This window comes from Dipodomys merriami, unplaced genomic scaffold, assembly GCF_024711535.1.
Source record: "Dipodomys merriami isolate MVZ:Mamm:240054 unplaced genomic scaffold, mDipMer1.0.p SCAF_255, whole genome shotgun sequence".
Classification (NCBI taxonomy): domain Eukaryota; kingdom Metazoa; phylum Chordata; class Mammalia; order Rodentia; family Heteromyidae; genus Dipodomys; species Dipodomys merriami.
Window position 1 is genome coordinate 254,555 of NW_027203993.1, and position 72,089 is coordinate 326,643.

At 39.7% G+C, this 72,089-nt stretch overlaps 1 long non-coding RNA gene across 1 annotated transcript; it reads left to right on the forward strand.

The window, feature by feature from the left end:
• Positions 1 to 29,549: 29,549 nt before the first annotated feature.
• On the forward strand, positions 29,550 to 35,796 carry LOC138836713 (uncharacterized). The gene is made up of 3 exons (XR_011375023.1): positions 29,550 to 29,658; positions 32,796 to 32,987; positions 35,704 to 35,796. It is a non-coding gene; the product is annotated as an uncharacterized lncRNA (long non-coding RNA).
• The last annotated feature ends 36,293 nt before the right edge of the window (positions 35,797 to 72,089 follow it).

Below are 72,089 nucleotides of genomic sequence, written 5' to 3' on the forward strand. Positions count from 1 at the left end.
ATTCATGGGACTCTTAATTCAATTGATTGCCAAAAAGACTAGAGGTGGAGATGTGTCTCAAGTGGTAGAATGCTAGCCTTGAGGGACAAAGCCCAGATTCTGAGTTCAAGCCTAGATACTGACCATCAATTAACAAATTCAGAGGTTCCACTGTGAGTGCTATATTCTTTTAGAGACTGAAGTATTTTTTTTGCATAGTCTTTCAAACATCAGCATCTCTAATGGAGAATCATTCTAGATCCTTCTTTTACACTTGAATAATTGTTGTTCTCCAAGAGTAGAGTGGCCAAGAGGCTTGCAGATCAAGAGCTCAGACATTAAATTGGCTAAAAAGAGATCAAATTAAAATTTATTCTTTGGTTGCAAATACCACATTTTTGGTATGTGTTTGCTAGCCTTTCCTGGCACTTCAACTGAGGGCCTGGGTGCTGTTTCTGGGATTTTGTGTCCAAGACTATTGCTCTACCACTTGAACCACAACTCTACTTTGGGCTTATTGGTGGTTAATTGGAGATAAAATTCTCACAGACATTCTGGACCTGGGTGGCTTCAAACTAGAATGCTGAGTAGCCAGGATTACAGGTATATGCCACCATCATCTGGCTCAAATACCACCTATAATGTTAAAAGTCAAGGATATCTGTTAATGTCTATCTCTGACAGATGTGCAATGTTTTACTCCTCATAGAATGAAAGTTCCTTTGAACAGTATTGCATCAAATGGAGTGGACTCAAGTTAGGTCTTGAACACCAACAATCTGGTTTGGTGGAAATGGCCTTGTTTTTCTACACCCTATTTGGCCATAGGTGTGGATTGTAGAAAAAAAAACAATTCAGTAAAAACAAATTCAAATAGTCTCAGACACTTACACAAGTTCTGGACATCACTTTCTCGTGGCTGCTGTTGTGCAGGCCCAATATTTAATCTGAAGAGAATCTTGGAATTACAAAAGTTAAAACCCAAAGTCTATTAACTTCTAAAAGGCCTGTGTAACTCCTTGGTCCTCATACCTGATACTGTGACTTAGTGGGAAAGGCAAAATGCAGATTTCTAGCTATTGCAGACTTCTCCCTTAGTAAACAATAAGTTACCACCTTCAGTCCTGGTTCCAGCACAGACTTGACTCAGGTCTGTGAACCTGAGGGTAGACGTTTGAATCTCCATAGTGTGAATGGAAATTTAACCTCTTACTAAGATAGCAGTTTGAGGGACATGGATAGCTGTGGGCAAGTCTCTTTTTAATAGCCTGAACTTTGTGCACATTTGTTTTAGATGCAGGGATACAAAGCTAACTAGTCGCAGTGGTCACCCCAGGATAGAGCAAGAGAGACAGAATAGAGGGACAGTGATCAAGCTCACGCCATCTGCCATTTTATGCAGCTTTAATGGACATGTTCTTCATGTATTTTAGTAATTCAAGAATAAAAATTAACATTACATATAGATTTTTTAATTGCCTCTTTGTTTCTAAGAAAAATTAAAAGTAAAAATGAATTTAAATAGAAAGGCAGTATGGTACGAGCAGGGAAAAGGAATGGAGCAATGATCATGGGCAGCTCCTGAAGTCCAATCCGGCGGTTTTATTTACCAACATTGGGGAATAAAATGAAACTATGTAACAAGACAGGCCTGCCTGTTTTTCTCAGCAACAAGGCAGCTCTGTCTGCTTTCCATAGCAACACAACAGCCCTGCCTGTCTTCCCTCATTTATGCCAGAGTCAAAGGGGTCAATAGACCATGACTAAGGGAGGAAATTAGAGCTGTCATTGAAAGATGAAAAAGAACAAGCCCTGGATATGTCTGGAAACCTATAAAGCACCTGAAGCCTTAAACACTTAGGCCTTTCAGAGACGAGTCTTTCACAGAAACTAAATATTGAGAGAGAAAGCCAAGATGTGCTCTGAGGTCTGTAGATTCCCTTACTCAGAGAACAACAAATTTAAAGTGTTAAAAGGACATATCTAAAACAACCTTTCTAGCAAATATACTTCCTCCAAATGTACGAGATGAGCTAAGAACCTACCGATGGTCAGGCCTATAATCCTAACTCAGGAAGGTGAATTGTGAGGGTGGTGGCTCAAAGCCACCCTTGAACTTGTCCCCTCGTGAGGAACTTGTAGCACACAGCTGTCCTTGAGAAGGACGGAGTCCTTTGTACAGTCCTATTGCTGAAAAAAACATTGGATAAGGTGGCCATCAAGAATGGAGGCTATTAGCTAGTGTCTCCAGAGAAGCAATTTATAAGATTCAGTAGTCCTCTAGAAAATCAGAGGATTTTAACCACTGTCCTAGTGGTTTCAGACAGAAATGCCATGAGAATGACCAGAGCAATATGAAGCCACATGGATTCCTAAGCAACAGTCTTTGAGGTCTAAGAGCTAGAGTGTCAATGCTGGCAGGCTGTGATTGGTCCACTATTTCTCTGACCTCACTGGACCAGACTCTGATTGGTCCATTTCTTCTATGACATCACTATGCCTGGTTGTGATACCTCCATTGTGTAAGGTCATGAAAGATATATAGGAAGCCACTGTGCTCCAACCTATATCAGTTAACAGAGCTTGGAGCTCTTGCTTGATGACCCGCTGGACTGAATCAAAGTTAAATGATTTTTTGTTAGTGGGGATGGGCTGTTATTTGGATTTAGTTATTTCTTTTTACTCTTTCTGGGTTTTCCTTTACTTTATTTAATTTATTTAAGTTGACTTGCTACCTGCCATTGTAGCAAAAGGATGGAAGTACAGAAAGAATCACTCTCAAGCTCCTTGAAGGAGGAGATAATCAAACAATACCAGAAGAAAGAGCTCTTTGAAAGAGGTACCTATGGAAAAGTGAAGCTGGCCCATTCTCACCTCACAGACAAGGACGTGGCATTTAAAATACTCTTGAAGTGAGAGTCCTCATCATTGGATAAAGAATGAGGTGGACATTTTTAAGAAGGTATGGCACAAACACATCATCAGGTTGTACCAGGTAATGGAGAACGAAGAGAATGTGTATCTCATCATGGAACTGGCCACTAGGGGATAGTTCCTGGGGTGGATCTGAAAATTCTGCCGCCTATATGAGGATGAAACCAGGAAGCTTGTCACACATGTTGTAAGTGCTGTTCACTACTTACAACAAAACAAAATCATACACGAAGACCTTAAGTCCAACAATATTCTTTTGGACACCAAAGACAATATCAAGGTCAGTGGATATGGTCTGAGCATCTGGCTCACCAAGGGCAGTTGCTAATAAATGTATGTGGTGCTGTGCTGTTCCATCTCCCTGAAATTTTCTTGGAAGAAATGATGGCCTGGTTCACGTGTCTCAAGCCTGTAATCCTATATATTTAGGAGACCGAGATCTGAGGATCATGATTCAAAGCCAGCCCGGTATGGCTCCACCCTCTGAGTGGACTCAAACTGATACCAAAGACTAATTTGAATAGAAAATGGCAGAGGATAGAGGTGGCTAGCAAAATAGCTACCATTCTTCTCAGAACAAGCTGCTAAATGTGGGCCCAGATGAATAAGTTTATAAAATGATGTGTGCATAAATTATGACTCATCCACAAAAGGCTGCAATTAATATATGTCTGTCATGGATAGACACAAAATAATCAATTTATGTGAAATATATTGACTAAACAATTTCTTAAGGGAAATAGGGAAGATTAAAATTTTCTGGGGCTGGGCGCCCGTGGCTCATACCTGTAATCCTAACTACTCAGGAGGCTGAGATCTGAGGATCTCAGTTGAAAGCCAGCCCGGGCAGGAAATTCTGTGAGACTATTATCTCCAATAAAACACTAGAAAACCGGAAGTGGTACTGTAGCTACAGCGGTAGAGAACTCGCCTTGAGCTGAAGAGCACAGAGACAGTGTCCAACCCAGAGGTCAAGCCCCATGACCGACCAAAAACAAAACAGAACAAAAGTTTCTGGTGCAGGTCATTGTGTGGATTCCATCAGTATTGAAAGGAAAGTTCACAAGCAGAGGTAATGGTTAAAAAGTAGTGTGCATATAATTAATGTCACTGAATTTTATACCTAGCAAACACGAGGCCCTGTGTTCAAACTCTTGCACTTCCAAAAAAAAATGCTAAATCTTCCGTTACCTAAGTTAAGTGCTCTTCTACTGTTATGATAGTATTGCTCAGAGGTTCTCTGGTGGATGTTTTTTCATGCTTTTACCCATAATCCATTATTTGAATATTGATGTTGAGTTTTAAAATGTAATTTGTGTATTAAAAAAAGAGCAAAGCCTGTATTTCTAACTTAACAGGCTAAAGCAGGAAGATCCCTATTCAATCAAGGCTGCATAGAGAGGTCCTACCTAAATCCCCATGCTAGTGCTGAAACTGCAGGGACAATTGTTCAGAAGCAATTACAAATGAGAGATACGTTTCTGATCATATTAGATTTTGGTCATGACAGTTTGGATTTAATATTTACATGAATTTAAAATATTTTCCTTTTCCCCTTACTCTCAGTATGTCATTTTGAAACTTTGTGGTATGTTCTTGTTTGCAGAACTTACAAAAAAACAGTTTTCCTTTGTATCATATTAAACATGATTTTTTTCTGTATTACAATTTATTATTTATTTTTGAATTTTTTTGTTTTTTTTTTTCTCCATCTAGAGACTGGCCACTGTCTCAGAGATTTTGCTCAGTTCTGCCAATTGAGCCACAGGTCAACATCCAGCTGCTTTCTTTTTGAAGAGTTTCATGCGAACCTCAATACTACTAAGGAGGCTGAAATCTGAGGATCTTGGTTTGAAGCCAGTTTGAACAGCAAAGTCTGAGGGTTTTTTTAAATTATTTTGCCATTGGTTGTGGGCCTGAAAACTAGGCTTTGGGGCTGTCCATCAGCATTCCAGCTTAAAGTTAATGCTCCATCAATTGAGCTGCAGCAACATTTTCGGCTTTTCCTGCTTATGTGGTTCTGAAGAATCAAACCCAGTTCCTCATGCATGCAAGGCTAGCAGACTACCATTGAGCCAACTTCCCAGATGAAGTCTGAGATTCTTATCTCTAATTAATCACCAAAAAGCTGGGAATTGTAGTACTCTAGACTTGAGGAAAACAGGGCAAGTTCAACACCTAGTACTGGAAATTACATACACAAGTCTCATGGACTTTCTTGTTAGTGCTGGCTTTGAAATGCAGCCTAGGTAGCTAGAATCTATCTACAGGCATGAGCAACCAGATTCTGACATTTTAATATTTTTACTCAGCTGTTTATTGCCTTCAACCTCAATGCTTTTTAATTGCGGTCAGTAGACCTGATCTCTGGGCCTTATTGCTGTTTCTTAACTATTTTTAAGGAGGGTGGAGTTGACCCCTCTGCCTGGTTGCTGTCTTTGAGCTCTTCAACTTAAGGGGAATGCTCTACCATTTCAGCCACAGCGGCACTTCAGGTTTTCTGGTGATTAATTGGAGATAAGACCTCATTAACGTTCCTTCCCAGGTTGTTTTTGAACCATGATTTTCATATCTCAATCTCCTGAATATCTAGGATTACAGGCTAGAGTCTCAGCGCCCTTATGTTTATTAGCTTTTTGACGCAAGGATTATGTTTTACAACTGAACCATAGCTCCACTTCTAGGTTTTTGCTGGCTTATTGAACGTAAGATTTTAATGTACTTTTCTGGGTGGTCTGGCTTCAAACCATGATCCTCAGATTTCAGCTTCCTGAAGTGCTCCAATTATACAAATGAACCACAAACCGATTGTTCATTTACAAAGGTTAATATGTTATTTTTTCCAATTTTTCTTTTTGCAATTTTCCTTGTTTGTTATTTTTGTTTATGCTCTAGTCCTGGGGCTGCAAGTAAGGTCCTGGATACAATACCAGAGCTTTTTCTTCAAGACTAGTGCCTTACCACATGAGCCAAAATATAAATTGTGGCTATACTTGTTTTGCCTTGGTGCTTCAAATAAGGCCCTGAGTGCTGTCCTAGAAAGTGATTGCCCAGTTTGCAACTTGAGTCACAGCTCAACTCCAGTTTTTTTTTAATTCACTAATAGAAGATAGGAGTCTTATGCAAAGCCCTGCATGAATCAGTTTTCTGAAATCTGAGGATCATGGTTCAAAGCCAACCAAGGCAGGAAAGACCATGAGACTCTTAGCTCCAATTAATCAATGAAAAGCTGGGAGTGGTGGAGCTCTATCCTTGAACAAAACAGCACAAGCTCAAGGCATAGGACAGCACATTGATGCACACACAGAGAAAGCCTCATGGACTTTCTTGCATGGGCTAGCTTTGAACCATGATCCTCAGATTTCAGCCTCTCTTCCTCTTCTCTTCTTTGAAAATTTTATTGGTCCTGTGGCTTGATCTCTGACTCTGGGGCCTATTTCTTACCTTTTATACTCAAGGTTAGTGTTATTATCACTTCAGCCACAGCTCACAGCTCACAGCTGTGTAGCTGAAGATGAGTCTTAAGCACATTCCTGCCCAGGTTGATTTGACACTGCAATCCTCAGACGTCAGCCTATTGTATGGTAAGGATTAAACAACACACATGACCAGCAACATTTGGTTCATTTTAAAACTTTAATATGTGCTTGCTTCCACCTTCTTTTCTTATTTTCTTCATTTTTGCTTGTCCTAGGAGTAGAAATTGAAGCTCAGATGCTGTCTCAATGCACATATGGGACTAACCATAGCATTTGACTTTTGGGGGGGAAGTTAATTGGAGACAATAGACTCATGTAGAGGTAGGCCAGATTTGGGAAGCTGAAAATTGAGGAAAGTCCTTAACACTCTTTTCTCCAATTAACCACTAAAAATCTGAAAGTAAGTAGGTCATTGAAGAAAATAGTGCAAGATGAAACAGCAGGAATGGCACAGAGAGAGAGAGACAGACAGACAGAAATATATATAGAGAGAGACAGAGAGATACAGAAAGAGAGGGATCTTATGAACTCATAACTGAGCTGAGCTTTAAACAGTATCCTCAAATTTCAGCCTGAGTAGCTAGAATCACAGATATGAGCCACCAATGATTGGTTCATTGAAACCTCTGGTATTACCTCTTTCTTCTCTTCTTCTACAATTCTTTTCATTTATTTTATTATTTTTGTGTTTGTTGGTCTTGGAGCTTGAACTCATGCAAGGGCTGGCCTGATACACAAGGCTGAAATCTGCCCATCATAGTTTGAAAGCAGCCTGAGCAAGAAAGTCCATGAAACTCTTATTTCCATTCAATAAACAAAATCCTATCTCCAGTGTGGCTACCACACACAAAACAGTCTCCTGGAATTTCTTTTTTTTTTCCTTTTTTTATTGTGAAAATACTGTACAGAGGGGTTACAATTACATGGGCAAGATAATGAGTACATTTCTTATCAAGAATTGTAGCCTTTTCCTTTGTTTCCCCTTCCCATCCCTTCCCATCATTCCCCTGCCACCCCACTCAATCCGCTTCCCCTCCCCCCCTCATTTACCAAAGTTGTGAAGTTCATTTTCGACATAACGACTTTTACATTTCATGGTTGCAATGGGTCCAACTGTTTTCCTGTTTAAACGATTTGTTTTTCCCCTTCCCCTCCACAAATTATACTGACATCAAATACAGTGAAAGCAGGGGTTATACTGTGGGGGAGGGGCATATAAAGCAACAAAGAAATAATCTTATAAATGTGTTAGAAACAATCACATGAAAGAAAAAAAATACATTTGAATACATATCTTAGGGTTCATTTCCCTAACATCCCCTTATCTGAACTTTTCTGCTTGACTCATTAAATAATGGAATTCTATGCCTCCATCAGAAAGAATGACATTGTCCTGTTTGTTAGGAAATGGAAAGACTTGAAAAAAAATTATATTCAGTGAAGTAAGGCAGGCCTAAAGAAACATAGGTCACACGGATTCCTGGAATTTCTTGACTGGGTTTGCCTTTACACTGGATCTTATATTTCAGCTTCTTGCTTTTCTAGAATTACAGACATGAGCCAACAGTCCAAGGTTCTCTACTTCCAATCATTTATTTCTCTTATTGTGATCCTGAGGCTGGATCTCTGAGCCAGGGCACTGTTTCATAGATTTTTTCCTCAGGGCTGGTGCTTTCCAACTACATGCACATCCTCATTTCTGGATTTTTTTGCTGATTAGTTGGAGACTTAGGCACTTCCCTGCCCAGGTTGGCTATGAAAAACAACCTTTAGATTTCAGCCTTCTGAATCACTAGGACTAAACACATCAAGCAAAAATTCATGGATAATTTTTAAACTTTAATTAGATTTTCTCCAACCTTTTTTTTCTTTTTTTTCCTAGCCTTGAGGCTTGAAATCAGGGCTTGGGCACTGTTCCTGAGCTTCTGTTACTGAAGGTGAGGACTTTATTACTTGAGCCACAGTGCCGTTTCAAGGCTTTTCTATTTATGAGGTACTGAGGAAACAGACCCAGGAATTCAAACATGCTAGGCAAGCACGCTATCACTAAGCCATATTCTCTGCCATTCTTACACCTTTTTATTTGTATTTTTATTTCCTTGTATATGCTGGTCCTGGGTCCACAAATCAGCCCAGGTGCTATCCCCGAGGTGTTTACTCAAGACTAGCAAATTAACAAATGAGCCACCGCACAACTTGTGGCTATTTTTTGATGTTGTTAGGTTTTAAATAGCTACTTAGAGTTGAATATATGAATTCTCCTATCTGGGCTGGCTTTCAACTGTGATCCTTGGATTTGAGCCTCCTGAGTAGCTACCATCACAGGTGTGTGCCCCCTATGCTTGGCTCATTTTAAACTCTAAAATTGACTTTCTTCTCCCACCCTCCTTCACATTTATTTTATTCTTTGTATGTGTGTTGGCCCTGAAGTTAATATCAAGGTCTGGGTGCTGTTTCAGAAATTATTTTCTCATTTCTGCCATTGGAGCCACAGCTCAATCGCCAGGTTTTATTTTTCTTCCTTTTGGAGATAACAGTCTCATGTAAAGCCCAGCAAGATTCAGGAGGCTGAAATCTGAGTATCATAGTTTGAAGCCAGCCTGAGCAGGAAAGTTCATGAGATTGTTTTCATCAACTGCCAAGATACTGGGAGTGGTAGAACTCATACATAAATTCAACCCCTAGATTGACAAACAGAAGAAAAAAAAAGCCCCATGCCTTTCCTGTTTGGACTGGCCATATAAATACTATCTTCAAACTTCAGCTTCCTGAAAGCTAAAATTATAAGCATGAACGACCAGTGCCAGGCTTATTTTTAAATCTCAAATGGTCATTTCTTCTCTTTTTTCAGTTTTGTTTTTGGTCGACTTTGGGCTTAATTATGTACCAGGAATCTGTCTCCCAGGTTTGCGCCAAATTTCATTACTTTACAACTACTATCAGACCTTCATTTCCAGCATTAGCTGGGAAGTTGAAGATAAGAATTTCAATCACTGGACTGGGAAAGTGGCTCAGTGGTAGAGCGCTTGCATTGCATGCATGAGGCCCTGGGTATGTTTCCTCAGTACCACATGCTGAGGGACAGCTCACAGGCCCAGAGTTTAGGCCCCATGACCGGACCAAAAAAAAATTTCAATCACTTTCCTACCCAGGCTGGCTTTGAGTTGTGATCCTCATATTTCAACTTCCTCAGTAGTTAGGAATACACAAATAAACCAACAACCCATGGCTCATTTTGAAATAATTATCTCTTTCTCTCATCTTTCATAATTTGTGCTCTTTTTTCTTTGTTTTTGTGCTGGGACCTCAACACCAGGGCCTGTGTGCTGTACCAGAGCTTTCTGTTTAAGACTAGGAATATACCACATGAAACAGAGCACAGCTAGTGTCATATTTTTGGTGACAAATGAGACATAAGGGTCTCATGGATTCTCCTACCTTGGCTGGCCCTCAATGGTGATCCTCAGATTTCCTCCTCCTGAGTAGCTGATAGAACATCGGTGAGCTACCAATACTTGATTTATTTAAACATCTGTCATTGGATCTTCCTTCTGCACTTCTAGCCTCTCTTTCTTTAATCCTTTTGTGATTGTCCTGGGGCATGAACTCAGGGCCTGGTTGCTGTCCCAGAAACTGTTTGCCCAATTCTGCCACTTGAGCCATAACTCAATTCCCAGGCTTTTTTTTTTTCTTTTTGACAATTAATTGGAGAAAAGAGTCTGAGGAAAGCCTAGCATAAATCAAGCCAGGCTGAGAAGGAAAGCCCATGAGACCATGACCTCCAATTAACCACTGACAATCTTGGAGTGGTAGAGTTTTGTCCTTGAACACACAAGCTGCAAGATGGCACACAGATTCACACATACACAGAACGTCTCATGGATTTTCTTGCATGCATTAACTTTAAATTGTGGATCCTCAGATTTCAGTCTCTCTTCATCCGCTCTCCTTTGTATTGATTTTGTTATGAGTAATTTTTAGTGGTTCTGCAGCTTGACCTCTGGCTCTGGGGACTTTTTCTTAGCTTTTTAACTGAAGGCTGTTGCTTTACCACCTCAGCTCCAGCTCAGGGCTTTGTGCTATGTAGCTGGGATAAGCATCTCAAGCATGTTCTTACCCAGGCTTACTTGATACCACAATCCTCAGATGTCAGGCTCTTGTGTAGTTAGGATTATACACAGGACCAACAACCCTTGTGTCATTTTAAAACGTCAATATGTGCTTGCCACTTCCTTCTTTTGTTTACATTTTATTTTTTGCATTTGTGTGTGCTGTTCCTGGGTCGACAAATTGGGGCTCATATTCTGTCCTAGAAGTTTTTATTCAAGCATATCTTCTATTACATGAGAAAGATCATATATATTTGGCACTTTTTTGGAGGATTGATTAACTAGAGACAAAAGTCATGGACTCTCCTGCCTAGGCTGGCTATGAACCATCATCCTCAGATTTCAGGCTCTTGATTCGCTAGTAAAACATGTATGAGCCACTGATGCTTGATTGATTTAAGCCTTTGTCACTCACTCTTCCTTGGTTACTTCTACTCCTCTTTATTTCTTCTGTGCATGTCCTGGGGCTTGAACTCAGGGTCCGCGTGCAGTTCCAGAAAATATTTTCCCAGTTCTGCCAATTAAGCCACTGCTCAAATTCCAGCTAAATAAAGTAGCTGAAATCTGAGGACAATGTTTCAAAGCCAGCCTGGGCAGGAAAGTCCATGACACTCTTATCTCCAATTCACCACACAAAAGCTGAGAATGCAAGGGCACTAGGCAAAGGATACTACAGAAACACACACATCACACATAGAAACACACACACACACACACACACACACACACATTCACACATACACACACATACACACAAAATCTACTGAACTTTGCTTTTTGGGTTGGCCTTGAAACTTGATCCAAAGATTTTTGTAGACAGGATCAACTACAGCCATTATCAACAAACCCCAGGCTTATATTTAAATTTACAATTGGCCTTTTTACACTCTCCTACAATTTTTTAGCACTAAGAATTGAACTCTGGGTCAGCAGTTTTTAAATTAGCTTTTGCACCAAATACAGTGCTTTACATCTACTATCATATCTGCACGTCCAGCTTTTGGCTGGGTAGTTGGGGTTAACAGTTTCATGTACTTTACTGCCCAGTCTAGCTTTGAACCTAGAATGGATAGGAATACACACATGAACCAAAAACATGGCTCATTTTTAAACCTTAGTTTTCTCTTTTTCCCATCATTTTTTTTTAATTCGTGGGAGTATTTTTGTTTGTTTGTTTGTTTTGAAATGTGTGTCTAGGACTTCAACTCAGGGCCTAGGTTTTGTCCCAAAGTTTATATTTGAGACTAGCACTCAACTGAATGAGCCAAAGTACAAATTGTAGCTTATTTTTTGGTGGCAAATTAAATATATGAGTCTCATAGACTTTCCTGCCTGGGCTGACCATGAAACGTGAATCTTATATTTAATCCTCCTGAGTACCTCCTAAAACATGTGTGAGAAACCAATGATTGGTTCATTCAACCTCTTTCACTGACTCTTCCTTTTGTACTTCTATCCTCTTTTTATTTCTTCTGAGTTTGTCCTCCAGCTTGAACTCAGGGTCTAGGTGCTGTCCCAGAAATTTTCCCACTTCTGCCAGTTGAACCACAGCTAAACTCCAGGAGTTTTTTTCTGTTTCGGTGTTTAATTAGAAATGAATATAATGTAGAGCCAGACCAGATTTATGAGGCTGAAATCTGAGAATCAAAATTGGTGCCAGCCTGGGCAGGAAAGTACATGATATCTCCAATTATAACCACTAAGCTGAGATTAGTAGAGCTTTGAACAAAACAGTACAAGTTCAAGCAACAGGACTCACACAGACATACTTACACACACACAAGTGTTACGGACTTTCCTACTCTGTCTGGCCTTTAAATAATATCCACACATTTTAGCCTCCTGAGTAACTAGAATTACAGTTATGAGCCACCAGTGATGGGCTGATTAACTCATTGCAGCCTCAGTTATTGGTTCTTCTTTCTCTTCTAGTCTTCTTTGCATGTATTCATTTCATTTTTTTGTGAGTGTGCTGGTGCTGGAGCCAGAACTCATACAAGGCATGGCTTGTTTCAGGAGGCTGAAATCTGACTATCATGGTTCAAAGCCAGGCTGAGCAGGAAAGTCTAAAATCCTTACCTCCAATTAACTTGCCAAAAATCTGGGAGTACTACAGTTCTAGCCCCAAGATGGCCCACAAACAACTGTCTTCTGGACTTTCCTGCTTGGGTTGGCCTTTACACTGGATACCCATATTTCTGCCTCCTGGAATTCTAGAATTACAGGCATGAGTCACCAGCTCCAGGTTCTCTTCTTATTTACATTTTTGTGATCCTGAGCCTGGATCTCTGAGCCAGGGCACTGTTTCATAGCTTTCTCACTCAAGCCTGGTGCTTTACAACTCCATCACAGATCCACTACTGTTTTCTTGTTTATTTGTTTTTCTTGTGATTTGAAGATGAGAGATGATAGCCCTCAGATTTAATCTATCTTAGTATTTAGGATTATATGCAAAAGGAAATGGCACTGTAGCTCAAGTGGTAGAGCACTATCCTTGAACTGAAGAGCTGAGGGACAGCCTGCAGGCCCAGAGTTCAAGCCCTACAACCGACAAAAAAGGGGATTACACACAAAAATAAAAAAAACTCATGACTCATTTTTAAAATTTAATTGGATTTTCTTATATATTTTTTAATTTCTACTTTTTATTTCCATATGTATGCTGGGCTAGGAACTATAAATCAGAGCCTAGGTATTGTCCCAGTTCCTTTTTTTTTTTTTTTTTTTTTTTTTTTTTTTGCCTGTCATGGAGCCTGAACTCTGGGCCTGGGTGCTGTCCCTCAGCTCTTCAGCTTGAGGCTAGAGCCATACCACTTGTGTTACTGCGCCACTTCTGGCTTTTCCTGCTTATGTGTTGGTAAGGAATTGAACCCAGGGCCTCTTGCATGCAAAGCAAGCACTCTCCCACTGAGTCACCTTCCCAGCCCCGTCCTAGTATATTTTTTATACTAGCCACAGCACATTTGGAGCTTTTAAAAAAAACTGTAGTTGGCTAATTAGAGTTGAGTACATGGACACTCCTGCCTTGGCTGGCCTTAAACACTGATCCTCAGATGTGAGACCCTTGAGTAAGTACAGTAACAAGTGTAAGCTCACTCAGTTTTGCTCATTTTAAACTGAAATCGGCTCTCCATTTTCTTCTTCTACCTTTCTTTTCATTTATTTAGTTTATTCTTGTGTGTGCTGGTCCTGGAGCTAGATCTCAAGGTGTGGGTGCTGTCCAGAAATCATTGTCTCATTTCTGTCATTGGAACCACAGCTCAACCCCAGGTGTTTTTTTTTTTTTTTTCTTTTTGGTGGTTCATTGGAGATAAGAGTCTCATGTAAAGCACAGAATGTCTCAAGAAGCTGAAATCTGATTATCAGTTTGAAATCAGCCTGCACAGGAAATTTCATGAGACTCTTTACCTCCAATTAGCTGATAGTGATCCCACCAATTAGCTGAGAGTAATAGAACACCAGCCTTGAGTAAAGTAGAACAAATTCAACCCCCATGACTGGCACACACAGAAAAAATGTCCCATGTAATTTCCTGCATGGGCTTGCCTTTAAATGTTATTTTCTGATGAGTTCTGGGAAGATGGCAGAGAAGAAGCTGGAGGCTAAACAAGCTCTCGCATAGAAAGCAATTTTAGTGTTCTAATGAATAGTCCTAAGCCAGAGAATTACACCAAGTGTGCCGTCACAGGACAGAGAGTTACCCCAGAGAGGGAAAATCCAGGCAAAAAGACAGATAAGAGCACTTGGTAGTTGCCACGGATGCGGCGGCAACAGTGGCAGCCATAACCGCCATACTTGCAACACAGAGAGTCCGGGACTTAGGCGCCAGACGTGGCAAGCGAGCAGTTTCTACTCAACACCAGCCATAACTGACAAGGAGCACACATCTTCATCCTGAAGTTCACAGACCAGAGATGACCCAGGAACCAAGACTCTGGCTTGAGTAGAAGCCTGACATCCTCACTCCTTCTCAGGGAGCAGAGGAGGGAAGGCCAACCCTCCCCTCTGATTACCGGAGATCTCCATCTTTGATACTGACAAAGCCTGGCTGTGCAACTAGCTCCAACTCAGGCCTTGGAAGAAAACAAGAGTCATTTAGCAGGTCACAGGAACCTAACCTGACCTGCCAGGCTCAGCTCCTCCTTGGGAAAAGTCATCCAGTTTGGGCCCCCAGACCAAGGAGTGTCTTTCTTCACTGGGTAAACAGAGCCAGAGGCTGCCCCTCCCTACAGTAGCCCTGACAATCAATTAGAATTCAGTAAACATAAATCCTGAGAATGGCTGCAGGCTGGGCTCTGTGAGTTTCTCAGAAGCTAACTCCTCAGGGGAAAGCTACTGTTTGCTGAAAGGCCTCAATTCTACTCAGAACCTAGCCTCATCACAGCATCTCCAAACTAGAGGAAACAGCCATCTCCCTCTTTTGTGAAACTCAAAGTAGATCTCTGTCCCATTGAACTAGCCTGGGAGGAAGATCACAAAATCCTTGGTAAAGCAGAGCATTTTTCTGCGTGCTCAAACAAATTTACTTAAGAAACCATCCAAGACACAGGAAAATAAAACACCACAAGCAGACCAGATACTCCAACAAGCTACTGGTTATGGACACAAGGGAGATACAGGATCGTCCCATCCCCCCCCCCAAAAGAATCAAAGATCTCTTTTCTTTTACCTTTTATAATTTTTTTCTAAACTTGTTTTAATTTTTAATTTTTAACTAAAATTTTTTTCTATTAACTTTTTTTTCTTCCTCTTATAATTTTTATTTTGGGGATATATGTGTGTATTTTTTTCTGTTTTTCTTTTAAAATAAATTTGCTCTGTTTAGCTCTAGCGACCATTTAATCCTTTTTTTTTCTTTCCTTCTCCCTCTTTTCACGTTTTCTTCTCTTTCATTCTTTGTGTGACTTAATTGCTGTTCTCATCCTCACATATACCCGTAGTTGATTATTTGACTTTAGCCCCATTGTGTACACAGTTAATCCAGAAATTTATTACTTAATTTAAAACTACTTAGACTTAACTTCCTTAATAGCAGTACTACCTCTTAATACCTATATAATATTTTAAGCATTTTTGTTTTTAAGTTTTCCACATCTCCTTTCTATCCCTCCCGTTCTCTTATTCTATCCACGTTCTTTTCCGAATATTATGTTTTCAAATTGCATAATTTTTAAGTGTTATACTTCTTAATTTTTAATGTTTGTTTTTCTATTTTTTCTTGTCTTTTTTTCTTTCTCTTTCTTCTTTTTTCTCTCGCTACTATCATTCTATCCAAGCTATTTCCCACTTTCAGTTTAGTATTTATTTAAGTTAACTCTCCCACTGCATTTCCACATCCCTCTATGCCTATTTTTACCCACCTCTCTCCCTAAACCTAATAATTTCTGTTTGCCAAATTCTTCTTTGCGGTTCGTAGTCCATCAATACTTTGTTGTTTGATATTGAATAGATATATCTATTGAACTATATTGTATCTGCAGACTTTTGACTGTGCAACTACACACTTTGGTTTATGCTTGCCTTAAAATAGTGTGCTAGCACAAAACTGGTTTATTTTCATCCCAAATGGGCAGAGCAATCCGGAAAAACACAAGAAAAATGGCAAGGCCAGGTATCTCAACTCCCACTCATAATAATCAGGGGACAAATAAGATGACAAATAATCCATAGGAGAGTTCCCAAAAAACCTCAACAAATACTACTTGTAAACATGGTAAATGTAAAGATTGAAAGCCTGCAAAGGACTCTGTATGATTATGATAGGGAGAGAGAGGAGGCAAAATAAAGAATATCATAAGTGTGAGGAAGCTACTCAAAGATTGATACAGGAATTGTGAGAGTAGCTTGAGCACACTTAAAGAGAAATAAAGGAATTGTGTGAACAGGCTGGGATCAGTAAAAGAGAAAGTCATGAATGGCGTGAGCAGGCTGAAAACACTCAAAGAGAACTACAGGAACTGCGTGAATGTGAAGAAGGTAATCAAAGACTAATAGAGGAATTGAGAGAGTGTGATGAGAATACAGAAAGATCCCTAAAGGCATTCAAGGAATCCATGAACAGAGAGCTCAAGCAAGTCAGGGAGACCACAAAAGGGAATGCTGAACAGAACCCAACAGAAGGAATGTGTATCCAAGGAAACCATAACCAATCAACTAAGTGATTTGAGAATAAATACTGAACACCAAATTAAGGAAGTAAAGAAGTCCATACAAGATCTAAAACAAAATTCCAACAAAGATTCTGAAGCCATCAAAGCCGAGCAACTAGAGGGAAAAGAAATAAAAAACAATGTTGAAAGATTTGATAGTAGGTTAGACCATGCTAAAGATCGAATTTCAGGGATTGAAGACAGCCTAGATATTCTAGAGAAAGAACATACAACCATCCAAGACAAATCCAAGAAATATGATAGAGCTATTCAACATTTGGAAGACAACATCAGAAGGCCTAATATGAGGCTAATGGGTGTAGAGGAGCACCTAGAGACAGAAGTTAATGGTCTAGGAAATTTGTTTAACAGAATCCTAGCAGAAAACTTCCCAAATACCCAAAACGATAGGTCTATTCAGATACCAGAGACTTTTAGAACACCAAATAGACCAGACCAGGATAGGACATGCCACTGTCACATTATAATACACAGGGTCAATTCAGACTGAGGAAAAGTTCCTTAAAGCTGTCAAGGAGAAAAGATCAATCACCTATAAAGGGAAACCAATTAGAATAACCTGAGATTTCTCAGCAGAGACATTTAATGCTAGAATAGCCTGGAATGATCTATGCCATACCCTAAAGACAATGATCAAACAAGAATACTGTAACCAGATAAACTATCCTTCATAACCAAAGGTCAAATAAAAACCTTCCATAGCAAAGAAAAATTGAAACAATACTTCTCCACCAAACCAGATCTACTAAAAAGTCTTAAGAATGTCCTACACATAGAAAACCAACTAGATCACAATAAAGGCCAAGCAACCGCACCCAAACAGAATCCAGAAACCATAGGAAGAACCAAGTTGCCACAGCCACCAAGAATGTGGATAAAATGGCAGCAGCTCCCAAATACTTCAGTCCTAAATCTCAATATTAATGGACTTAACTCTCCAATTAAATAACATAGACTGTCTACTTGAAGTAAAAAGCAACATCCTTCTATCTGCTCCTTTCAGAAGTTTTATCTTGCTCGTAAAAAACCACATTTTCAATGTGAAAGGTTGAAACAAAATCTGCCAAGCAAATGGCTCCCATAACCAGGCGGGGGTTGCAATCCTAATATCAGATAAAATAGACTTCAAATTAAAATTAGTGATAAAAGATAAAGAAGGTCGCTACATACTAATCAAGGGATCTCTCCTTCAGGAGCATATTACAATTCTAAATATCTATTTGCCAAACAACGGAGCACCCAAATTTCTCCAAGAAACACTACTTTCCCTCAAATCCGACATAGATCCAAACACGCAGGCCGACATTTCTTAATAGAGACCCAGACACACAACAAATCTAAGAAGGTTTGGACAAATGGGATTCCATGAAATTGCATAGTTTCTGCATGGCAAAGGACATAGCTAGCAAGATCAATAGAAAGCCCATGGATTGGGAGAAGGTCTTCACTAGCCATACAACGGAAAACGGTCTCTTATCTGAAATATACCTGCAACTCAAAAAAATAAACTCCCCAGCAACAAACCTTCAAAGAAAAAACTGCCCAATAAATAAGTGAGCTAAAGACTTAAAGAGAAACTTCTCTGAAGAGGAAAGAAGGATGGCCAATAGACACATGAAGAAATGCTCAATCTCTTTAGCAATAAAAGAAATGCAAATCAAAACAGCACTGAGATACCACCTCACCCCAGTTAGAATGGCTATAATCAAGAACTCTAATAACAACAGAAGCAGTATGGAATTTCCTCAAACGACTCCACATAAAGCTACCCTATGACCCAGCAATCCCACTTTTGTTCATTTACCCAAAGGCTCACAAACAAGGCCATACTAAAACTACCAGCACAACTATGTTTATTGCAGCCTTATTTATCATAGCTAAGATATGGAACCAACCCAGATGCCCCTCAGCAGATGAAGGGATCAAGAAAATGTGGTATATATACACAATGGAATTCTACGCCTCCATCAGAAAGAATGACATTGTCCCATTTGTTTGGAAATGGAAAGACTTGGGAAAAAATGTATTAAGTAAAGTCCAGGTCCATAGAAACATAGGTCTCATGGTTTCCCCTATTTGTAATAACTAGTATATGTCTGAGTCAAGCAGAAAAGGTCAGATAAGTTATTAGGGACATGAACCCTAAGATATTTATTCAAATGTGTTTTTTTTCTTCCATGCAATTGTTTCTAACACATTTATAAGATTATTTCTTTGTTGCTTTATATGTGCCTCCCCCACTGTATAACCCTTGCTTTCACTGTATTTGATGTTGTTATCATTTGTGGAAGGGAAGGGAAAAAACAAATCGTTCAAATAGGCATACAGGTGGACCCATTGCAATGAGACGTACAAGTCATTATGTCAAAAACGAACTTTACAAATTTGGTGGGTGGGGGGAGGAGGGTTGGGTGGTAGGACGGGGAGAGGATGAGATGGGAAGGGGAAACAAAGGAGGAGGCTACAGTGCTTTATGAGAAATGGACTCATTGTCTTGCCCATGTAATTGTAACCCGTCTGTACAGTATTTTCACAATAAAAAAGTAGTCTATTTAGGAAAATGTTCCATGTAGTTGTGAGAAAAAAGTGAATTCTGAGGCTGCTGGGTGAAATATTCAGTAGTTGTCTGTTAAATCTAGTTGATCTAGGCAGTTCTTTAGATCTGCAGTTTCTCTGTTGAGTTTTTGTCTAGTTAATCTGTGTAGTGTGGAAGGTGGTCTGTTAAAGTCACCAACAATTCTTCTTTTTAATTTTTATTATTATTATTTTTTTGTGAACACACTGTACAGAAGGGTTCAATTACATGGACAGGATAATGCATACATTTCTTATCAAGCATTGCAGCCTCTTCGTTTACCCTTCACATCCCTTCCCAGCTTACCCCTCACCCCCCATCCAATCCTCCCCGCCTCCCCTCCCCCCCCCCCAGGCACCACTTGTCTTTGGATCAATTTGAGATTTTGGGGAAAGTAGTGTTTGTTGGATAAATTTCGGTGATGCTTTGTTTGGCGAATAGTATTTATTTTTGTAATATCTTCCTGAAAGAAATATCCCTTAATTCGTATGTAGTGACCTTCTTTATCTCTTCTCACGAATTTTAATTTGAAGTCTATTTTATCTGATATTAGGATTGCAACTTCTGCCTGTTTATGGAGACCGTTTGCTTGGTAGATTTTGTTCCAGCCTTTAACATTGAAAATGTGTTTGTTTTGGGGGGCAAAATGTGACTCCTGAAGGCAGCAGATAGAATGATGTTGCTTTTTAATCCAACTAGGGAGTCTATGTCGCATAATTGGAGAGTTAAGTCCGTTAATATTGAGAGAAAGGACTGAGAAGTGTTTGGTAGTTTCTGCAATTTTATCCAGCTTCTTGGGGGCTGCAGCAACTTGGTTCTTCCTATGGTTTTTGGATTCTCAGTTTGGGTGCCGTTTCTTTGCCTTTATTGTCATCTTGTAGGTTCTGTCTGTGTAGGACATCTTTAAGTATCTTTTGTAGGACCGGTTTGGTGGAGATATATTTTTTCAGTTTTTCTTTGCTATGGAAGGTTTTTATTTCACCTTTGGTAATGAAGGAGAATTTAGCTGTTTACATTATTATTGGTTCATACTTTGTCTTTAGGTCATGGCATGCATCATTCCAGTCTCTTCTTGCTTTAATTTTCTCTGCTGAAAAAATGAAGTTATTCTAATTTGTTTCCCTTCATAGATGATTGATCTTTTCTCCTTGACAGCTTTAAGGATCTTTTCCTTGGTCTGAATTGATCTTGTGCATATTATAATATGACGGTGGGATATCCTGCTCTCTTCTGGTCTATTTGGGGTTCTAAAAGATTCTTGTATCTGAATAGGCCTTTCTTTTTGCATGTTTGGGAATTTCTCTGCTAGGATCCTGTTAAACAAATTTCCTAGACCATTTTCTTCTGTCTCTAGGTGCTCCTCTACACCCATTATTCTCAGATAAAGCCTTCTGATGGTGTCTTCCAATTGCATATATCTAAATCCAATTGAATATATCTAAAACTATTTCTGGATTTGTCTTGTATAGTTGTACATTCTTTCTCTATAATATCTAAGCTGTCTTCAGTCAACAAGATTCTATCTTTTGCATGGTCTAACCTATGTCAAGACTTTCTTCTTTGTTTTTTATTCATTTTCCTCTAATTGTTTGTCTTTGATGACTTCAAATGCTTTGTTGAAGCTTTGCTTTAGATGTCCTATGAGCTTCTTTACTTCCTTAACTTGGTCTTCAGTGCTTATTTTCAAATTACTTAGTTGTTTGGTTATGGTTTCCTTATACTCCCTTTCCTTCTGTTGGGTTCCATTCAGCATTCCCTTTGTGGTCTCCCTGAATTCTTTCAGGTGTCTGTTTAAGGATTCCATGAATGCTTCTATTGATCTTTGTTTATTCTCGTCCCTCCGTTGCAATTCCTGTATTACTCTTTGATTACCTTCCTCATGTTCATGCAATTCCTGTAGTTCTCTTTGATTGTTCTCAGACTGCTCACTCAATTCCTGACATTATCTTTGTCTGTTTTCAGCCTGTTCATACAATTCCTGTATTTCTTTCACGGTTCTCAGCCTGCTCACACAATTCCTTTATTTCTCTTTGAGTGTTCTTAACCTGTTCACGCAATTCTATATCTATCTTTGAGTAGCTTCCTCATGCTCATGAGATTACTGTATTGATATTTGGTTTGCTTCCTCTCTCTCCCTATCATGTTCACACTGAGTCCTTTGCAGGTTTTATGTCTGTTCATTCACCATGTTTTCCAGTAATATTTATAGAGCTTTTGGGGAACTCTCCTCTGGAATACACATTATCTGTTCTGTCACCTGGTTATCATGAGTGGGAGTTGAGATACCAGGACTTGCATTTTTCTTGTGTTTTTTTTGGTTTGTTCTGCCCATTTGATATGAAGTGACACCAGTTTTCTGCTAGAATACATTTTTCAAGGCATGCATCAACCAAAGTCCTGTAGTGGCATAGGCAAAAGGAACCAGGTATAATCTAGTTGAACAGATACAATCTATTCAACATCAAACAACTATGGATTAATGGGCTAACAACAGCAAGGAGGAATTTGGCAAACCAGAAATTAGTACATTTAGGGACAAATGGGAGGAAAAATAGGATTAGAAGAATGTGGAGAAGTAAAAGGAGAGTGAATTTAACCAAGTTCTAATCTCAAAGAGGGAAATGGATTGGACAGAATAGTAGGAGAGAGAATAAAACAGACAAGAAAAATGGGAAAAACGAATATTTAAGTTTAAAAAATGAATCTTAAAAATTATCTAAGTTTAAGGTGATATTGAGAGAAGAAAAGGATACGATGAGAGGAGGGGAGGAATAGAAAGGAGACATGAAAAACTAAAAAATAAAGATTCTCAAAAATTATTTAGATATAAAGAGATAATACTGCTATTACAGAATTTAAGGCTAAGAAGTTTTGAATTGAGTAATAAAATTCTAGATTAAGTGTGTATACAATGGGGGTAAGGTCTTGAAAGATTAAAAATTGACCATTACCATTACTAACTTGCTAAATGCTGATTCTGCTTCTGTAAACTTGCTTACGCTAGCACTGACCCTTCCCAGAAATGAGTTAAGAAGTTTCAGGGAACAAATCCGGCCTCAGGACAAGGTCAGTGGTCATACATAAAGAACAGAGAGTACGTGTTCCTCAGTTCCCATTTAGGAATTCCCCAGACAGGACCTTGAGATAACTACCACCTGATAAGACCCCAAGCTAAGCCAAATGTCAACCAATCATAGGCCTGTAACCATGTAAACCCCCCTTAAACCAACCATGAGCCAATTGTTTTACAAAGAGTGTACAAAATTTCCCGTGTGGCAAAGTGATTGTTGGCATATATGGTGACCTTTAAATGGACCAATCACAGGATGCTTTGTGTTATGCATTAATCTTGTAACCGCTGCTCGGGGCTCTCTGACTGACTGGGACAGAGAGTCCGTTTGTGCAAACGTCAAATAAACTCCTCTTGTTTATTGCATCTCCCGGCCTGGAGTCTGAGTTTCTGGGGCCTCCTCCCATTGACGAAAGTATCCTAGGGGACTATAGTCTTTCATTTGGTGCATTGGCCAGGAACCAGGAGCCCCCAAACCCCAGATTCCAGGACCGGCAGGAGGTAAGATAGAGCTCTTGTCTTATGTGTTTGTCACTTTCGTTTTGCGTTCTGGGATCCAAATCTGTATTTGGACTAGAGGGAAAAGCAGAGGTGCCCAGTACCCTAGTCCCGCCCTGGAGCCCTGCTCCAGGGTCATCTGAATCTGTATTTGGGCCAGAGGGAAAAGCAGACGTGCCCAGTAACCTGGTCACACCCTGGAGTCCTACTCCAGGGTTGTCTGGATGAAGGAAGAGATCTGAGTGTCTCTCTGTTCTGGGGAGTTAAGGCGCGGCCGGCCACTCCCATCTGTAATTACCTTCCTCATCTGTATTCACTCGGTTGCCATGCAGTGTCTGGTTCTGTCTATCTCTGTGGTTCTGTCTGTCTCTGTTTAGTGTTACTCATTTTTAATTTGTGTTTTGCATTCTCTATAGAGATGGGACAACAAGTGAGTCCACTCCTAGGACACCCCGAGACATTGTCCTAGTTCGTTTGAAAAAAAAAAAAACTGCTGGTTCTGCTTTTGTAACTTGCTTGTTTGTCAATTATGAAGCTGCCACTGACCACCTGCATGTGGCTCCAGTTAGATCTCAGCCTTGGGCCTTGGCTCGGGGGGGTCTGAGCATGGGGGAGAACCTGTCAGTCTGAAGGGACGGCCGCTAGGGATTTTTCTTTTCCCTTGCCTCAAGATGACTGGGAATTCTCCTCTGCCTTGGAAGGCCCCTGAGTCAACATCTGCAGATATCTAAAAGAAAAATCCTCCGGACATGAGTAGGGGAGTTGAGTCCCCTGGTAAGTGAATGGTGGTGAGATGTTGCCCCATTCACTGAGACTTGATTTCGTCTTTGTGGCCACTTGTTTGTCTTGTTTACTTTAGTGTGTGTGTTTGTTTTATGTTTTCTGGGGTAGGGAAGTTCTGGGTGAGTGTGGCAGGCTCACTCAGCAGACTCTGGATTCAGCTTGCTGAGTGAGAGCAGCACAGAGTTCCTGTAGGAATAAACTGGGGCCCATTAGTCCCTAACTCAGCCTTCAGTACTTGTCTAGTTCTGTTTTAGAATTGGTACCAGTTTTAAATGTGGATCCTTGGTTTTTGTGTTTATCTGTGTTTTTGTTATTTATTTATTTAAACATCTCTGGGGGAATAAAAGTTCCAGCTGGGCTAGTTTGGTTTCCTTCAAGCCTCAGGCTGCTGGCAGGGAGGGTGTAGAAGGCTGTGTGCCTGGTTTGGACTTTTTCAGCTAGTCCTGACAATGTAACAATTTGTAAAGTGCTCTTGTCTAAAATTGGATTTAAAAAATCTGTCCAGTTTAGTTTTAGGTGACCCCCTCCCCCAGCCCTCCTCCAACAGAAGGGATTCAAGAGACTAATTAGTGAATTGCTTTGCTAGACAAACAAGCTCTGGGAAAATAAAGCCCAACAAGGGTACCTAGTTTAAAAGAAATACTGTCTTAAATTTTTGTTTAAAAACTTTAAAAGTTGTACGTACGACTGATTTTGATTTTTGCGTGCCTTAAGATCTGTGTGAGTGTTTTGTGTGTGTCTGTGAACGTGTTGAAACATTGGAATTGTCAGCATGCTGTAACAATGGGTGAGTTTAAATTTAAAAATTCAAAAGGTTAAACCTGAGAGTGTGTTTCTATTGATACCTGTCTAAAGGCCTGCAAAGGTAATTTAGGAATTGTTGGGATCATTAGAGATCACATTCCTAAGCCATCTAGAAAGATGCTTTTGCAAACCAGAGTGTGAGTGTTTTGTGTGTGTATGTGAACGTGTTCAAAGATAAGAATTGTCAGCATGCTGTAACAATTGGGTGAGTTTAAATTTAAAAGTTCAAATGGTTATGAGGTTTGGACATTAAGAAAAATGTTTAAAAAATCTTCACATTGTTTTAAATGGCTCTTTAAAGATTCTTTAACTTGCAAATTAGAAAATCTGGTATTTTAGAAAACTAATGTTTTAAAATGCATAAGACTTTTTATACTGTAATCAAGTTATCTGGCTTAACAAAAATGCATTGGCTGTTTGGGATCTAGTTCCCTTGGCTAAAACTTGGGGATAAATATTAAAAATTTAAATATAAAGGTTAGTTTAACACCGGCAAAGATGTTACTTGTTCTGTCAGTCTAAAAACTGTGTATTTCATTCGAAAACCAAGAGATAAGAAAAGGGGAAAAACTTAGAAGCCAACAGAAGACCTATCTTTAGGGGTGAGGGGTGAATAAGCAGAAGTGCAGTTCAGCTGGCCATGCATGGTGGGACAAGCCCTGGGAGGAGTCCACGCATGGTGAAAGAGGGCAAGCTGGCACAAACGCAGTTCATCTAAACCTAAAGAGTCGGATTGGGTGTGTGCCCATTCCATAGAAGGGGCTGAGTGGCCCATCTTTGTTCTCTCTTTTCCCTGCAGATAGACACTGAAAACATGATGGTTAAAATGAGTGATGTGATGATCTGATTAGTATTGCTAAAACTTCCCCTTGGATGTGTTAACATTAAAATTAGGAAGGCCTTAAAAAGAGGGTGAAAAAGGTATTTGTATAATGTGTCTTACTTTCAATTATGTTCTACAATTAGGATGTCTTTAAAAGTTATAAAGGTGTTAAGTCTAGCTTTTTGTTTCAGTTAATGATGATTGTTATTTTCACATTAAAGAAAAATTGTCATTTGAGTTTAAAAATCTTAATGTGTGTCTGTTGTAAAACAAGCAGCCAAGAGGTAATGAGTGACACTTGGCCTCAAGATTTTAAGGGATCTTTTCAAAATGCAAATAAAAACTAAGGTATACAATATTAAAAAGAAGATTAAAGGAGACTTAAAAAAATAGGAAATGGATTTTTGGATATAAAGTTTAAATATAAAATTGTTCTTAACATTGGCCTCAATGTACACAAAGAAAAAAAATTAAGATTATCAAAATGATTGCTATTCTAGTTTGCTCTTATAGGTTTTTTTTTAAAGTTTCCAGCAAAGTCCAGAGCAAAGCACAGAGGATTCTTACAAGTTTGTTTGATGTAACTTTGACTCTTAAAAAGTTTCAGGTAAGAGCATGCTTAAAAGCTACTTCTATGTTGACCACCTTGTTGCTTTTAATTGGAGTAAGGTGGCCTTTTATAAGACTCATTGATCTGCAAACTAGTTCAAAGCCAGCCCGGGCACAAAACGGTCCGTGTGAGACTGTCACCTCTACTCAGTCAGCAGAGTGCTGAAAGAGCAAGCAGAGTGGCTTTGGGACTCGTAGTGGCAGAGTACTGGCCTTGAGCTGTAGAGCTGAGGGACAGCATTCAGGCCCCGAGGTCAGATCCAGAGACCAGCTAAAGGGAAATGCCAATGAGGCATTTATCCCAATGTGGAGAAGACACTCCTGGGAAAAAAGCAATGGAGGAGCATCCACAGACAGTAAGCCACTGCTTGGATGGCAAAAATGTCAGATCCTAGAGTCAATTGTGCATGGCCCTTCAAAACTGGTCAGAGCCAGGAGGTCATGGGAGCTAGTTTGTAAGCATGCCTAATGTTCATGACTACCTTGTAAGGGACAGGAACTTGCCAGTCCTCTGTGATAGTAAAAGGCTAATGTTATAAAATGTGGGGGATAGTTTAAATCTCAAACCCTTTATGTGCCAAAAGCTCTAATTGGCAGCTCTAATTGAGCTGACACTAGTTACATGAAGTTCATCTGCTCAGGAAAAATTGTGTAAACCTGAGAGAGTATTTCTATTGATATCTGTCTAAAGGCCTGCAAAGGTAACTTAGGCATTGTTGGGATCATTAGAGATCACATTCCTAAGCCATCTAGAAAGATGTTTTTGCAAACCAGAGTGCTAACAAGCTACACTGCTATAGCCGGAGAAAAGGTCTGTGCAGTTCTCAAAAGTTAAATATTGTTCTTAATGACATCTAACCCTGATAGCCTATTTGTAAAATAGGCTAAGGTTATAGGTTCCTGGCTAGGTAAGATCAACACCCCTGAAGTCAGCTTGAAGAAGTTACAGAAGATGGACCTTCGCCCTTTTACCCCCATTTTAAGATCAAGGGTGCAGAGTCAGTTTTGAAAAAATGAGGCAAAATAGATAAAATAATTTTTTTAAAAAAGGCATAAAAATAGTGTTAACAGTTGTTGGTGTGCAAGGTATGGAGACTGCATCTGTCAGAGATGGTTACAAGACTAAGCCTTATGAGCCTTCTGTGTCTATTTACAAAAATATCTGGTTAATAAAAAAGTTGTGATTTTGGTAAATTGTCCTGGACTATTGTTTAAAGATCTTAAAAAGCAGCAGGATACTAGATATTACAAATAAGGGAAACCATGGGACCTATGTTTCTTTGGGCCTGACTTACTTCACTTAATATAATTTTTTCCAAGTTTTTCCATTTCCTAACAAATGGGGCAATGTCATTCTTTCTGATGGAGGCATAGAATTCCATTGTGTATATATACCACATTTTCTTGATCCATTCATCTACTCAGGGGCATCTGGGTTGGTTACATATCTTAGCTACGGTAAATAATGCTGCAATAAACATAGTTGAAGGTCAGATAATGTGATGTCAGGAAAATGAACCCTTAGATATGTATTTTAATGTTTTTTTCTTTCATGCATGTGTTTCTAACGCATTTATAAGATTATCTCTTTGTTGCTTTGTATGTCCCTCCCCCACAGTATAACCCCTGCTTTCACTATATTTGATGTCAGTATAACTTGTGGAGGAGATGGGGAAAAACCAGTTGTTTAAGAATACAGGTGGACCTGTTGCAACAATGAGAAGTACAAGTACTCATGTCCTAAACGAGCTTTACAATGTCGGTGCGAGCGGGGGGAAAGGGGGGGAAGGAGAAGGATTGGGATTGGGGGGGATGGAGGAGGCTGGGAAGGGATGTGAAGGGTAAACAAAGGAGGAGGCTGCAATGCTTGGTAAGAAATGTACACATTATCCTGCCCATGTAATTGTAACTCCTCTGTACAGTATGTTCACAAATAAAATTAAATTAAATTAAAAAAAAAAAAACCAGCACGATAAAAGTCTGCCAAGCCTATGCAATGTATCCTTAACCAGTCTGTGTAGGAATTTACAGCCCAGCATGAGGTGTTACAGTCCCTTGGAGCCACTGAGAGACCCTACTGCTGCTGCTGCTGCTGCTGCATACCCTAATGGGTAATGTTCGAAGATGGCCTGACAGCCACCTGGAGAAACTCCTGCCTGATTCCATCACCTGTGTCTGCTTCCTGGTTGACTGCAGCTAAATCTAAGATCTTGTGGGACATTCTTTTGGGTGATATCCAGAAACCCTCTCTTCCCACAGTAGATATTGGGGACAAGGATATCACTGGCTTGCTTGCCTTAGGTGCTTCAGTGCATAGTGACTGGAAATCCACACTATGGTCACAGCCTAGTTTGGCTCTGGTATGGTAATAACCTGAGTGTGTTATCAATGGAAGTAATACTCTTAGCCTTAAAATCTAGCAAGCTTCTCCAGCCCAGTGGTACCTTGAGGTTGTTCTGAGATAACTTGGTTTCACAAGCCACAGGAAAAATTGGGAAGTTTTAAACTCTAGCCACAAAGAAGCTCAAGGAATTGTAACAAAGAGGAGGGTAGTAAAGAGAGTTTTGAGAAAGGAATTGGGGAAAAAATATCCCCTTTTGAGAAGAAAGGTTTTAAAAAGTAAGGATTGTCTTTAAGAAAAACCTCAGAAAGTTTAAGTATGTAGCAAATGGTAAAGAAAGCCTTGGAAAAGGAATTGGAAAAATTTTTAAATTGTCCTTAAGACAAACCTCAGAAAGTTTATGTAGCAAATGGTATGAGTATCACGCAAATGGTATGAGTATGTCTTAAAATTGGAGCTTACAAGTACAGCTGGCATAAAATTAAGTTAACTGTGATACACGGAGTCAGGACTGGTGGGAAAAAAATATAAGGGCCTTTGGTACTGTTAATTTTGTTACAATTGGACCTTGTATACTCAACAGACTGGTGTCTTTGGTAAAAGAAAAAAAATCAGCGCAGTCCATTTATTAGTTCTGAGATCTCAATACCAAGCACTGAGAACAACTGACACCCCACAAGATAATATAGAGACACCCTGAATTTTAAGATTAAAATTAGCCCAGAGAAGAAGTGGGGAATGAAAGATTAAAAATTGACCATTACCATTACTAACTTGCTAACTGCTTATTCTGCTTATGTAAACTTGCTTACGCTAGCACTGACCTTCCCTTCCCAGAAATGAGTTAAGAAGTTTCAGGGACCAGATGCCGGCCCCAGGACAAAGTCAGTGGTTGTAGATAAAGAACAGACATTACGTGTTCCTCAGGTCCCATTTAGAAATACCCCAGACAGGACCTTGAGATAACGACCACCTGGCAAGACCCCAAGCTAAGCCAAATGTCAACCAATCATAGGCCTGTAACCATGTAACCCCCCCTTAAACCAACCATGAGCCAATTGTTTTACAAAGATTGTTACAAAATTTCCCGCGTGGCAAAGTGATTGTTGGCGTATATGGTGACCTTTAAATGAACCAATCACGTGATGATTTGTGTTATGCGTTAATCTTGTGGGTTTTTGCCTTTAAAAAGGCTTGTAACCGATGCTCGGGGCTTTCTGACTGACCGGGGCAGAGAATCTGTTTGCACAAATGTCAAATAAACTCCTCTTGCTTATTGCATCTCCCGGCCTGGAGTCTGAGTTTCTGGGGTGCCCGCCCCTTGACGAAAGTATACTAGGGGACTAGGGTCTTTCAGTCTAATATTCGGTGACGGCATATATCTGAGGATGAGCAGACCAGCAATTAAGTCACACAAAAAAGAAGGAAACAGAAGAAAAATGAAAAGAATGAAAAAGAAAAAACAAGAAAAAAAGGACCAAAAGGTCAGTAGAGATTTAAACAAAGCACACAGACACACATATACACCTAAAATAAAAAAAAAATAGGAGGGGAGAAAAAAAGATTAATAGAAAACAATTTTTTTTAAACTAAAAAACAAAAAAGGTACAACAAAGAGCTTTTTTTGGGGGGGGCGGGATTAGATGGGAAGATCCTGTATCTCATTGTGTCTGTACAAAGTCTCTTGGTGGAGTCTCTTGTCTGCTTGTGGTGTTTGGTTTGCCTGTGGCTAGATTGGTTTCTTAAGTCAATTTGTTTGAGCAGGCAGATAAATGCTCTGTTTTACCCAGGATTTTGTGATCCTCCTCCCAGGCTAGTTCAATGAGAGGGAGATCTGCTTTGAGTTTCGCACAAGAGGGAGATGGCTGTTTCCTCTCGTTTGAAGAGGCTGTGATGAGGCTAGGTTCTGGGTAGAATTGAGGCCGTTCAGCAAATTGTAGCTTTTCCCTGAAGGGTAGCTTCTGAGACACAGAGCCCAGCCTGGAGCCATTCTCAGGGTTTATGTTTACTGAATTTCACTTGATTGTCTAGGCTGCTGTAGGGAGGGGCAGCCTCTGGCTCTGTTTACCCAGTGAAGAAAGTCACTCCCCTCACGGCAGAGCTTTGTCTGCTTGGGCTGGGTGACTTTTCCCAGGGAGGAGCTGAGCCTGGCAGGTCAGGTCAGGTGCCTGTGACCTCCTAAATGAATCTTTTGTTTTTTTCCAAGGCCTGAGCTGGAGCTAGCTCCTCAGCTGGGCCTTTTCAATATCAAATATGGAGACCTCCGGGGGTGAGGGCGGGAGGGGTGGCCTTCTTTCCTCTGTAACCTGAGAAGGAGTAAGTATGTCAGTATTCTACTCACCCTGGAGTCTTGGTTCCTGGTCTGTGATCTGCAGGATGAAGATACCTGCTACTTGTCAGCTCTTTTTGGTTTTAAGAAGAATCCAGTCACCTGCTGTTTCTGGCACCATTGTCCCAGACTCTGTGTTGTTCGTTTGGCGGCTAGGCTGCTGCCATTGCTGCTGCCACTGCAGCTGCAGCTAATGGCAAGTGCTCAGATCTGTCTCCTTGCCTGGATTTTCCCTCTCTGGCCAAACTCTCTGTACTGTGATGGCACACTTAGTAATTCTCTGGCCTAGGACTCTTCACTGGAACACTACAAGTATTTTCTATGTGAGAGCTTGTTTAGCCTCTAGCTCTTTCCTCCTCCAACCTCCCCTAAAGTAATCTGTTGTTGCTTTTTTAAAAAAACTGGTGCCATTGGCTCATGCCTGTAATCATAACAACTCAGGTGACTGAGATGTGATAATCGAGGATTAGTAACAACCTTGGTAAGAAAGTCTGTGAGTCTATTATCTCATTAACTGGTTACCAAGAAACTAAAAGGGGCACTGTGGGCCAAACTAATAGAGTGATAGCCTTGAGCACAAGAGAAAAGGGATTTCAACCAGGCCCTCAGTTCAAGCTTCACATATTAAAAAATGTTAAATACAATTTGCCATCATTTGTAATCTCAGCATCCTCAACTAGTGGTTTATTTAAAGCCAATTTGCATCTCAGTTTGCACGTATTTAGGTGGGGGAACTAAACTTAAATCACAGTTAAAAGAAAAAAAATGAGCACAAGGGTACAGGTGGCTCACTCCTGTAATCCTACCTTCTCAGGAGGCTGAGAAATGAGGATGGTGGTTCAAAGCCAGCCCTGGGCAGAAAAGTTACCATGAGACTGCTATTTCCAATTAACCATTAAAAAACAAGAAATGGCACTATGGTTTAAACTTGTATGGTAGAGTGCTAACTTTGAGCAAAGAAGCTCTGGGACAGCACCCATGCCCTGTATTCAAGCCCCATGTCTAAAGGAAAAAATAAAGAGTTTAGGGCTGGGAAGGTGGCTAAGTGGTAAAGTGCTTGCCTTGCATGTATGAGCCTTTGAGTTCAATTTCTCAGTACCACATAAGCAGAAAATCCAGAAGTGGCACTGTGGTTCAAGTGGTATAGTGATATCCTTGAGGTAAAGAGCTAAGGGACAGTGCCCAGGCCCAGAGTTCAGGACCCATGATTGACAAAAGACAAACAAAAAAAAGGTTCAAATAATTAAATGATGTGTACAATAGACTATACACTAAAGATGAAAGATTAAATTAATAAATTAATAATTGAATTGATCAACATTGTTTCAATTTTTTAGATGGTGAATGTAGCAGAAAAAGTGATAAGAAATAATGATTCATTTCTAACAACTCTTCGATTTTTTTAAACTCATTTACTACTTTTAAACAAAAGAAGTATGTAAGTATCACTTTACAGAAAAACAAAATTGTACGTGTATTTTAGCCTGAATTCCACATTTTATAATTTGCCTTTTAGTAAACAATCAGTATCTTTTCATATAAAATACCTGTAATACCTTTATTTAATACTTCACATCTTTCCAGTATTTGGTTAAATCAAAATTCCTCCCTTCCTTCTTTTCTTCCTTCCATTCCTTCATATCCTTTCCTCCTTTCAATACTAGCAATTAAACTCAGGGCTTCATGTATTTTAGGTAGGTGCTCTACAAAGTGAGCTATACACCTGCTCTTTTCGCTTTAGTCACTTTTGTTTTTGTTGGTCATGTGACTTGAACTCTGCGCCTGGACACTGTCCCTGCACTCTTCAACTCAAGATGAATGTTCTACTGTTTGAGCCACAGTGCCACTTCTGGTTTTCTAGTGGTTTATTGAGATAGGAGTCTCACACACTTTGCTACCTAGATTGGCTTTGAACTGGGATCTTCAGATCTCAGCCTCCTGAATAGCTAAGATTACAGGCATGAGCCACCTGAGCTCAGCTCTGCTTGAGCCATTTTTATGACAGGGTTTTCTGTTTATGACCAGGCTCGCATGGACCACAATCCCTCAATGACAGGGAGGGTTGTGTGTAGCAAGTCAGATACAGTGGGGAAACAACTTTCTCTGCCCATCACGGGGAGAATTTTGGAGGATTGTATTAGAAATTTCTAGAAATGGGTTGTGAGGAGCATCCTGCTTCCAGGAGTCTCTTCCCACTTCCCAACATTCTAGTCATGCCAGAAAGGGTCTGTGGTAGAAGGCTCAGGATGGAGAGGGCGGACTCTCATTTTCCTTTCAACAATTTGCCAACAGCATCGATTTTTCCATCTTAACTATTTGGATGGACGTCTACCATGATGATTTTTGAGCACAAGAAATTTGACATGCTGAAAAAACTTACACAGTATGACAAGCTCAACATGCCCTCTTCAGAATTGCTGTCCTGCTTACATATCCTTCTGGACCAGCTGGAGCAAAGCATGACCCGTGAGACCAAGAAAAAGAGTAAGTAGTCCTTGTTTAGATGCCTTAGAGCTTGTGAGTAGGGATGGAACCTAGGTATCAAGGGATGGGCCTGCTTGTCCAAGAACCCTTTGTACTACCCAGCTTGGCAAAATGTCCTTTTATGGATGTTCTATGCCGAGTAATGTCTGTTCCCTTTTTAAAAGAACTTGGACATAACCACTCATTAGAAACACCCTACCTTCTCATCAGTGTTCAGTCCAAACTCAAGTTCTACAGCTTCTCCTGTTAAATCCTCATAGAAGTTTAGTCACACTTTAACTTCTAGAGTCTACTCTAAGACTCCTGTACCTATGTTTGTGTCACTGTAGAGAACTTGCTGCTGAATTCCAGCTAAAGAACCCATCAGTGATGTCGCCTATGGTGACTGATGGAGATTGGAAGCCAACACTGGACTCCAGAAAGCATGTGAACATAGAGGATTTTTCAATGTGTAGAAAGGCTCAAGTAGTTTTGAGTCCTGTAGACATCCCATTGGTTCTGAACTCCACATGTGATATAGGTGTACATTCACATACCACCAAGGAAGAAGATGGTCCAGAATATCTTCCATTGATGTTCACAATTCGCCTAGATCACATCCAAACCAGTAAAAAAGTATTGGTCTTGGAGTGCAGGGTAAATATGTGCTAATGGAAAATGACCCCAGTCATAAGTTAGGTTCAAAGTCTAGATTCAGTTGAGGAAAGGGATTCTGTCCTCACAGAATATCCAGAACAATCTGTCCTGCTGCTGGAGATCCAATTTCCAATTGAGAAATAAGAATCTGTCCCTCCCTAGACTCAGGAAGAAAATACTGCCTTTAATGAGGAAGTAGATCCCTATGAGGAGTCTGAGGCAGAATTTGTGTCTGAAGGCAACTTAGAAGACAATCCAGATTTAGAGATTGCTTCCCCTCTTCTTTAGAAAATCTTTATGTTTCTTTTTGGTCCTGATTGTTGTAAAATGATCATTCTACTTATTTTTCTAACGTTATTAAAATGTCAATGTTTATGTTATATTATACAATTCATGAGTCTTAAATGTGTTTTTTTTTCACCTACAATGTAAAGCACCATGCACATGTGTTCTGTGTGTGGGAAAATACAGAGTAACTGCAGGCTGAACAAGGGAGCCTACTGGATATAAAGGGATCAGTTAAGTGCACAGGGAGTTGCAAGGAAGCCAGACCATGCCTGCATGGGGTGATAAGGTGGTTACAAAAGCTTTAGGACATACCAGATCAGATTATCTAGAAAGCTGTTCTGTCAATTGGGACAAATGCTACAATACTTATAGTGGTATGTGGGACTTTCTTCCCACAGTGAGTTCAAGTCTGTATACATATTCATTGTGGTTTGGGAAATATTGAAGAAAAATTTGGCTCCATTAGCATAAAAAATCTACTTAGGGCTGAATATATTTGACAAAATACATAGGAAATATCGACACTGGAAAGTATAAGCCATCATCAATAGAAGAAACAAGGCTTACATAAATGGACAAACACAAAATCAGGAAGCAATTAAATCAGATATATGGAAATACATGCTATATTCATTACATTTTATATAGTATTTTATATGATGTATAAGATCGAATACGATTTTTCATACTACAAGGGCTTTTAACATTTTCAATCGTAAGTATTTTTTTCACATAATATTAGTGTAAATCATTATTGGGGAAAGTGGTAATATAACTTTCATTATAGTTATATGAATATATATTTTTGTGTTTCTAGATATAACACTGATTATAAATAGATGAATAAATATAAACATATATTTGTATATCTGTCTATGAGTTGAATATAATGAAACTGGCTACACGATATATAAAAAGGCAGTTATGAGTTAGTATATGAGACTCAGGCCTGTAATCCTAGTAATGTGAGAAGCTGGGTTCTGTGTTTTTATTTCTCTTACTCCCATGCCATTAGATTTTCAGAGGAGACCTGGTCCCTCGAGTGTAGCCAAGGGACACATATGCAGTAGGATCACTCTCTGTGACCCCAGAGGAAAGTCAGTAGAAATCAGGACAAGTCTCTTATGCTATGACATTCTACTTAGTTTCTGTGCCAAGATGGCCATCTGTAGAACATCAGATGGAAAGTTGGTATTCCCTCCCAAAATGTTTTTGACTATCCTGAAATAAACCTTATTTCCCTTTCCAAGCTTCAAACACATAGAAATATGCCCAGGGCTCAAGAGAGATGGACAAAGACTTACAAATACATAAAATTATATACTTTTTTTTGGGGGGGGGTCCGGTTGTCAGCTTTGACTCTGGGCCTGGGAGCTATCCCTCAGCTCTTCAGCTCAAGGCTAGCGCTCTACCACTTGAGCCACAGTGCCACTTCAGGCTTATTTTCTTTTTGCTTATGAGATGCTGAGGAATCAAACCCAAGGCCTCATGCATGCAAGGCAAGCACTCTACCACTGAGCCACCTTCCCAGCCCCCAAATTATATACTTTGTTTCAGTAATTCAATGACAAATCATCAAAGGCATATCTTGAATTTTTCTTTTTTTAATGGAAATGGGAATATACACTGAGTGCATCAGGGAGTAGGTGATAGTTTGGATGCTGAATTGTGGAATACACTCCTGAGCATGGGAAACACTTGTCTTGGCAACTTGTATGGGGATGCGTCTCTTCACACAGCTTCACAAAACAGTTCCCCTAACTTGTATTATGTCATACCCATCTTTCCATAGCAGCAAATAGATGTCAAGCACTGATCTTGCTCTGAGGTGGACTCAACAACACAGAAAGGCACAAAGAATGAGAGGGATGACTGCTACCCACCAGACATCAGCTTCAAGAGCTGTCCTGACCAGAAACTAGGATAAATTGAGCTGGAAAAGGCTGATCCCCATGCAAGGCTCCTGAGCACTAAGGACCAGGCACTATTATAGGTGTTGGAGAAACAAGTGAATGTGGCTCTCTCCTCATCAATTTCATGCTGAAAAGAAAACCAGAAATCATAATGATAATTTCTATAAATCAGAGACATGACATTGGTAGTTTTGTGGCAACAACTTCACAGCAGGTATGTGAGGAGATATCCCTGAGGAGGAGACAGTTAACCTGAGAGCCATCATCCATGCAATTAACTAGAAGCAGGTAATCCAGGCAGTAAGAAAAGCAAGTACATCCCTCAGTGATGGGAAAGGACCTAACTTGCTTCAGAAAAGGAAAACATAACTGACGTGCTTGCTTGTGAAGTAAGAAAAAAAGGTACAATGAAGAAAAACGATATTGGATGCTATAGGTTACAAGAAGAAAAATTCTGATGTTATTCTAAATCTGACATGACCCACTGGAACCAAAGTTCTCAAATAGTAGCTAGACACGCCTGATTCACCTAGTGAATACTTTTAAAATGTGATTCTAGCCAGGCTCTGGTGGCTCACAACTGGAATGCTAGCTACTTGGGAGGTTGATACCTGAAGATCAGGTTTGAAGCAAGCCCAAAGCAGAAATTTGGAAAGACTGATCTCCAATTAACCAATAAAATTATGGACATGAAGCTGTGGTTCAACTGGTAGAGCACTAGCCTTGAGAAAAAATTAAGGGAGAGCACCCAGGTTCTAGGTTCAAATCCCTGGACTTTACAAAACAAAGAAGTCAACAAATAAAATTTGATGCTCAGTTGATCATCACTTAGCATTCTACTACAATGTATTTGTTATGAGCCTAGGATGTTACATCCTTAGCAAATGCTCTCCCCTCATATTCTGCTTCATTACCAGTATTCAAACCCCTGGCATTACCAAAGACTCCTCCCAGTTAGCACAGCAGTCTACCACTGGGATTTAATAGATATATTTTTATTAATCATAATCTATCCACACACATCAAATGAGTAGTTGCCACATTCCACTATTCTGAATGTTTTTGCTCCACCTTTGAGTTAATAAGCCTTACCATTAAAAACTATAGAATACTTATCAAGTTAATTCAACAGTCATCATTCTTCCACCAAATCTTGAAACCTAAGTTATGTGGTTTTTTTGTTTCTTTGATGTTGTGCCCTGTATCTTGTATATACATTTCTCTAGCTTTGGGAGGTGAAGGGTAAAAACCAAATGCTTAACTAGGGATAGGCCAATTTTAACAATGAGATCAAGACACTATGTTCAAAAACGAACTTTACAATTTAGGCAGAGAGTGGGAAGGGGGGATGGAAAGTAGTTGTGGAGGTGGAAGGGTAGGGATGGTAGGGGGAAAACAAAGGAGGAGGTAACAATGCTTGAGAGGAAATAAACACATTACTTACCTTATGTAACTGTAACCCCTTTGTACATTATTTTTACAATAAAAAAGTATTAAAAAGATGAAAAGACCACATAAATAAAACCGCATACTTACAATCATCTGATATTCGACAAAAGAGCGAAAGATGTAGTGTGGAAAAAACATAGCCTTGCCGGGTGCCTGTGGCTCATGCCATTAATTCTAGCTACTCAGAAGGCTGAGATCTGAGGATGGTTGTTGAAAGACAGCAGGGCCAGGGAAGTCCATGAGACTCTTTGCTCCAGTAAACCACAAGAAAATGGGAAGTGGAAAGATGGTTCAAGTACTAGCCTGGAGATGAAATGCTGAAGGGTAGCTCCGAGGCCCAGAGTTCAAGCCCCACAACCCCCCCCACACACACACCACACACACACCCACACAGACACACGCACACACACACACACACACACACACACACACACACACACACACACACACACACATCATATCCTTTTCAAGTATTGATGTTGGGAAAACTGGACATTTATAGGCAGAAAACTAGAAGTGGATCTCTGCTTGCACTAACATCAACTCAAAATGGATTACATTAAAATCAGCCAAACTACTATAAGACAGAATAAGGATGACATTAGAATTTATAGGTGCTGAGGTGCGAGCTGGGCAGCTGCATGCCGAGCACAGGTAGTTGCGCTCCAGTTCCCACAATCTTGCACCATGTGCCTCGACCCGGTAATCCCTTACTCCAGTTGGCCCCTGCGCAGGCGCCATGCATCAGGCTCGCCCCGTGCTCGGGGCAGCTCTGCTTACCGCCTTGGCCCTGCTCCACCGGCCACCTGTGACGTTGGCCCCTTCGTGCGTTGTAAGCCCTGTGAAGTGAATGGAGTGGCCCAGTGCGCGCCTCCACCTGCCGCACCCGCCTGCGGCATGGGGGAGGCTGGGAGTGTACCCCACACCTCACAGGCCTCACCAGTAATGGAGTAATCGCTCCGGAGACAACAACAACAACAACAACAAAATGTTTTCTAATTTAACTCCTAGTTTGGGGTTGAGGATAATAAGCTATTTAAAGGCAAAAGTTTATTTTCACCCCTCATCTTTATTCTTGACCTAACAAAACTATGGTGTTTAATGTTATCTAAACAGGAAAAATGAACAGCTGTTGAGAGAGCCTCATAGGGACACTTGGAACACATAGAGAATAACTTGTGTTTGTTGAACTTGGAGTCCAACTTATACTTTATAATTCAGACATATATGCAGAGAGAGATATATGTTCTCAAAGGTTAACATTGTATACAGCATAGCCCAACTATAGTAGGATCCATACTAGATAATCCTAGATAGTGTTATAGGTACTAGAAGGTGTAAGTATGGCCGTGACCAGGAGAGGACACTCAGTTCAGGCTGGCCTTTTCTCTCCCCAAGGCCAAACCCATGGCAGTGTTGGGTGTGTGGCAATTGTCCTGCCCTACACTGCAGAGAGCTCTCCTTAAGAACAAAAAGAGGACTCAAGATTGTCTGCCTACCTATTACGAGCTTTCCTTTATTTTTTTAATTTTTTTTTGGGGGGAAAGTATTTTTGAAAAGTTTTGTCTTGCAACGTATTTATAAAAGTAAATAAAATTTTTACCATTAAAGTAATAATTAAAAAAAAGAACTTATAGGTACTGGCAGGAACTTCCTGAATAGAATTCCAGGGGCATAACAGATAGGAGAGAGACCCAACAAATGGGACTACATCAAAGGAAAAAACCTACACAGGCTAGGGACATAGCCACTAAACTAAAAAGACAGCCAACAAATTGGGAAAAGATATTTACCTGCAATACATCAGACAAAGGGCTAATTTTCAATGTATACATGGATTTCAGGAAACTACACCACCCAAAACAAATAAACCAATCATCAAGTGGCCAGAGGAGCTAAGGAGAGACTTCTCAGAAGAAGAGGTAAGAATGGCAAAAAAACGTATCAGGAAAGGTTCATCATCCCTGGCCATAAAGAAAATAAATATCAAAGTAATCCTGAGATACCATCTTATCCAAATATCTTGAATTCAGACAACAAATGTTGGTGGGGAAGTGGAGAAACTAGAAAATGGCAAGGACATTTGCACAACCATGTTCCTTGCTGCTCAATTCACAGTGACAAGAAATGTCCACAACCCAGATGCCCCACAATAAATGAATGGAACCAATAATTATGCTATCTATATACAATGGAATTTTACAGAGCCATTAGAAAGGATAAAATAATGAAATTTGCAGGGAAACGGAGGACACTAGAATAAATCATATTAAGAAAGTTAACCACATCAAATTGACAAATGGTACATTTTCCCCTAATATGTGGAAGAAAGGTTTAAAACACAATGGGATATGATATACTGTACAGGACTCTAGGCATCATATACAGTAAGAACAGAAGAGGAAGCCTTTGGCGAAAATCACCAAGTTGTAATACTCAAGCACCTTTTCTATATAATACTCTCTCTCTCCTCTCTCTCTCTCTCTCTCTCTCTCTCTCTCTCTCTCTCTCTCTCTCTCTCTCTCTCTCTCTCTGTCTCCCTGTCTCTCTCTGTCTGTCTCCCTGTCTCTCTCTCTGTCTCCCTGTCTCTCTCTCTCTCTCCCTCTCTCTCTCTCTCTCTCTCTCTCTCTCTCTCTCTCTCTCTCTCTATATATATATATATATATATATATATTGCAATAAGAAAACAAAGGGACTTTTCTTAATTTGTCTTTTCATTTTCTGATGAGTCTGTATTCTTCACCTAATATACAGGAAAAATGGGGGAAGGACACAGAATATTGCAGCAGCAGAGCCCTCTGGCTCTACTGGACATTGATGAAAGTGAACCATGCAAGTCGAGGGCCAAGATGGGAGAGAGGGTATGGAAGAGAATGGGGGAACAGATGAGATTATGTAAAAGGAAGGAAATGTAGTAGTTACCTGACATACAGAAAGGTAACCCTGCTCTACATCACCGCTAAAACAATTTTTTTAAAAAGAAGAGAGTTCCCAAATGAGAACATATGAGAATAGGAAAATACAGAGCAGAGCAGATAATTCTTTTTTTTATGTCCTTGGTACTTGATAGTTTCAATCGATAGCTATTGTCCTACCAACTAAGTTATACCTCTAAACCCAAAAGTCCTTACAACATTAAAAATTTTTCATTGATTTCTTCATATTTTCTATTTGCTTTTGGGTGTGTGTGTGTGTGTGTGTGTGTGTGTGTGTGTGTGTGTGTGTGTGTGTGTGTGTGTGTGTGTGTTTGTGTGTGTGTTTGTGTGTGTGTGTTTGTGTGTGTGTGTGTGTGTGTGTAAGAAATGGAGTTTGATTGCAGGATCTAGGTACTATCCTTGAGCTTCTTTTTTGCTCAAGAGTACACTCTACCACTTGAGCCAAAGCTTCACTTCTGGATTTTTTGAACAGTTTATGGGAGATAAAAGATTCACAGAGACGTTTTTGCACCACTAGATTCAAATCATCATCTTCAGATCTCAGCCTCTAGAGTAGGTAGTATTATAGGCATAAGTGAAAGCTTCTGGCATATGAATTGTTGTCCCTTTTTTAAAAAGCTGGTGCCAGTGGCTCATGCCTGTAATCATAGCACCACAGGAGGCTGAGATCTGATAATTGAGGTTTAAAGACAACCTGGGTAAGAAAGTCTGTGAAACTAATATCTCATAAACTAGTTAGCAAGAAAACAGAAGCGGCACTGGTTCAAACTGGTAGAGTGATAGCCTTGAGCACAAAAGAACAGGGACTGCCCCCAGACCCTGAGTTCAAGGCCCACATATAAAAAAATGTAAAAAATATTGCAATCGCTTGTAATCTCAACATCCTCAATTGGTGGTTCATTTAACGTTAATTTGCATCTCACTTTGTATGTATTTGAGGGGGAACTAAACATATAACACTTTTTTAAAAAATGAGAAGCTGGGTTCAGGAGGCTTATACCTGTAATCCTACCATTTCAGGAGGCTGAGAAATGAATATGGTGTTTTAAAGACAGCCTGGGCCAAAAAGTTCCAATGAGACTGCTATTTACAATTAACCACTAAAAACAAGAAATGGCACTGTGGTTTAAACTGGCATGCTAGAGTACTAGCATTGAGCAGAGGAGTTCTGGGACAATACTAATGCCCTGTGTTCAAGTCCCATGTCTGAAGGAAAAATAGAGATCAGGGCTCGGAAGTTGTCTCAGTACTAGAGTGCTTGCCTTGCATGTTGAATCTTTGGGTTCAATTCCTCAGTACCACATAAGCAGAAAAAGCCAGAAGTGGCTCTATGCCTCAAGTGGTAGAGTACTAGCCTTGAGGTGAAGAGCTAAGGGACAGTGCCCAGGCCAGAGTTCAAGATCCATGATGGACAAAAAACAAACAAACGAAAAGAGTTCAAACATTTAAATGATGTGCACAATAGACTATACACTAAATATGAAAGATTAAATTAATGAATTAATAATTAAAATGATCAACATTGTTTGGATTTTGTAAGTGGTGAATATAGCAGAAAAAGTGAAAAGAAATAATGATTCATTTCTAACCACCCATATTGTTTTAAACTCATTTACTACTGTTAAACTAAAGGGGCACATAAGTATCATTTTACAGAAAAACAAAAGTTGTATATGTATTTCAGCCTTAATTCCACATTTGATAATTTCCTTTTAGTAAACAATCAGTATCTTTTCATATAAAATACCTGTAATCTCTTTATTTAATACTTATCATTCTAGTATTTGATTATATCATAATTCCTCCCTTACTTCTTTGATTCATATCCTTTCCTCCTTTCTATACTAGCAGTTAAATTAAGGGCTTCTTGCACTTATGGTAGGTCCCTCTAAAAGTTGAGCCACACACCTCTCTTTTTGCTTTAGTCACTTTTGTTTTTGTTTGTCATGTGTCTTGAACTCTGGGCCTGGAGACAGTCCTTGCACTCTTAAGCTCAAGGCAAGTGCTCTACTGATTGAGCCACAGTGCCACTTCTGATTTTCTGGTGGTTTAATGGAGATAAGAGTCTCACAGACTTTTCTGCCTAGACTGGCTTTGAACTGTGTTCTTCAGATCTGAACTTCCTGAGTAGTTTCCTGGCATGAGCCACCTGAGCTCAGCTCTGCTTTAGACTTATTTTTTTTTTGGGGGGGGGGGCTGAACTCTGGGCCTCGCCACAGTCCCTCAGCTCTTCAGCTCAAGGCTAGCACTCTACCACTTGAGCCACAATTCCACTTCCGGCTTTTTTTTATTCTGCTTATGTGGTGCTGAGGAATTGAACACAAGGCCTCATGCATATAAGGCAAGCGCTCTACCACTGACCCACCTTCCCAGCCCTGCTTTATCCATTTTTATGGCAGGGTTTTCTGTTTATGACCATGCTAGCATGGTCCACAATCCTTCTTTTTACATTTTCTGAGTAGATGAAATATAAAGCACAATGCATTGGGTTCAGATATTGATTTAGATCCAATATTGTGAATGTTTCCCTGGGCTAGCCTCAAATCATAATCCTCTCTGTATCAGTAAAGACCCAGCAGCTAGCATTACAAGTATGAGCTACCATGCATGGCTCAAATTTCGGACAACTAAAACATATGAATAAAGTTTTAATAATTTTAAATACTGAATTTGAGGACAATGAGTGCTTTTAATTGCCTAGTTTCAAATTTCACCAAAAATCCCAAATATTAACTTTTGATTTCCTAGATGAAATAAGCATATAAACTTTAAAAATCAATTAACTATTTAAAGAAAAAAGCTAGGGCTAGGAGGGTGGCTCAGTGGTAGAGCGCTTGCCTTGCATGCATGAGGCCCTGGGTTCAATTCCTCAGCACCACATAAGCCAAAAGAAAAAAGCCAGAAGTGGCACTGTGGCTCAAGTGGTAGAGTGCTAGCCTTGAGCTGAAGAGCTGAGGGACAGTGCCCAGGCTCAGAGTTCAGGCCCCACGACTGGACGCCCCCCCCAAAAAAAAAAGCTAAATAGTAATCATCCTTACCACTGTAACTTTGGACTTAACAACTTGTCAAACTTTGTTTACATCATAGTTAGTTTTTATGGGTAATATATTCCATAAACGGATCATGCCACCCCCAATGTCGATGGCCAAACAGCCTATATGCACAGGAGTGAAAGCCAGGCTGAAGGCCATCACACCAAGGGAAGGCAGGGTCCAGCAATATTGTAGGTGGCAATGTCCTAACCTATGACCTGAAGCATTAGGGCAGCTTAAACAGAGCTTTTTCCATAGGAATGATACTTTAATTATTAAGCCATACCTCTTCTTCTGGGTTTATCACTGCTTAATTGAGACAAGTCTCATGGACTTTTTTGCTTGGGCTGGTATGAAATCATGATCCTCAAATCTCAGCTTCCTATGCAGGGAGGATAATAGGCAGGATCCACCTATGTCTAGAGTACTTATTCCTTTAATAAAAATAAAAATGGCTATAGCATGGTTTAACAGAGAGCTTGAATCCTTTCCTGAGCCTTAGAGATTTTCTGACTAGAAGCAGAAAGGCAAACTGACATGTGGGAAACTGAATCTTCTTTAGGAAACCATTTTTCAGAAAAGTCTGTGGCTCATCAATTTGGCTTCTCACCAGCTATTCAAATAGGACTCACAAAATTTACATTCAACTTTCCACTGAAGTAGTGGGTATCCATTGCATGCTCTGCAGCATCATAAATCACTTGATGGTGAGATAAAATCCCTCTTTTAAATAGGAAACGCTCAATAAATTTTGTTTTTTGAATATTCATAAACCCTAGGAGATGGGAAATACCAGTATCCAATTGCATTTCCTTCTTTCTTTCCTTCTTTCTTTCCTTTTTTCTTTTCTTCTTTCTTTCCTTCTTTCTTTCCTTCTTTCTTTCTTTCTTTCTTTCTTTCTTTCTTTCTTTCTTTCTTTCTTTCTTTCTTTCTTCCTTCCTTCCTTCCTTCCTTCCTTCCTTCCTTCCTTCTTTCTTTCTTTCTTTCTTTCTTTCTTTCTTTCTTTCTTTCTTTCTTTCTTTCTTTCTTTCTTTCTTTCTTTCTTTCTTCCTTTCTTCCTTCCTTTCTTTCTTTCTTTTTTTCTGGTCCATTGTGGGACTTGAACTCAGGGCCTGTTCCTGATCCACTTTCTAGCACTCTACCACTTGAACCACAGCTTCACTTCTGATTTTGTTTTTGTTTAGTTGGTCATGGAGTTTGTTGTTGTTGTTCATGGGGCCTGAACACTGGGACTGGGTGCTGTGTCTCATCTCTTCAGGTTAGGACTAGCACTCTACCATTTGAGCCATAGTGCCACTTCTTGCTTTTTCTGCTTATGTGGTGCTGAGAATTCGAATCTAGGGCCTCATGCATGCAAGGCAAGCATGCTTGGGATGAGCCACCTTCTCAATCCACTTCTGGTTTTTGAGGGATTAATTGGAACTAAGAATCTCATAGGGCCTGTTCTGCCGGGGCTGGCTTTGAAACACAATACTTCCCTCTCAGTTTCCTGAGTAACATTATAGGCATGAGTTACCTGTCCCTGGCTCCATTCACATAAGTACAAAAGTGAATAAAGCTCAGTGTTATAGTGCCTTCCCTTTAACCAAAAGCCAGTAAGTAGCCAAAATTGAATTTGAATTTATTTGAATCTGAGTCTATATCTTTTACTTTTTATTTTTTGTTCCGATCGTGGAGCCTGAACTCTGGGCCTGGGGGCTGTCCCTTAGCTCTTCAGTTCAAGGCTAGCAATCTACCACTTGAGCCACAGTGCCACTTCTGGCTTTTTCTTTTTGCTTATGTGGTGCTGAGGAATCGAACCCAGGTCCTCAGGCATGCAAGGCAAGCATTCTACCACTGATCCACCTTCCCAGTCCCTGAGTCTATACTCTTAACAACCAGGCTGTAAGTAATTTGATCGTGGCACAAGTCTGTTAGTAGATATAGAACACAGAATGGGCATTTTCAAAAATCATCATTCCTAGGAATTAAAAGACAATCAGTAATATTAATATTCCCAACCCAGCATTTTTACAAGTCAGTGAACACTGAAGACATTGGCAACTCTTTTATTAAGTGACTAGCAAGTGGCACCTGGTAACTGAAGACATTAATGGTTCATAGTATACATTCTGTGAATTACAACTTATTGAGTTTGCTACTGTAGCTGCAGCAGGTGCAATACCAGTTGGAAAAGGACAGCGGCATCCATGGCTCGAGCCCTATGACCTCCTGAGTGCACCGTGGAACCAAGCAGGCCTTCACAAAAGGCAGGAGAGAAGGCTGGATGGACACTGAAATGTGTCTTCCTCCTCAGGGGGCTGCCATGTTTCTCAAGGCTCCTTTGGTGTGGCATGAGACCATCACCTCACTTCTGCTTCCTGGCTGGAATGTTTGGCCCATGCCTGTGTCACCTCACTCCTGCTTCTGGTCAGGGTGAGTGGAGGCTACATGCTTGCACCACCACACTCCTGCTTCTGGTCTGGTTGAGTAGTTGTTGTGTGTCTGTTTCACCTCACTCCTGCTTCCCCTCCTGGAGAAGAGGGAGTAAATGGGGTAAGTGGGGGCCGCATGCCTGTATCACCTCACTCCTCCTTCTAGTTTGAGTGAGTGGGGGCCTCATGTTTGTGTTACCTTACTCCTGCTTCTGGTCTGGATGAGTGGGGCCATGTGTCCATGTCACCACACTCCCCTTTCCACTCTAGGTGAGTAGGGGCCACTTGCCTGTACAACCTCACTCCTGCTTCTGGTCTGCGTGAGTCAGTCTTGGCTCAGAGCTACTTCATCCTTCCAGATGCTGTTTACCAGCAGGGATTGCAGCCCCAGCCAGAGGTTAGGCTATTCTAATTCCATAGCATAGCAGGACATTAAGGGATTAGGGTGGCACCTTGCTAGGTTTGAGAACTCTTTTATAAAATTGTGTGTGTGTGTGTGTGTGTGTGTGTGTGTGTGTGTGTGTGTGTGTGTGTGTGCACGCGCATTCACATGCATATGCCTGTGCACTTGTCTTGGGGTTTGAACTCAGGGCCTGAGGTCTATCCCAGGGATATGTGATCAAGGTAGAGCTCTACTTTTTGAGCCATAGCTCAACATACAGATGTTTTTGTGGATAAGTGGCACTAAAAGTCTCCAAGATTTTGCTGTCTGGGCTGGCTTTGAACCACTATCCTCAGATCTCAGACTTTTCAGTAGCCAGGATGTGTAGGTGTGAGCTACTGGAAACTCTCTATTTGCTCAATTTCCATCCAGAGATAAATGGCAAGCGGTCTGGAGGAAAAAGAATTGAACTCTTTCAATTAGCAGTGGTGAAAATACTCAGGTTCTGGCTTAGCGTTGGTGGACCAGGCCTGTAATCCTACCAATTCAGGAAGCTAAAATCTGAGAGTTGCAGTTAGAAATCAGCGTGTGGAAGACTGAGTTCTTAAGACTCTTTATCTCCAATGAACTACCACAAAACCAGAAGTGGATCTGTAGCTCCAAGTTGTAGAGAATCAACCTTGAGTGTAAAAAGCTCAGGGACAGCACTCAGGTTGTGATATCAAGTACAGTGACAACAAAAACAAAACAACACAAGAAACATACCTGGGTTCTTCAGTAAAAGTTTACCTTTTCTTTTTTGGATTTTGTAAAGCATTCTTTTTTTTTTTTATTGAAAATACCATACAGAGGGGTTACAATTACATGGGCAAGATGATGAGTACATTTCTTTTTCTTTTTCTTTTTCTTTTTTTTTGGGGGGGGTCCGGTCGTGGGGCCTGAACTCTGGGCCGGGGTGCTGTCATTCAGCACTTCAGCTCAAGGCTAGCACTCTACCACTTGAGCCACAGTGCCACTTTGGCTTTTTTTTCCTGCTTAGGTGGTTCTGAGGAATTGAACGCAGTGCCTCATGCATGCAAGGCAAGCGCTCTACCACTGAGCCACCTTCCCAGCCCATGAGTACATTTCTTATCAAGCATTGTTGCCTCCTCCTTTGTTTCCCCTTCCCAACCCCGACCCCTGCCAAAGTTGTAAAGTTCGTTTTTTGTCATAACAATTTGTACATCTCATTGTTGCAATGAGTCCACCTGTATCACTTTTTAAACAACTTGTTTTTTCCCTTCCCTCCACAAATTATACCAACATCAAATACCATGAAAACAGCTGTTAGGTGAAAAGTTTATCATTATAAATATCTCTTTCTCATTGTATTTAGCTCTGTCATAGGTGGATGAATCATAAGAGACTAAGAAGCTTGGCTAAAAGAATATAGGTAGCATTGGTTGTGTGTGTTTGTGTGTGTGTGTGTGTGTGTGTGTGTGTGTGTGTGTGTGTGTGTGTGTGTGTGTGTTTGGCAGTTCTGAGGCTTGAACTTATGGCCTTCATCTCTTGCTTGGCATTTTTTCCATCAAGGCTGGTACTCTGCCAGTTGATCTACAGCTCTACTCTCAGATTTGTTATTATTGTTAATTGGAGGTAACAGTTTTACATACTTTTCTACCTGTGGTGGCTTATTGTAGAATGTGACTATTTGGAATCCTGCTGTAAAAAATGTGTGTGCAGATAGCTCTCCCATAAGGCTGACTTACGTTTCTTCAGGTGTATATATAGGTTTTCTTGGGTAGAACTTCCACACTGATTTCTGTTGTGGCTACACTGATTCACTAAATTGCCAACATTGTGTAGAGTACCGTTCCCCACCTACTTTCTGGTATTTGTGTTTTCTTTGATAATAGACATTCTGATTATGTAGAGATGGAAATTCAACATAGATTTGATTTGCATTTCCTTGATTACTAAAGATGTAGAATATTTTTCGGGTATTCCTTAGACATCTATATCTTTTTTGGACCTATCTAGTCAATTTACTTGCCTATTTATTAATAAGATTATTTGATCTTTGAGCATTTCATATTTATTTATTTATTGTGAAAATACAATACAGAGAGGTTACAATTACATGGGCAAGTTATTGAGTACATTTTTTATCAAGCATTATTGCTTCCTCTTATGTTTCGCCTTCCCATCCCTTCCCATCTCCCACCTTTCACCATCCACCTGCCCAGGCCAAAGTTCTAAAGTTTGTTTTTCACATAACGACCTGTGCATTTCATTGTAACAATGTGTCCACCTGTATCTCTATTTAAATGATTTGTTTTTTCCCTTCCCCTTCACAAATTATACCAACATCAAATACAGTGAAAACAGGGGTCATAATTATATTAAGTGAAGTTAGCCAGGCCCAAAGAAACATAGGTCCCTTATTTGCAATAACTAGTATATATGTTTGAAAGAAGCAGATAAGTTGATGTTAGGTGAAATGAACCCCAAGATAAAGATTCAAACGGTTTTTCTTTCTTGAGATTGTTTCTAACGTATTTAGAAGATGATTTTTTTAATTGCTTTGTATGTCCCTCCCCCACGGGTGTTTACTTTTTTGAGTTTATACATTCTAGATATTACAATTTCTTCCGTTACACAAAAGGCAGGAGTTTAGGCTTATTTTACTTATTCTTACCAAAAGATGCCTTGTAAGTTCAAATTAATTAATCGACGATCAAATTAAAAAGGTCCTGAAGGATTTGGCACACAGAGCAGAGTGCTCACCAACAAGTTCTGAACTGACTTCAGTGTCTACCAAAAAAGATATACTGTAGTATTTTAAATAAATAATAGCTAATCAGCTGCATTTTTCAAAATATGTAATTCTAAATATTTCACTATTCTTTACGGTAAAACTATTGCAAATTTTAGCACAAAGTTTTAGCTAAAAATTTTAAGTTCTATATTTTTTCCTTGGTAATCATTCAAACTAGCCAAACTGAAAAGAAAATACTATTTTGGCCGTGTGCTGGTGGCTCACGTCTGTAGTACTATTACTCAGGAAGCTGAGATCTGAGGAATTCATTTCAAAGCCAGTCTAAGCAGGAAACTCGGTGAGACTTACCTACAAATGACCACCAGAAAACCAGAAGTGGTACTGTGGCTCAAGTAGTAGTGTGCTCTCCTTGAGCTGAATAGCTGTGGGACTGACCCCAGGGTAAAAGTTCAAGCCCAACGAACAACCAAAAGAAAAAAAAAAAAGAAAAAAAAGGAATTAAGAAAAAAACAACCTTGTATAAAGTGGAAGAATCTCTAAGTATTTATTCAAGTTTTTAATGCTTCCGGCAACTGTTTTCATTAGGTAGAAAGTGGAAAACATATTTGTCGTTGTGATAAACTTGCTACTCTGTGGTTGCTTTCCCCCTATTTATAGTTTCATTCATCTAACATTATGGAAGATGAAAATTCCATTAAGGACAAGAGACATTATTTGGTAAAACTGGTCAGTGAAAATGACTATTGCATTCTAATACTTTGGCAAAGAAACTGTGATCTTCCTTCCCTCCCCAGGATTTTAACAATGAAAAAAATTGTCTTGATTTTTCCAAGAAGTCAAGAAGACAGCTCATATTCAAATAATTAGAAGATAATGAAAAAAAAAAGTTTAGGATGCATAATACGTTTAATTTTGAACCTTCCTTACAAGAAACTTCCAAGAAACCTAGCACACATTGGTTATAGATATTGTTATCAAAGAGCCCAGGTGCCTCACACCTACAGTTTCCACCTCAGGAGGATGAGATCTGGGATTGAGATTGGAGCCAGCATGGAAAAGCAATAATTGCATGGATGATGGCCCGTGCTGTTAAATCATATGTATTTTCCTTTGATCCTCCAATGTGAAGCTTTCTCCCCAGATCACCATCCTTCTGATTTTTTGACGTTTTCATTGTGATTTCTGGTTTTCTCCCTCAGCATGAAATGTACATGGAGGCAGGCCATTTGCAGTTGTATTCACATCTGTTTCTGCAGTTGTCTACAACAGTGCTTGGTACTTAGTTCTTAGGAGCCTTGTGTGGAGATGAGCCTGCTCTTCTCATGAAATCTCAGAATTCAATCAGGAAAGCTCATAAAGCTGTGGTCTTGTGGTCAATCGTCATTTCTTCTATTTTTTTCCTCCCTGTGTATCTAAGTCCACATAAGGGTGAGATCAGTGCCTGACACCTAAGGTTTGTGATGGCAAAGATGGCCGTGACATCATAGAAGTTTATTGTGAAGCTGCAGGAAGACCTGACAACTGAAGCACCCAAACTGGTAGGCTCCCACTTCCTGAAACACATTCCACAGCTCTGCAATTAAACCAGCATTCACTCTCTGCTGGGCTCAGACTAACCATATGGTTTGCTTTCCTATTTAAAATAAAAAATTCAAGACATGCCTTTTTTGATATGTTATTGAATTATTGAACTGTCCCTCCAACCAAAAAAAATAAAGCCATTAGTGGAATGTAAATTTAGGCATGGAAAAAAATCATTAAAGCTCCTAAGGAAAAGATCAAAACTGGCAACTGCTACAAAAGTTGATTCTTAAACCCGGAACTGGTGGCTCACACCAGAAATCCTAGTAAAGCTAATGAATTTCTTTTTGTGCCAGTACAGGGGCTTGAAATCGCTTCCTGGGCTCTGATTTCTTTTGCTCAAGGATAGCACTTTACTACTTGAGTCATAGCAACACTTCTAGGATATTTGCTTGTATACTGGAGATTAGAATTTCACAGACTTTTCTACCTATGTTGGCTTCAAACTGTGATCCTCAATGTCAGCCTCCTGAGTAGGATTAGAGTTATGAGCCACCAGTACCCATATAAGTTATTTTTTTAAGATATAAAAATTTACTTGTATAAGATATAAAAAGCCACATAAAAAATAAAACTTTAGAGCAACAAAACTGAAAAAAAGTTACATAAAAGACAAAAAAAGAGCAACACTGATGCCCCAAGTTCAAGCCTAGGTCCACCACAAAAGAAATGAAGTATAGAAGATGAGAAGGAATAACCAGTGACAGACTTTTAGTCAGTCTTTTAGTCAGTCACTGGTGGCTTACACATGTTGTATTAGCTACATAGGAAGCTAAAGTCAGAAAATACCATTTAAAGACAAGCCCAAGCAAGAAAGTCCATGAGGCATTTTTCCCTTGTGTGCCAGCCATGGGGGTTGAACGTGTTCTACTTTACTCAAGGCTGGAGTTCTATCACTCTCAGTTTATTGGTGGGATCCCTGCCAGCTAATTGGAGATAAAGAGTCTCATGGAATTTACTGTGAAGGCTGGCTTCAAACTGTGATCCTCAGATTTCAATTTTCTGAGTCATTCTGTGCTTTTCATGAGATTCTTTTTTGTGGGGGGGAGGGTCTGGTCATGGGGCCTGAACTCTGGGCCTGGGCACTGTCCCTCAGCTCTTCAGCTCAAGGCTAGCGTTCTACCACTTGAGCCACAGCACCACTTCTGGCTTTTTTCTTTTTGCTTATGTGGTGCTGAGGAATCGAACCCAGGGCCTCATGCATGCAAGGCAAGTGCTTTACCACTGAGCCACCTTATTTCCAATGAAGCACCAAAAAGAAGAAAATAACAGCTGGAGGTTGACCTGTTGCTCCAATGGTAGAAATGAGAAAATGATTTCTGGGACAGCCCCCACACCTTGTGATCTAGCTCCAGGACCAACACACACAAAAATAAATAAATAAAAAGAAAGCTGGAAGAAGAATAGGAAGAGACAATTTTATTGGTTAAAATGAGCAAAACTGAGGTAGTTCACACCTGTTATTGTAGTTACTCTGGATTCTCACATCTGAGGATCAGTGTTAAAGACAGCCCGGTCAGGAGGAGACATGTACTCATCTCTAATTAGCTAATTAGAGTAAAAAAAAAACACAAATTGTGTGGCACACATATTAGAGTGCCAGTCTTAAAAATGTACTGGGACAATACCTACACTCTGATTTATAGCCCCAAGCCCAGCATACATAAGGAAATAAAAAATAGAAAAAAAAGTATAAGAAAATCCAATTAAATTTGCAAAATAAGTCATGAGTTTTGGTTTTTGTGTGTAATCCTAAATACTAAGACAGATGAAATCTGAGGGCTATATTCTCTTATCATCAAATCACCAGCAAACCAAACAAGAAAACAGAAATGAAGCTGTGATTGGAGTTGTAAAGCACCAGCCATGAATGAGAAAGATATGAAACAGTGCCCTGGCTCAGAGATCCAGACAAAGAATCACAAAAAATGGTAATAAGAAGAGAACCTGGGGCTGGTGACTAATGACTGTAATTCTAGAACCTCAGGAGGCAGAAATATGGTGATCCAGTGTAAAGGCCAACCCTAGCAGGAATGTCCAGATATAGTTGTTTGTAGGCCATCCTGGGGCTAGAACTGTACTACTTCCAGATTTTTGACAGTTATTTCAAGGTAAGGAGGTTAGACTTTCCTGCTCATGCTGCTTTGAACCATGATGGTTATATTTCAGCCTTCTTAATCAGGCCAGGCCTTGCATGAGTTCTAGTTTCACGACCAGCAGACACAAAAAGAATGAAATAAATATAAAGTAGGGTAGAAGAAGAGAAAAACCAATAACTGAAATTTCAATAAGCCAATCAGCCAATCAGTGGTAGCTCATAACTGTAATTCTTGTTTCTGAGGAGGCTAAAATCTGAGGATAGTGTTTAAAGGCCAGACCAAGTAGGAAAGTCCATTAGACTTGTGTGTGTGTGTGTGTGTGTGTGTGTGTGTGTGTGTGTGTTCGTGTGTGAATCTGGTTACTTGAATTTGTACTGTTTTGCACAAGGCTCTATTAATTTCAACTTTTTATTGGTTAGAATTGGAGATATGATGGACTTTCCTGCCCATGCTGGTACAAACTTTGATCCTCAGATTTCAGCCTCATGAGTCTGGTCTGGCTGTGCATGATACTCATTTCTAATTAACCATGAAAACATGAGCAAATAAAACCTCGAGTTAGGCTGTTGTTCAACTGGTCGATTTGGGAAATAAATTTCTGGGTCTGCCCTGAGGCCCTTAGTTCAAGTTGCAGGACTAAGAAATAAGAAATAAAAGGAGGATAGAAGTACAAAAGGAAGAGTCTTTGAGAGAGGTTGAAATGAATCAAACATTGGTTGCTCACACATTCAAGTTACTCAGGAGGATGAAATCTAAGGATTACAGTTCATGGCCAGCCCAGGGAGAAGAGTCCATGAGACTCACATGTCTAATTTGCCACCAAGAATAAATTACAAGGTGTACTTTGGCGCCTGCAGTTGAGTTCTAGTCTCAGATAGAAAGCTTAGAACAGCACCTAAACCCTAAGTTGAAGTCCTAGACACACATTTCAAATAACCAACAAAACACAAATTAAGAAAGATGGGAAAAGAGAAAATAAAGTTTCAAAATGAGCTTAGATTTTGTTCATATGCTTATTCGTAGTCATTCAGGGTTCAAAGCTAGGCTGGGCAGGAAAGTAATGAAACTCTTATCCCCAACTACCCAGTGTAGATATGATTGTAGTTGTAAAGCACTCTATTTGGTGCAAAAGATAAAAAAAGGACTGTATGTTGCCCCAGGTATCAATTTCTAGTGCTAAAAACAATTTTAGGACGAGAGAAGAAGAAAGGCCAATTGTAAATTTAAACATATGTCTGGTGCTCATGGATTATGGCCGTAGTCCTACTCAGGAGGCAGAAACCTGAGGATCAAGTTTCAAGGCCATCCTAAGAAGCAAAGTCTAGGAGACTTTGTGTTTATTTTTGTGTATGTGTGAAAGTTTGTGTGTGTGTGTGTGTGTGTGTGATGTGTGTGTTTCTGTGCTATCCTTTACCTAGTGTCCCAGCATTCCCAGTCTTTGGGTGGTGAATTAGAGATAAGAGTGTCATGGATTTTCCTACCCATGCTGGCTTTGAAACATGGTCCTCAGATTTCAACCGCTTCATTCAACTGGAAGTTGAGCCATGGCTTAAGTGGCAGAACTGGGCAAATATTTTCTGGAACTGCACCGAGACCCTGAGTTCAAGTCCCAGCACATGCAAAGAAGAAATAAAGAAGAGTAGAAGTAACCAAGGAAGAGAGAGTGATAAAGGCTTAAATGAATCAAGCATTGGTGGATCATACATTTTCTACTAGCTGTTCAAGAGCCTGAAATCTGAGGATGTTGGTTCAAGGCCAGCACAGGCAGGAGAGTCCATGAAACTCTTGCCTATAATTAATCAACCCCCAAAAAAGGTCCAAAAATTATGGTGTGTCTCATGTAATGGAGGCTAGCTTTGAATAAAAACCTCTGGAACAGAATATGAGCCCCAATTTGTAGACCCAGGAACAGCACACACATGCAAAAAAAAAAAAAGTAAAAAAGAAGGGAGTGGCAAGCACATATTAAAGTTTTAAAATGACACAAGGGTGGTTGATCCTGTGTATAATCCTAACTACACAAGAGGCTGACAACTGAGGATTAGGCTTTCAAGTCAGTCTGGGCATGAACGTGCTTGAGACACTTATCCCAACTACCTAGCACAAAGCCTTGATCTGGGGCTGTGGTGGTAAGCAGCCTTTAGTTAAAAAGCTAAGAAACAGTACAGAGAGCCAGAGGTCAAGCTGCAGGATCATTAAAAATTACAAATAAAATAAAATCAATGCAAAGGAGACTGGAAGAAGAGAGACTGAAATCTGAGGATGTACACATCAAAGCTCTCTCTCTCTGTGTACATCTGTGTGCCATCCTGCAGCTTGTGTGTGCCATCCTTAAACTTGTGCTGGTTTGTTCAAGGATAGAGCTCTACCACCCCCAGCTTTTCAGTGGTTAATTGGAGGTCATAGTTTCATGGACTTTCCTGTCCAGGCTGGCTTGATTCATGCTAGGCTTTGGTTCAGAATCTTATCTCAAATTAATTGTCAAAAATTAAAGAAAAAACCCTGGGAATTGAGTTATAGCTCAAGTGGTAGAATTGGGCAATCACTTTCTGGGACAGCAACCAGGCCCTGAGTTCAAGCCCCAGGACAGTCTCAGAAGGACTAAAGAAAAAGAGGCTAGAAGTGCAGAAGGAAGATCCAATAACAGAGGTTTAAAAAATCGAGCATTAGTAGCTCACTGATATTCTATCAGCTACTACGGAGAATGAAACCTGAGGATCACGGTTGAAGGCCAGCCCAGGTAGGAGAATCCATGAGACTCTTATGTCTCATGTGTCACCAAAAATATGCCACTATCTGTGCTCTGGTACAAGTGGTAGAGTGCTAGTCTTGAACAGAAAGCTCTGGGACAGCACACAGGCCCTGGCGCTAAGGTCCCAGCACACACACCTACAAAAAGAAAGAAAAAAGACCACAAATTATAAAAGATGGAATAAAGAGAAAATTATAGTTTCAAAATGAGCCATGGGTTGTTGGTTTATGTGTGTATTCCTAGCTTCTCAGAAATTTGAAATATGAGGATCACAACTCAAAGCCAGCTAAGGTAAGAAAGTGATTGAAATTCTTATCTCCAACTACCCAGCAAAAGCTGGAAATGAAGGTGTGGTAGTAGTTGTAAAGTAGTGACATTTGGTGAAAAACCTGGGAAACAGTTCCCTGGTTCATAATTCAGCCCAAAGTTAACCAAAAAGTAAACTGAAATAAGAGAAGAAATGAGCATTTTAGATTCAAATATAAGCCTGGGGTTGGTGGTTCATGCTTATAATTTTAGCTTTCAGGAGGCTGAAGTCTGAAGATAGTATTTAAAGGCCAGCCCAAACAGGAAAGTCCATGGGGCTTGTTTTCTGTATGTGTTCCAACCTGGGACTTCAATTTGTGTAGGAGCTCTACTACTTCCAGCTTCATGGTAGTTGATGAATGTATCATGGACCTTCTTGCCCATGCTGGCTTCAAAATGTGATACTCAGATTTCAGCCTCCTGAGTCTTTCAGAGTTTTATAATCATTTAACTATCAAAAGGACGAAAAATAAAACCTGGCGATTGAGCTGTGTCTCCAATGGCAGAAATGAGAAAATAATTTTTGGGACAACACCCAGACCTTAATATTAAATTCAAGACCAATACACTTACAAAGAATAAAATAAATATATACAGAGAAAGTTGGGAGAATAAAGAGTCAATTTCAGGGTTTAAAATGAGCCAGTCATAGGTGGCACACACCTGTGATGGTAGTTAATCAGGAGGCTCAAATATTAGGATCATAGTTGAAAGCCAGCCCAGGTAAGAGAATTCATATATTTAACTCTAAGTAGCTACTTAAAACAAAACATCAAAAAATAGCCACATGTTTTGCTGTTGCTCATGACTTAGTGTGCTAGCACACTTGGACAGCACCTGGGCTGATTTGTAGACCCAGGACTAGCATACAGAAGGAAATAAAAATACAAATAAAAAGGTGTAAGAATGGCTAGGAATATGGCTTAGTGATAGAGTGCTTGCCTAGCATGTTTGAATCTCTGGGTTTTCTCAGTATCTCATAAGTAGAAAAAGCTGAAAATGGCACTGTGGCTCATGTAGTAGAGTTCTCTTCTTGAGTAAAATAAGTTCAGGACAGTGCCCATACCCTGAGTTCAAGCCCCAGGACTAGGAAAAAGAAGAAAAAAAAGATGTGAGAAAATCCAATTAAAATTTCAAAATGAGCCCTGAATTTTGGTTGATACTTAGTGACTCAGAAAGCTGAAATCTGAAGTTCATAGCCACCCTGTGTAGGGAAGTGCATGTCTCCAATTAACCAAAAACAACAAGAACAAAAAAAACAGATATGAAGCTGTGGTTGTAGTTGTAAAGCACCAGCCTTGAGCAAAAAAACTATGAAAGAGTACCCTGGCTCAGAGATCCAGCCTTAAGATCACAATAAAAAAAAATTAAATGGTTAGAAAAAGAGAACCTGGAACTATTGGCTCATGTTTGTAATTCTAGAAATGCAGGAGGCTGAAATATAAGATCCAGTGTAAAGGCAAACCCAGTCAAGAAATTCTAGGAGACTGTTTTGAGTGTGGTGGCCATACTGGGGATAAGTTTTATTGATTGAATGGAGACAAGAGTTTCATGGATTTTCCTGCTCTGGCTGCTTTCAAACTACGATGTATAGATTTCAGCCTCGTGAATCAGGCCAGACCTTGCATGAGTTCAGGTTCCAGGACCAACATGCACACAAAGAATGAAATAAATGAAAAGAAGGGTAGAACAAGAGAAGAAAGAGGCAATAACAGAGGTATCAGTGAATCAAACATGGGTGGCTCATATCTGTAATTTTAGCTACTCAGGCTGAAATTTGAGGATACTGTTTAAAGCTCAGCTCAGTTATATGAGTTCATAAGATATCATTGTCTCTGTCTCTGTCTCTCTCTATCTCTGTCCTTGTCTCTCTGTCTCTATCTCTCTGTCTCTCTGTCTCTCTCTGAGTGCCAATCCTAGAGCTTGAACATGCACTAATTTGCTCAATGACATACTACTCTCAAAATTTTCGTAGTTAATTGGATAAAAGAGTGTTAAGGACTTTTCTCTATTATCAACCTCCTGAATCTAGCCTAGCTCTACATTCTTCTCTCCAATTAACGTCCCCCTAAAAGCCATATATTATAGTTAGTCCCATGTGTGTCATGAGACAGGATCTGAGCTTCAATTTCTACTCACAGGAAAAGAAAAAATGAAAAAAAAATAGGAAAAGTATGTGGAATCAAGCACACATTAAAGTTTTAAAATGATCCAGATGTTGCTGGTCATGTGTGTAAACCTTTCTATACAAGAGGCTGACTTTTGAAGATTTCAGTGTCAAGTCAGCCTGGGCAGAAACATGCTTGAGAATTTTATCTACAGCTACATAGCACAAAACCTTGAGCTGTGGCGGAAGTGGTGATAACACTAGCCTTGAGTGTAAAAAGTAAGATATAGGTCCCAGAGTCAGAGGTCAAGCCACAGGACCAATAAAATTTTCAAAGGAGAGAGGGTGAATAGAGGCTGAAATCTGAGGATCATGGTTCAAAGCCAGCCCGTAGAAGAAAGTCCATGAGGCTTTCTCCGTGAGTTCATCTGTGTGCTATACTATGGCTTGAACTTGTGCTGTTTTGTTCAGGATAGAGCTCCACCACTCCCAGCTTTCCATTGATTAATTGGAGCTAAGAGTCTCATGGAATTTCCTGCCCTGGTTGGCTTTGAACCATGATCCTCAGATTTCAGACAACTTATTCATGCTGGGCTTGGCATAAGACTCTTATCTCCTATTAACTACCAATAATTTTTAAAAAATGGAGTTGAGCTGTGACTCAAGAGGCAAACTGGGCAATAACTTTCTAGGACAGCATCCAGGGCCTTAGTTCAAGCACCAAGACAAAGCAAGTATAGCCAAAAGCTATTATTTGGCTCATGTTTTAAGCCACTATTCTTGAGGAAAAGCTCTGGCATTGTCTCCAGGCCTGGATTTGTAGCCCCAGGACTAGCAAATATACAAAAATAAAGAACACGGAAAATTTTAAAAAGAAAAAGTGGAAAAAAGAAAATATTAACATTTTTAAATGAGCAACAGGTTTGTGCTTCATCTGTATAATCAGAGCACCTAAGGAGGTTGAAATCTGAGGATCAGGGTTTGAAGCCAGACTACCCAGCAAAGTACATTAGAATCTTAGGTCCAGTAAGCCAGAAAAAGCTGAAAGTTGAGCTGTGATTGAAATTGTAAAACATCATTCTTGAGTCAAAATGCTCAGAAATAGATGGGCATTGGTGGCTCTAGCCTGTAATCCTAGTACTCAGGAGGCTGATATATGAAGATCATGGTTTAAAGCCATCCTGGGAAGGAAAGTTTATGAGACTCATCTCCATTTAACCATAAGAACACTTGAAGTGGCGCAGTGGCTGAAGTGATAGAGCTTTCACCTTAAGCTGAAAAGCTCAAAGACAGCATTCAGGCCCAGAATTCAACCCCTACCCTCCTTAAAAATAGGTAATAAAAAGCAATAAATCTCAGAGATCGGGTATACTGACCACAATAAAAGAGCATTGAGATTGAAGACAAGACCTGATTAAATATATTAAAATAAGTCATATGCTGGTTGCTCATACCTACAAACCTAGTTACACAGGAGGCCGAAATCTAAGGGCCGCAGTTCAAAGCCAGCCATAGCAAGAAAGGGCATGAGACTTGTGTGTGTAATTATCAGTACTAGGGCTTGAACTTGCCCTGTTTTACCCAAGGCTAGAGCTCTACCACCCCCAGCATTTTGGTGATTAATTGGAGATAAGAATTTCGCTCGGAAGTTGGCTCAGTGGTAGAGTGTTTGCCTTGATACATGAGGCCCTCGGTTTGCTTCCTCAGAACCACATAAACAGAAAAAGCCGGGAAAGGTGTGGCAGCTAAAATTATAGAGCGCTAACCTTAAGCTGGAATGCTGAGGGACAGCCCCTAGGCGCAGAGTCCAGGCCCCACAACCAATGGCAAAAAAAAAATAAAGGACCCTCAGGCTTTGCTGCTCAGACTGGCTTCAAACCAAGATCCACATACTTCAGTCTCCTTAGTTGTGCTGGGATTTGCATGAGACTATTCAAAAAAGAAAGAAGCCGGAAGTTGAGATGTGGCTCAATTGGTAGAACTGAGCAAAATCTCTGAGACAGTGGCCAGTCCCTAGTTGGAGAAAAAAAAGAAACACAAAAATTTTCAAAAATAAATAATAAATTGTAATACAGAAAAAAATGTTTAATATGATACATAGGAAAACTATGTTTCTTTTAAATGCAGCAAACCAAAACAAACTACACAGTTTCAAAATGGCATAGTAAGAGTAAAGGAAAAAGGAAAATTTTATAAATTCATGTAAATATTAAATACAAACTGAAATGACCAAAATGTAATGTGATCTCTCACTCATATCTCTCACTTGTAATTGTTAACAAATAATTGTCCCTCCATTTTCAGCATGTAGTATGCAGATTTAGAAATGATCTCTCTATGCAGTTTTGACTGAATAGGGATCTTCCTACTTTAGTGTCTTGAGTTATAACTGCATGAATTGCCCTCATTTTAATACACACATTATCCTTTAAAACTCAACATCAATATTCAAATGATGGATTATGTGTAAAAGCATGAATAAACATTAGAGATCCACCAGAAATCCTCTGAGGAATACAATCATAACAGTAGAAGAGCGCCTACCTCTCGAGGTTGGTAACAGAAAGAAGATTTAGGGTTTTTTGGTTTTTGTTTTTGATATACAGGGGGTTGAAAGCAGGGACACATGCTTGCTAGGCAGGTATAAAATTCAGTTACATTAATTATATTCACACTACTTTGTAACCATTACCTTTGTTTCTGAACTTTCTTTTCAATACTTATGGAATCCACACAATCATTGAGTAATAATCACCCCAAATGACCTGTCCCAGAAACTTTTAATCTTCCATTTTCTCTTATGAAATGGTTCAGTCAATATATCTCACATAAATAGATTATTTTTGTGTCCATCTATGACAGACTTTTTTGGATGAGTCATAATTTCTGCATACCTTATATTTTATAAACCTATTCACCTGACAGACACTCCAGGTGTTTCCAACCCCTGACTATTGTGAACATTGCTGAAGTTATCACTGGCATATGAGCTATTAGTTTTTTTTTCCTTTCTTTTGGGTATGCAATGAGCAATTTTATTGCTCATTGTTGGGTCATGTAGTAATGCTATGCCATGTTAGAAGAATGTGTCAAATTATACCATAATTGCTATATCACTTTTCATCAACACAGAAATGTACAAATGGTCAATAAACTGTACAAAAGTATTTCAAATCTTCCACAGCTGTGCCCTAAAGGATCATTTTTTTTTTTTACTTTTCACTTGGTTTTATTTAAGTCATGGAGGCCTGGAAGTATGTAGCATTGTCTAGAGCGGAAGTGGGAACAATACCAGATGCACCTGATCTAGCCTCCAAAAACATTTATACTGGTAGTCATTTTTTTCTAGAGATAAATTTTATTTATTATATGCATGGTCACTCTTTTAAAATAACATTTTGAATTTCAAAATGACATATAACTCTAACCATTCTGTGTACCATCTTTATAATAAGAAAAATTATATTTACAAAAAATATAAAAAGACAAAAAAGGGTTTGAACTAGCTAAGGTTGATGTCAGCTTCCCAGCAGAAAAATATCTTAGAATCACAGTCTTATAATGACCGAAGTAACATAAAACAATAAGACCTCATCTCAAGTAAAATGAAGAGCAAGGATAGTGGGCAGGGGTCAAGGGGTAGAGCACTTGCTTGCCAAGCACCAGCTTCTGAATCAAAACCCCAGTACTGCTAAGGGATAAAATAAAGTATTAAAATATAAGGAAAGATGCAGATAATAGTATGATGGATGACATGGTGGTACACACCTGTAATACAAACACTTGAGAGACTAGGCAGCAGAATTGTGAAGTTAAGATCATTCTTGGCTACATAATGAGACTGTATCTTAAAGAATAACATAGAATAAAATAAATCAAACTACATTTTAAAAGACAAGGGTGTAGTACAATGCACAAAAATTGCATACTTTAATAACTACAATGTCAGTTGTTCAGTGCAGTACTAGGTGCACCTTGGCTGGAATCCCTCTTGAGGCAACCTAAGGCAGTTGGTACACCTGTCTTCTGGGCTGGACTGAGGGTGTTTGTGAGCAAACAGTATTTTGAACTCCATTCTTGGATACCACTTACAACTCTTTTTTTAGTAGATCCTGTAGAAATCTCTCCCATCCCATCAATAGCCTTCTGGCTTTCAAGTGAAGTTATCTTTGATATATGTTAAGGCTCTGCTCCCCTTTGTCTTGAACTACTCTGTTCCTGGGCCCACATTTAGCAGCTTGTTTTGAGAATAGTGGTAGATATTTTGCTAGCCACTTCTATCCTCTGCCATCCCCTCCTCAAATTAGTTTTTGGTATCATTATGAGTCTGCGCAGAGGGTAGAACCAGCCTGGGCTGGCTTTGAACCGTGTTCCTCACATCTCAATGTCCCGATTAGCTAGGATTACAGACATGAGCCACCTGCAACCGGCCATCATTTATTTCTTCCAGGAACATTTCAGGGGTATGGAATAGCACAGCTGCACATGGATTCATTACCAACTTCCCAAGGTTGAGCCACATGCTTACACCAAATCCACTGACCTTGATATTGCATTTGGTTTCCAAAAGGATGTTGTTGGACTTAAGGTCTAGGTGTCTGATACTATTTTGGTGTGTACAGCACTTACATTTTGTGTGAAGAGCCTCCTGGCTTCATCTTCATATAGGTGGCAGGATTTTAAGATCCACACCAGGAGGTGGATCTTAAAAATGTCCACCTCATTCTTTATCCGATGATGAGGACTCTCACTTCCAGAGTATTTTCAATGCCACATCCTTGTCTGTGACGTGGGGATGGGCCAGCTTCATTTGTCCAAAGGTAACTTTGTCGTTGATCTCTTTCATCAGGTATTGTTTGATGATCTACTAATTCAAGGAGCTTGAGGATGATTCATTGCATTCTTCCATCCTTCTGCTATGATGGCAGGTAGCAAGTCTACCTAAAATAAACTAAAGAAAATTATGGAAAACCCTGAAAAAGTTAAAAGAAATACCAAAATCCAAACGACAATCAGTCCCCGCAAACAACAATTCATTTAGTTTTGAGTCAGTCCACTGGGTCATCAAGCAAGAGCTCCCAGATCTGTTAACTGACATAGGTTGGAGCACAGTGGTTTCCTATATAACTTGCATGACCTCATACAATGGAACAATCACAACCAGGCATAGTGACATCATGGAGGAAATGGGTCAAACAGAGTGTGAGGTCAGAAAAAAAGTAGACCAATCATAGCCTGCCAGACTTGACACTTTTACTCTTAACCTCAAAAACTGTTGCTAAGGACTCCAAGTGGGCTTGAGGTTGCACTGGTTATTAGCATGGCATTTCTGAAACCTCTAGGACAGTGGTCAAAATCCTCTGATTTTCTAGAGGACTAATGCATCTTACATCTTATAAATTGCTTCTCTAGAGACACTAGCTAATAGCCTCCATTCTTGATGGCCACCTTATCCTATGTCTTGTTCCAGCAACTGCACCACACATGGCCTCCCTCTTTCTCAATGACAGCTGTGTCCTACAACTTCCTCCTGATGGGATAAGTTCCAGGCTGGCTTTGAGCCACCATCCTCACAATTCACCTTACTGAGTAGTTAAGATTATAGACCTGAGCCATTTGTAGGTATTTAGCTCATCTCTTACATTTGGCCGAAGTTTATTTGTTAGAAAGGTACATTTTAATTATGTCCTTTTTAGCACTTTAAGTTTGTTACCCTTGCTGTCTAATAATTAATCTAGTTTTTCATGAGCAATTTATCATGATATCATTGAAGATCACTTGTGTGTGATAAGTTGTGTCTCTGTGCTTTGGGGGGTTTTCTGTCTTTGTTTAATTAGAATGTGTCATTGTGGACCTGTATAATTATGTTGATTGACTTTTTTGAGCTGGTAGATTCCTGCATAGAAGGGTTCATGCTTTCAATCAAAATTGGGAAGGTATTGGTTATTATTCCTTCAAATACTCTGTATTTCTTGTTTTTCTCTCTGTACATTATACATATATACACTATACATTATACATACATTACATATTCACATTGTTTATGGAATATACATATATGCCTACATATTTATATCATATAAACATTTATATACATATATTTATTTTCACATAGCTTCCAGTTTTGTGATTGTTTATAGTAGGAAGTTTAGATTGATCCTAGTTACTCCATCAGAGTTAGAGTAAGCAGAGCTAGCCACACCCCCCCTCTATCTTTCACACTCTTTCTCTCACTCTCTCGCTCGCTCTGATTTCCTGCCTCTGTCAGGTTTCTGAGCACGGGGCATTGCTTATCTTCTAGTGTGTGCTGTCGTCTTTTGCAGTGTCATGTTCTGCTTCAATGGCCACCAGGCCTGCGCCTGGAAGAGGAACTGCTCCAAAGTCAGCCTGCATGGGTGCATCTGCCTGCCTCTGTCTTGATGTCAGAGCCCCTGCACCTACTGGTGTGGCCTAAGCATATGCCCCTCTGCCAGGTCTAATAACTGGTGACTGTGGGCGGCACAAGCACAGCCTCTTTTTTTTACCCATCAGAGGTCTGCGGTGGAGCTTCAAGGTGTTACCCTATTGGTGGCTATGCTTGGAGCAAGGCTGGCAGCTGCAGATGCCTCACTGTGGCCTGACTTCTGGTGCACAACTGATGCCACTGTTTTCTCTGGGCTCTTTTCAGAATAAATTGGCAGGTCTAGTAGAGAAGCTGAGCTCAGGAGGACCCTAAACACAGAGAAGGCAATGGAGCTGGGCGGGGCAGGGTTGTCCAGGTTGGCAGGTGGCAGATGATGATCCTATGTTAGTAGTCTGCTGGCTACCAAAAGAAAAGCGAGACTTGCTTGCTACCCAGAAATATCCCTCTAAAACTGGTTGCACCAGAGAGTCCCATGCTGTTTGGGGGAAACTGCTGAAGACTGCAGTAGATGTACCAGGATCATTTGGTGCTGTTTATGAGCAATTAAATGCTCTCTCTTGCATGGGAAATCTGAAGGTTATGTAACACTGCAAATCCAGGGAAGCCAGAGCCCAAGCAGACACCAGGGTTGTCCAGCTGCGCACTGGGCGGTCTTGTAGGTGTAACCTTCCTGGCTGGCTTTGCAGAGTCCTCAACCTGGCCCACTACTGGCACAAGAACCTGCCTCGCATCTCCTCAACCACAGAACTTGGAGACAACAGAAATCTAACTTGGACATGCAATGTCCAGCTGGCAAGAGGCCATTGTGGTCAGTGCGGGTTTGGGCAGAGTGGCAGGCCTGCTGCAGGAGGGAGCACATGCCCCTTCAAGGCATCTGGAGGAAGGGGAGACTCTAGGAATAGGCTCATGGAAAGGCTGGTCTCTCCTGCCCAAAGAGAATACCTCCAGTTTGTTTGACTGTTTGGTTGGGTCTGGGGGTTCACCCCTAGGAAGCAGTGATATTAGGAGACAGTGTTGGTGAGGTTATCCCAAAATTAAAGCAATCGCTGAGGGAGCAAAAGATTAAGGTTTACTGAACTTCCCATAGCAGGTGGAGTTGAAGTCACAGCTGCTTCTGTCTTGAATGACTCAGAGACTTTATCACCAGAAGACAAATGACTGGATGCTGGCATGGAGTCCAATGGTTTTAGGAAATTTATCAGAGATCCTTACTTGGATTGTATGTCACTAGATAGGGCTAATACTGTGTGCAGAGTTTGGGATTTAGAGCTGAACATCACAGCTTGATCAGTTTGAAGGGCTGCAGACACCTCTGGAACATGCTGGACCTTCAGGAGGTCTGAATACATTATGAAATTAGATGTGGTCCTCTGAGCTTCATCCCTGGTTTGCCACAGAGCTGAACCCTCCAACCCTGCTCTCATGATACCCTCAGAGTTTGGGCTGTTTTCTAGCAGGTAGAAAAGTTTAGTATGTCTTTTATTCCCTGAGCCTCATTCTGCAGGGCTGTTGTTGGCAGGGAGGATTGTCTCATTGTTAGGTCTGTGTTCTTTGAGTAAGGCAATCTACATACCTGAGAGCAAATCTTACCTTTCTCTCTGAATGTTTAGTTTCTGTGGAAGACTGGTGCCTGAAAGGCCTAAGAGTTTAAAGCTCCAGAGGCTTTCTAGGTTTCCAGACATATCCATGGCTTGTTCTTTTTCATCTTACAAAGACAGCTCTAACTTCCTCCTTTAGTCATGGTCTACTGAGCCCTTTGGCTCTGGCATAAATTAGGAAAGACAGGCAGGGCTGTCATGTTGCTAAGAAAAGCCAACAGGACTGCCTTGTTGCTGAGAAAATGTAGGCAGGCCAGTCTTGTTACATAGTGTTATTTTATTCCCCAATGTTGGTAAATAAAGCTTCCAGATTGGACTTCAGGAGATGCCCGTGATCATTGCTCCATTCCATTTTCCTGTTCTTACCATACTGCATTTCCATTTAAATTCATTTTTAATTTTTGTCAGAAGCAAAGAGGCAATATAAAAATCTATATGTAATGTTAATTTTATTCTTGAATTACTAAAATACATGAAGAACATGTCAATTCAAGCAATATAAAATGACAGATGTCATGAGTATGATTTCTGTCCCTCTACTGTTGCTCTCTTGTTCTACCCTGGAGTGATCACTGCTACTAGTTATGTATCCCTCTATCTAAATCAAATATGCACAAAGACAGGCTATTAAAAAGAGACTTGCCCACAGCTAACAATGGTTCCCCAATCTGCTATCTTAGTAAGAGGCAAAATTTTCATTCACAATATGGAGATTCAAACTTCTACACTCATGTTCACAGACCTGAGCCAATTCTGTGCTGGAACCACATGACTCATTGTTCACTAAGGAAGAAGTCTGCAATAGCTGGAAATCTGCCCTCTGCCATTCCCACTAAGTCACAGTATCAGGTATGTGGACTAAGGAGTTACACAAGGTTTAATAGACTTTGAGTTTTAACTTTTGTAATTCCACGTTTTGCTTCAGATCAAATATTAGGCCTGCGCAGCAGCAGCCCAAGAGGAAGTAATGTCCAGAACTTGTGTAAGTGTCACAGACTATTTGAATATGTTTTTACTGAATTGTCTTTTTTTCTACAATCCACACCTATGGCCAAATAGGGGCTTTCTTACAGCTAGCTGACTTACGGCACAACACTGGATCTAATTTATACCTAGTTCTGCAGATTTGTTCTATAATATGGCTGTTTCAGTCTTAGATTATAACTCCCATCTTTCTCCCCATCTTGTTCTACTCCCTCTCTGTCCTTCAGTAAACAATTCTAATAATCATTTGTTGAAAAAATGCTTGGAAAATTGTCACAACATTAAACAGCAGTGTCCACCATTCAAGCCTGACAATTGTGTTACAACAGGTGGAGAACAAGCATAATAAAAAGTAAATGCACATACAGATGCGCACACCCACACCCACAACTACACCAGATAGACACATACATACAAACACAGAAATACACACACAAAAAAATCACAGGACATTTAAACCTTGTTTCTTAATACTTTAAATACACCAAAACATTTGATGCAGTCAGAAAACCACTAGGACAAACACACACACACACACACACACACACACACACACACACACACACACACCACACACACACTGCCAATACTGGAGCTTCAACACAGGATGTGGATAATGTCCCTGAAATGATAAAATGAAATCTACCACTTTACTCATTTGCACCACAGCTCTACTTATGTCTTTTCTAGTGGCTAATTGGAGATGAAAAACACATGGACTTTTCTGCAAAAGTTGACTTCAAACCACAATACTCACATCAGTCTCCAGACTGATTGAACAATTTACATTCTCACTAACAGTGATATAGCTCCCTTTTGGCCACATCCATGACAGCATTATTTACTAATCACTTTTACGTGGTTTTTTTAGCCTTCCTTACTGCAGTGAGGTGAAATTACAGTGTTGAATGGTTTATATTTCCTTTATGTTCAGAGATGTTGAACATTTCTTTATGTGTCGATTGGCCATTCTTACTTATTCTGAGAAGTCTGTCTTTAGGTCACTACCTTATTTATCAATTGGGATGTTATTTGAGGGTTTATTGGGGGTAATCTTTTGTGCTCTATTTAGATTTTTCCTATTAAAAATAGGCCTTGTCTGATGAATTCTTCACCCATTCTATGGACTTTGTATGTAGCTTGGTATGTTCTTTTAAGTTTCATGCAATCCCATTTATCCAGTCTTTCTTTGATTTCTTGTGATTCTGGATCTTTAGTTAGAAACTTTGGACCTGTGTTCTAGGAGCCATGGTGTTTCCCCTGCCACTTCTTGTAATTATTTCATGGTTTCTGGCCTTATATTGATGGCTTGGCATATGTGGACACCATTAATTTGATCTGCCTACAATTCCTTGGTTCACAGAGACAGCATAGTGGTACCCTTTCTAAGTAAGATGAGTTGGTTCATTGTTGTTTAGAAAGGGGATGGCTACTCAGAAGTGTGAATATGGAAACCATTGGTGGTAGTCTCAGGCATAATTATTTTTAATTACATTTTTAATTGTAAGTACAATGAATCCTAATCTGTGACACTTTTTTCATCACCTCCCTCATCCCTGAAGCTCAACTCTTTCTCTTCAATTTTCCTAGTTTCATTGGATATGAGTTGAAAATTGTGACTTCATTCACCTCCTCCCACTTTTCAAGTGCCAGTTTCCTCATATACATTTTATTATTCTATTAGATTTTCTAATGGATTACACCATTTAAATTCTTTCCAACATATACTGTACTTCGTGAAATGTATTTATGTATATGTGCATACAAGACTCTATATGTTTACATATAGAACTAGTTACCATATAAGAGAGAAAACATGCATCCTGACTTCACAAAATTTTTTTCCAGGTTCCACCCATTTCTTTATAAATGATGAAATATTCTAATGGATGGGTAAAATTACTCTTGTATATATACCATATTTTCTTGATCCATTCATCTATTGAAGGCATTTGTATTATATCTATACCTTGACAGTAAGCATAGCAGTGCAGGTGGCTTTACTTTATCCTGATTTTTAGTCTTTTGGATAAATGCCCAAGAATGGTAGTACTGGACCACAAGGTAGGTCTAGTTGTTTTGTGTTTTTTTTTTCAGTGTAGTTGAACAAGTTTACATTCCCACCAACAATGGTTTATGATCAATCTAAAGTGAGATGGAAAAAGAGCAACAAGTCAAGTGGTTGTTTATTTTTGTTGTTGTTTTTTTGATCAGTTGTGGGACCAGAACTCTGAGCCTGGGTAATGACCTTCAGCTCTTCAGCTCAAGGATAGACCAATACCACTTCAGCCACAGAACCACTTCCAGCTTTATCTGCTTATGTGTTAAGGAATCAAACCTCATGCTTGCAAGGCAAGCACTCTACCACAGAGCTACCTTCCCAGCTCATCTCAAGTGTTTTGGTTGGCATTTACTTTATGGCCATAGATGTTGAACATTTTTTATGTAATTACTTGCCAATTCTATTTCCTCTGAGAAGTCTCTACTTAGCTTGTTTGCCCATTTGTTAATTGAGTTGTTAATTCTTTGCTAGTATAATTCATTGAGCTCTTTGTATATTCTGATGTAGACATGGCAAAAATATATCCTTCCATAGGCTCGCTTTAAATTGCTAATGATGTAATTTGCCATGCAGAATCTTCTTAATTTGGGACAATCCCATTTGTGAATTCTCTCTTTGAGTCCAGGCATTATTGATGGTGAACTCTATATTCCTGTTCAGGCTTATACTTTCAGAACAATCGTTCCTAGATTTCAATCCCAGTGATGGACAGGTATGGTTGCCCCAATTTTATGGTAGAAAGGTCAAAATCTAACATTTTTCTGATTCTTTAAGCCACACATCTACTCAAAGCATAGTCTAGAACCTATATTATTCTTGTATAGTCTCAAGATAGGTTTTCCTTGTGACTTTCTTTATATTTCTTCCTTAACTCTGAACATCTGGTGTACAAAATGATGGCTAATGACCACATGGGGATGCTGAGCACTGTAAATTGTGGTGTTGTATTGATTTTGTTGTAAGGATAATGTGCACCATGGAGTTGGAACACTACATACAAAACAATAGGGGGCTACATTTTTGTTAGTTTTGTCAGTCCTGTTAGTTTTGGGGCTTCAGCTCAGGGCTTGGACAGGGTCCCTGAAGGTCTTTTGCATAAGGCGAGTGACCACTCTACCACTTAAGCCATAGCGCCATTTCCAGCTTTTTCTGTTTAATTGGCACTGAGGAACCAATCTCAGGCCTTCATGCATTCTAGGCAAGCACATTACCACTAAGCCACATTCTAGCTATTCAGTTATTTTTAAATGCTGGCTTTTTCACGATTTCCCAATTTCTTGACCAGGCTGGCTTTGAACTGTGATCCTCAGATCGGAGCTTCCTGAATACCTATGATTACAATCATGAGTTACTGGTGCCTGGCAAATGGTGGTATTTAACCTAATTTTAATTTTCCTCATTGATGGAACAGCTGAGTAGATAATATGAAGAAAGGGGAAAGGTAGAGGAAAAAGCAACAGTAGTAGATACTGGAAAAGGAAAGAAAAATAGACAAAAATTAGCAAAATGAAGTAAAGGTTGCAATTTAATTTATAGCAATAGACCAATGTTGCTTTTTTATTTTACAAACATATTATTGTTACATTCCATTAACAGTAGGGAAATGAGGGACCATACAAATTGTTTACATCATTTAAAATTTTCTGTATACTATATTTATACAATTTATTTTTAAAAAATTGCCAACAAGGCAAGCTGTGAAAACATGCTTGTAATCTCAACTCTTAGGAGCTAAATTGGGAGGACTGAAAGTTATTATATAGATTATAGAAAACCTGTCTCCGAAGTAAAGGAAAGAAAAAGTAGAAGGGAAAAAAACAACTAACCAAATGTGTCCAGGGCAATTTTGTTAAAGAAAATACCTTTTTTTCCCCTATTGTTAGGTGTCAAACCTGGAAAATTACCCATTTTATACAAGTCCTTTACTACTTCAATAATGCCCCAAGCCTTTTTATTTGAATGGTGTTTTTCAGTTTGGTTGGTTAGGAGTCTTTCTTTCTTTCTGTCTTTCTTTCTTTCTTTCTTTCTTTCTTTCTTTCTTTCTTTCTTTCTTTCTTTCTTTCTTTCTTTCTTTCTATGTTTCTTTCCTCCTTTCCTATCTTTCTTTCCTATCTTTCTTTGCATCCTTCCTTCCTTCCTTCCTTCCTTCCTTCCTTCCTTCCTTCCTTCCTTCCTTTCTTTCTTTCTTTCTTTCTTTCTTTCTTTCTTTCTTTCTTTCTTTCTTTCTTTCTTTCTTTCTTTCTTTCTTTCTTTCTACTTTCCTTCCTTCCTTTCTTTCTTTCTTTCTTTTTTCTTTCTTTACTATCTTTCCTTCCTTCCTTTCTTTTGTGGGGATAGGCCATGCTTAGCTGGAATAATCTGTATATGCCAGTTCACACAATGTATCTATTTGACTTCTCCAGAAAATTTTAAAAAGGTAGAAACACTTCCTAATGAATTTCATAAGCCCCACGACAAATCGAGTATGTATTTATAGTAATTTTACTTATGAAGGGAAAGGAAAAATCCTAAACAAAAGAGAATATGTATCAGAAATGAAGGACAGTTTATTTATTTTTTTCCATTTTTCCTGTGTGTGTGTTTTCCTGAAGATTTAACACAGGATTCACACATGGTAATGAAGTTAATTACCACAAACCTGCAACCCCTCTTACATAGTTACAGTTTAGAAAATTTAATGCATTTATCACACTGAGTAAAGAAGAAATCCCATATAATCTCAATAGATGCTGGCACAGAAGCATTTATTAATATTTTTAATATTACTGAAAACTCTGAAACAAGGAAGATAGCTTTAGCTTATGTAGAACATCAATCAAACAAATACAATATTCGTTTTTATGTTTTTTTATTGAGCAAATACTGTACATAGGGGATAGAATTACATGAGCAAGATAATGAGTACATTTCTTTTCAAGCATTGTAGCCTCTTCATTTGTTTCCCCTTCCCATCCCTTCTGATCTTTCCCCCGCCCTCCTCTCATAATCCTCCTGCCCCCCCCACCAAAGTAGTAAAGGTCGTATTTCCACATAATGATTTGTACATCTCATTGTTGCAATGAATTCTCCTGTATCCCTATATAAAAGATTTGTTTTTTCCTTTCCCCTCCACAAATTATACCGACCTCAAGTACAGGGAAAGCATGGGTTATAATATGGGGAAGGGACATACAAAGCAACAAAGAAATAATCCTATACATGTGTTAGAAAAAATCACCTGAAAGAAAAAAACAATTTGAATACATATCTTAGGGTTCATTTCCCTAACATCAACCTATCCGATCTTTTCTGCTTGATTCAGACATATACTAATTATTGCAATAAGGGAAATCATGGGATCTACGTTTCTTTGGGCCTGACTTACTTCTCTTAATATAATTTTTCCAAGTCTTTCCATTTCCT